This window comes from Eucalyptus grandis, chromosome 5 (genome assembly GCF_016545825.1).
Source record: "Eucalyptus grandis isolate ANBG69807.140 chromosome 5, ASM1654582v1, whole genome shotgun sequence".
NCBI lineage: Eukaryota > Viridiplantae > Streptophyta > Magnoliopsida > Myrtales > Myrtaceae > Eucalyptus > Eucalyptus grandis.
Genome location: NC_052616.1, coordinates 38,413,955 through 38,486,043, shown reverse-complemented (window position 1 = coordinate 38,486,043; position 72,089 = coordinate 38,413,955). Strand labels below are relative to the sequence as shown.

Below are 72,089 nucleotides of genomic sequence, written 5' to 3'. Positions count from 1 at the left end.
CGACATAAGCCATTCTAATTTGGCCTTGATTTTCCGATTCCACCCTTCCTGTTGGGCAGAACATGGAACTTTCCTCCAGTCATAGGCCTCTTCTTGTGCCGAATCCCTTCTCTACTCGAATTAAACCTCGATCCAAACGAGGCGGCCTACTCATTCAAACTCCTCTCCAGTAGCGGGGCTCGATTGTACACCTCACGATAGTTCTTCAAGTCCAACAGCACCACTGATTGCTTCAGCTCTAGTCGAAAGACATTCCTGAACCTTCGAGCTTTTTCTTTTGGATCCTCTATCAACCTCGGAGCATATTGAGAAAGCTCCGCGAATTTGACCTCGTACTGGTCAGCCGTCATCATTCCTTGGCGGAGGTGTTGAAATTCATCCATCTTCTATTCTCGGGCACTACCCGAGAAGTACTTATCATTGAAAGCTTGGAGGAAGATGTTCCACACAGGGACCACGCCTTCCGCGAACACCGTATCTCTGGCGGCCCTCGACTAGATATTTGCGTTACTATGCAGTTGATACACTGCTAGGACCACTTTCTCCTCTTCATTGCACCTCAGAAGTGCAAAAGCCTTATCCAGGTCTTGAATCCATAGCGAAGCAGTCTCGAGGTCTCTAGTACTAATGAACCTCGGCGGGTTCAGCTTCAGGAATTGCTCCACCAACTTATGGATCAGTCTCTCTCTTTCCACAACTACATTCTCAACCGGGACTTCGACGGGTATGGCAACAGGTGCGGTAGCGACTGTGGCAGCAATAGCAACATTGGCAGATGCAGTAGCAGCGGCTGCAATAGCGGTGGTAAAGGCGGCAGCTTGGTTCTGGGCCTGTTGCCCCATCATATCTCTTATCGCATCCATGGCCTAAGTGATCCCAATAGTTCCTGGATCACTAGGGGCTGTTACCCCAGCACCAACAAAAGGTGGCGCTACTCCACTAGTGCTAGCCTGTGCTGGCGCTCTACCTTAGCCTCCTCGAGTACCGACCTTCATCGGCGTCCTACCTCGAGTCACGGGCCCTATGGTATGTTTCTTAGGAGTCCTCTACTCCTAATCGCTCATTATGAAGGTTCTTTAAAGAAACCTACTTCCAATTCCACACCGAATTAGAAGCTTACCGATCCATACAAACAAGCGATTCTATCAATCAGCTATCATAGACATGCACCAGCATGAAATTAAAGGCTCTGATACCATTAAACGGGGATGTCGCATCTTGATCCTCCGAGCACATGCCCATCCCTCCATGGTCGATTAAATAGCGACGTCCTAGGACGCATCACCGACCCATTCATTTTAATACGCATGCAGAAGCAAATAAATAATCCATAGACAACAATATATGATAGAAAATTAGGGCCATAATTTTGAAAACCAATAACACACTTATATATACATATCATAACAAGTCATACACAAACCAAACCGATATATACATAATAAACCAGGTCTACAAAACAAGGGGGTTTGCAAACAACTACTAGTCTTCCTCCTACTCCACATCCTCGCTTTCAATGGAGCCTTCCTCCGAGTACACTAGGGTTCCTGGATCTTCAAGATTCGGGTCTCTTTGGTCTACTACCGAACCTTCTGGAGGATCTGCAGTGCCTTTTCCAAAAGCAACCTTAAACATATATACAAATATCTCGGATTCCGGTATAGGACCCTCTCTCTGTCCATGCCGCTCACGACGGTACCATGATTTGTATTGATGAGGTAGAGCCTCATCAACCCAGACCACAGACTTCATGAACTCATAGACCAGATCCCTAGGATGCCCATGAATTGGAATATAGAGTACCTGTTCTGTGATCTTCTTCAGTTGACCAAAATGTTTAGGAGGAGCTGTCATCTAGGGACCTGAAATGTTATCCCACAACAGGGTGAGACGACGTCTCAGCAAATTCAACCCCCTAAGACCCGACTAGGAAGAAAATACACCCCAAGGGCTGCGTAAGCACAAACACGAGTCGAAGGACTTACCTTGGCCTCAGTTCCTTCCTGCAAGTCAATATAATTCAAATAACCATCCAATCATTTCAACCCATCAGATCAAATCATCGATTAATTGACTCAGTCGATTCCATGTCATCAAGATCATTCCTCGGTCATCTCAATCAATACTATCTATAAAGTCAGATCATAATCAGGACTGCTCACTCTAAGCTAATAATAGATAGTATAGCTCACTAGATGCTGCTAAATATACTGCTCGCTCTAAGCTAATATATCGCCCGCAAGCTGATATAGTATACTAATAATGATCACCAGAAGCTGCTAGGTATATTGCTCACTCTAAGCTGACATATCGAGGCCCGCGGGCGATATAGTATACCGATATCTTTGCTCACTCTAAGCTGACATATCGCCCGCAGGTAGATATGGTATACCATCCTGATCATATAATCATTTCACCATTTTTATTATTCCTGATAAAAATAATTGTGTGTGGGTACACGGTCGGCCTTAGCCAAAATACAATATTTTTCATTTTGAAAATCCCACTAATTTTAACAGTCCACGAATCCATTTTTGGCATTGTAAACCGACGCCTAGTGATTTTCTAATTAATTATTGAAATTATTAAATTTTGAGATAAATACCCAAAATCACAAATCACACTCAATTTACACAAAATAACAGTCAATTAAATAAACGAGATCACATCACCGCAATCGCACAAAATTCCGATCACCGGCTATCCCGATCTAATTTCTGAAAATAATTAATTAATTAATTAATTACAGAAATTAATTAATAAATACCAAAAATGCACACTTAGGCCCGTAAAGCCTAATTAAAAGCCAAGACGGGCCCGGAAAATTTTTGAACCACTCTAGATAAATACTAGAGCTTATCTAGGCTCTAATTACACTACTTTAACCACCTAACATGCAATAACGATTAATTAAATCACTAATCTATTCTAACTATCCACCTAATCCATACTTAGTCTAAACTAATCAACCCTTAAATGTCATTAACTTACTAAGCAAGGATTAGTGAGTTAAACTCACTTGATTAATGATCCGCTCAGATCAAAACGACGAGGATGTGGAGAGGCTCGACAAATTTCAAAGCGAGATCGCCAAGCGGGGTTGGGAAAGCCATAAAAATGGGCCAAACAGAGGCTTAGAGACCCACTGCTGTTCGGTTCTGTTTGGTGGCTGCAGAAGTTGCTCCGGTGGCTAGTTGGGGCCGCAACAAGCAGGGAAGACTAGCGGAGGCTTGGACAGGTGGTTGAGGAGGTGGACAGCGACACACGGCGGTTGGGACAGCTTCGGTAGACGGCTAGCAGGGCGCTAGTGGCAAGCGCAAGCAGCGAAGACGCGCAAACTGACTCAAGACTAGACGGCGAGTGGACGCGGATCGCTAGCTCGGCGAGCGGTCAGACGGCGTGCAATGGCTCCAACAAGCTTCGACGGGCAAGAGGGGCTGCTGGTTCGGTTTTTCTAGGCTCTCAAGCTTCGAACAGCACAAGGGAAGGAGGAGGTCGATGGGCTAGGGGAGAAGAAGAGGGAGGGGACTACCTTTGGTCTTCTTCTATCTTCTTGTCCCCCTTTGACTTGGCCCCGCCACCATAGCTAGCTTCCTTTGCAATTTCTAGTAGCCAATCTTCCTCCAGAAGCCAAATGAAATGGTCCAATTGTTGGGTTCATGGGGGCACACGAATTTTGGTTGGAATTGGTTCAATTACCATTCAATTCCTCCTCGAATCAACTCATTTTGGCTTCTATAAATCCCACCGACATATCATCTATCAAATTGGCATTTTTCCTCACTAATAGAACCTCCTTGCATCCCAATTTCACGATCAAAAATGGTCCTCGGAATTTCCCGGTCAAAAATGGCTCTATGTCGACTTTTTCCGCCAAAATCTTAGTTTGCAGAAAATTTTTTGGAGACCCAGTCGATGTTCCTCAAATAACTCGTGACATTACAGAACTTTCAATTTCTGAAATCGGATTCAAATTCTCGATTAATTTCAATCTGGCACGATTTTAACGTGATCTTAGCTATCGGGTAGCTTTCAGAAATTTTTAGTGCAAATAACCGGTGGTCGATTTTCTTTGAGCCACAATGAACCCATTCGACACATTGGTGACTCTTGGTGGTCGTGAAAATCTCGAGGTTTCAAATACGGACACAAGGTACCAAAATGACAGAAAAATCAGTCTAGTGCCGATCGATGGGAATTTTTCAATTTGGTGGAATCACTTGCGTTTAACCACACATCTCAGTCGAACTGACCTATTTTTTTTTATTTCTAATCGATTTTTACTATGCCGAAAAGATCCCTGCAGATGAGCATGGTCGAGTAATCGATTCATGATCGAATTCCCAAATCTAGTACATTAAAATTCCTTAATGACTTCCCTAGATAATCTAGTTATCTCAGGACTGATCAGCTCTGAGAATAACACTATAGGGGCGTCGATGAAAGGTCCGATTTAATTTAATTGAAAACAAAATTGAAAATTCTGGATGTCACAATTAGTTCCCAAACATCATTGACTTTGAATTGATGTATCTCATCTTGCATAGGCTCGATCGAGTTTTCATCCATTATGGCATCTTCAATTCCTTTGGGTTCTAATTGAGACATAAGAGCTAAGGAATTTAGCATGTTTTTAAGAGATGACCTAGTCTTGATTCCTTCATCCATTTTCCTAATAATATGTTCCGTAAGATGTTCTGACTTGAATATCTAATCCTTAGACGATTGTCCTTGGTTCGAAAGATCTGCTGATAGTTATGGTTGCCGCTATTTACAAGTGATTGGCATAGGTATTTATATGATGTCTTCGTAGTCACCAGCTTGCACTCCTTTTTTATCATCCTTGAACTTCACATATATGGACTCTTCGACTACTTTTGAATCTTTATTGAAAACACGATAGGCTTTGTTAATAGTTGAGTATCTAAGAAAAATACCTTCACTTGGTCTTGCATCGAACTTCCCAATGTTGTCATTCACATTCTTGAGAATGAAATATCTGCATCCAAATATATGGAAGTAATGTAGAATAGGCTTTCTTCCCTTGAAAATTTCATACAAAGTCCTTTTCACCAAGGGTCTCAACAATACCCTGTCAAGTGTGTAACAAGCAATAGCAACAGCTTCAACCCAAAAGTAAGTGGGAATTCCACTTTCGATCATCATGATTCTAGCCATTTCTTGAAGTGATCGATTCCTTTTTTCAACTATGCCATTTTGCTAAGGAGTATAGGCAGTGGAAAAATTATGCTCCATTCCATTTTCATCACAATAATTGGCAAAGTTTTGATTATCAAATTCTCCTCCATCATTAATTATGATGGTAATGATGCTGTATCCTTTCCCATTCTGAATTTGTCATGCAAATTTCTCAAATGAGTGAGAAATTTCATTCTTATGAGATAGAAACATTACCCATGTAAATCGTGAGTAATCATCAACCACCACTAGACTATACTTTCTCCACCTAGACTTATTGTTTGTGTTGGCCCAAACAGATCCATATGCAACAACTGAAAAGATCCGTAGTAGCAATAGGTTCTGTTGATTTGAAAGAACTTCTTATCTACTTTCCCAACGTATAGGCATTACAAGAATCACATTTGATGTAGTTGATCTTTGGTAACCCACGAACAAGATCTTTTGAAGATATTTTGTGAATTTCCTTGGCATTAACATGACCTAATTTCTTGTGTCATAGATCACACTCTTTCTTGATAGATAGTAGGCAATAAGATTCTTCAAAGTTGTTATCGAGTAAGTAAATATTGTCATACTTGTTTCTAGTGAATGATTGAGAATTTTCCTTGCTAGTGTTAATGCACTTACCTTTTTTGAAGCTTATTTTGTGTCCCTTGTCACATATCTGGCTAATGCTCATGAGATTATGCTTCAGTCCTTTGACAAGTGAAACATCTTCATCAAATTTCCCAACTCAATGTTTCCTTTGTCAATGATTTTACCTTTGTCTTTTCCCCCAAAATTAACAAGTCCTCCATCTATGGTGGTGAGTGTTACAAATCTAATGCTATCTCTAGTCATATGTCCGAAATACTGGCTGTCCAAATACCACTTGTTTTTCTAGAAAATCACTTGTAATCAAAGAGAATCTAATCTTTTCTTTGGTACCTATATAAACTTGAGTCCCCTGTGGTCAGTCTTTGATTCAAGGCCAAAAGACCAGCTAGTTTTTCGGACCTCTTCTGTTGTTTTGGATAATCCATTATGAAATGGCTGTATCCATTGCGTCTGAGCACTCGGGAATCTTCGGCTAGTAGCACTTGTGAATTGTCTATCATAGTGATATTTGTAACAATGCATAGGAGATTTGTGCTTCAATCTATCATTTGAGTTTGGAAAGGGATTCTTCTCTTCTTCATTTCCATCACGTCCCAAGCAACTTTTGTTGTCGTGTGGAATTTGAATTGAGAAAATGTCTTTCAAAGTTTCTGAACCAAGAGAAAATTTGATACTGATTTTTGAATCTCATCTCTGAAATTCTCATTCTCAACTTGAAGAAGTTTTACTACATTCACTCGAAGGTCAAGTTCCTTCTTTAGTTTGTCCTTTCTTTGGGTAAGGCTCGCAACAACTTGTTCACCTATTCAGTATCAGTATACACTTTTCCTTGAAGAGCAAGACCATTCACTATTTCAGTGAATCAAGTGAACATTTGTGTTATTGTTTCATTAGATTTCATCTTGAATAACTTGTAGCTTCCAAGCAAGATGTTTAGCTTTGTTTCTTTCACCCTGTCTGTTCTTTCAAATGTCAGCATGATGTAATCTCGAATTTCCTTAACTGTACCACAAAAATAAATTCTATTAAACTCAAATGGTGATAAAGCATAATACAAGAGATGTTTGGCCTTAGCATTAAGAGGAGCTTTTTTTCAAGCTTCTTCCATGTTGTTAACAGCAACGGCTTCTTGACCGTCTTGGTAGGAGCCAGTACTTCTACACCATTTATAATTACATCTCACATATCCAGATTATTGGATTCAATGTATGATTGACTTCTTTGCTTCCAATAACTATGGTTGCTTCCATCAAAGTAAGGTGGCTTGTTGGGAGCTTGAGTATCATTAATAAAAAAAAAAAGCTGTCACAGTTAGCTATAAGAGAGGATCTTTATGCTCATAAGTAATACACTTCAAATAATGAGCAAAGGGTTCTAATGCAAATTGTTAGTGGCTAACAATACATCTTAGAGGGGGTCAATAGATTGTTTTGGAAAATTTGGCGATCTTTCATAGAAATTAGCTAATCGTTGAGCAAAAATTAGGTCAACGTGATGTTTAGAAAAGCTATAAAGCAACAGTGTGCAAATAGGAGTAAACAGATGAAAATAGCAACGCGTAGAGGATTATAGTGGTTTGGCTTTGTCCACAAACCTATATCCACTCTTCAAACTAACAACCATAAGGTAGGCTGGATTCCACTAGTAATTTGCTTGGAAAGTTACAAATGGCTAACACTTATCCTTTACAAAATAGATATAACTATTAGGACTCAATTACAGCTCTTACTCTTATACGCTTAATCCCTAGCACAATTACTAAATAGCACGAATACTAAAACAGTACGACAAAGAGCGTATAGCTAAGAAAAACAGCAAGAAGTAAACTTCTTGATCTTTTGAAGTTGCACACTCTAACACATGGCTTATGATGTCTTCTCTTTTATAGTCATCTTCAATCTATCCATTGAAGGTGGATTGGAGAAGCAAATAGCCGTTGGAATTACCATTGAGCTGTTGTTCGTGGATGGAACTATCAATAATGCTCTTTTCCTCAAACCTTTGCAGACTATCTAGAAATAGCAACTGTTGTTATCTTCTCATTACAGTCTTTGACAGACATGTCAAATGACTTAGCTACTTGGCTACATGTTTCATCTAGATTTTACTACTATACAAGTCCAAGGCCACAACAGCTAGTTTGCTGACCCAATGAATATCATTAGATGTACGTCATTCTCACAACACCATCAACCCGATCTTTATAGCTTCAACACAAATATCATCAACTGCTGATCTTTTAGGTCCACTAGTACTGTTTACAAAAAAAAAAAAAAAACCGTATAAGGACTTTTGGCGAACTTCTTTCCTATGGATTACACCATGGATATTGCGCGATCCTTTGATCCAAACATTTGCATACATCATAATAAATATTATACTAAGGATAGTTTAGACATCATCAAAATCACTTGGAGATGTTTTTCCAATAGAAATGGCCTAGATGAGCCCATATAATCAAGTTTAGACCTAGGTTTTTGCTATATAGACATATTTATCTGATAATTCAAAGTCGGCAAATCAAAATTTCTCAATAGTTAAACACGTGAGAAGAGAAGAGAATCCTCTAGACCAAGCCTTGGCCAAGACACCCCCTTTGTGGCATTGCCTTTCGACGCACCGTTGTTGCTACTTGCTACTCCCAGCCGCAATGCCCCGATGACCTTCGTCACCTATGAGCCGTCTCGCCATCGCTGTGCTGCTATGACCCATGACGGCGCTAGCCGCTCCATACTACCTAAGCAAGCCACATTGCCTATTGACGATTGTTGCTCCCTACTATCAAGCTATCCCGTGGAGCCTCGACATCGCTCGCTACTTCTTTGTGATTGAGCTGCTACCTCGTGACATCCCTACCAACTTGAGCCATGAGCCCCGACATGAACTCACTACTTCTCCGTGGCCGGATCTATAGTCCATCATCGCGGCGTACTCACCATCTCGAGCTGCAGAACTTCCCCGACAAGCCTATTGCCCTACCATCATCTTGAGCCATTGCAACAAGAACCATCTCTGTCTTAGCCAGTGAACCGCCCACCACCGTCGAGTCCCGTCTTGCAATTTCAGTCCAATTACATCAAGTTCAAATTTGGAAAGTCAATATGCAAATTAGGTAGTTTTCTTATTTTTAACTGATTTGAATATTTACTTGCCTATTTTGATTGATTGTCACCTTTTATCAAATATTCAAGCAATAATGCATATCCACAAAATCTTAGAAACCACCCCAAGTTAGGAAACTTTTCTAACTCAACAACGTGCTTGGATGGTAATTCGATCTTTAGCTATGAGATATGATATCCGGTAGTGCAAAAAATCTTTTATCTTATCCATAATTACTTGGATACGATCCTTGATTTACTTGTTTTCAAATTTAAACAAAAACGTTCCATTAATATATTTAATCACTTGGATTTAATCGTTGGTTTATTCCATTTCTAAGTTTAAATATTTAAGATAAATTGTGTGGATTATATTTGTTTGAATGGTTGTCCATTATTTGATTATTTCCATAAAAAAATTCCAAAAAGATTAGATATGATTTAATTTGATTTTTGTTAATAATATTGCTTGTTTTAGGTTTGACTGCATGTTTAAATTAAGTAATTTATTTATTCCGAAATTCAAAATAAAAAAATGCAAAAAAAATTGCCTTAGAATAAATTAGATCTTTTCTTTTTAGCTTAAATTGCATGTTTAAATATAGGGTATTTTTAATTACGAATTTTAGTTAAAACAAAAACAAAAAAATTTCATGTGTGTATCATGTAGAACTAGGTTTATCCACTGCACGTCATTTAGTAATTGCACGTTCAGGATCATTAAATTAAAACATGTGACATGTTAGCATAGTTACATGATAATTATTGCCTACCATTAGAGTTAGGTCATTTAATTAAAACTATGTGATGTATAGTTTGCATGTTAGATTTATTTAATTACATGTCGTAAGTCGTTTTAGTATAGACATATTTTGGACGTCGTTACATTTGGAATAATTATGTATTGCATGTTGTTTAAATTTCATTTAGATAAGTGAAAATCCATTAAAAAAAAGTTTTTTCATGTTAATTAAAAATCAAATCTAGGTTGTTGGTGTGATTTTTGAGCTAATATTGTAGATGTTTTTATTGCTCTAAGGTAAGTTCTACAGTTTATTCATTACTTTATTGGATGTTACTCTGTTGGTTTGCACATCCCTATAATCATTTACATAATAGGAAGTAACAAAATTAATTCAAGCTGCCTAATAAATATTTTTTTTATAAAAAAGAATGATATCGAGAGCATATTCGAGAAATCTATGTAATCAAATCTCCGAACCCAACATCTTTGATATGTAGGAATAAAGTAAATTTTGTGTTACTTTATTTAGGTTTCTAATCAAATCATAGCAATTTAATTAGTATTGATTCCTTATTGAAAATCATTTGCATATTAAGAATTTGAATAACAAGTTGTGAATTGATATGGACTGAGTTAAGTTTATGGTTAATAATCTATTAATCAAAATCCTAGGTGGTACACTTTAAGGATGTGTCACCCTATGAAGCACAGACACGTTGCCCATGCTTCCGTGTCATGTCCAACATGTGTCGGAGCATGTCGGACACTTTGACACGGTCGAACATGGTTGGACACGCAGTCAACACGTGTTGGATTTTTCGATACGTGGTCAACTTTTTCTCGACACGTTTCAACACGCGTGTTCGAGAGAGAGATTGTTGAAGAAGACGATGGAGGGTGGAGGTGAGGCCAAGGGACCAGAGGTGAGGCCATGACGGCGAGGGAGGACCAGAGGAAGAGCATAAACTGAGGCAACGCTGCGATCGAGGTCCGGTGGAGAGGCGACAGCTGCGAAGGAGGAAGGGTCGGAGGCAAGCGACTGCAATGAGGCAACCGAGAGAGCTGAGAGGATCGTGCGACGAGAAGGAAGAGGAGGTTGTCGTTAGGGTTTTAGCAAGAAGAGAGGGGGTAGTGGGGGACAACGGAAAGAAATCGACGGCAGGGGGTGGATGGGGTGGCGTGGGGTGGGGGAGAGAGAAATTAGGTAAATGGCAGGTCCTCTTGGGGGTGGGGAAGAAACCGAGGGGGCGGGGAGCTGGTGGTGGTATGGGGAGAAGGGGAGGGGGAGAGAGAGAGGAAGAAACTAAGGGGGCGGGGGTGATTGATGGGGGCAAGGAGCAGGTGGTGGTGTGGGGGAGGGGGAGGGGGAGAAAGAGAGCGGGGAAGAACAGGGGATGGAGGTGATTGATGGGGGCAAGGGAGCAGGTGGTGGCGTGGGGGAAGGAGAGGGGGAGAGAGAGAGGAGAGAAGGGGAAGAAACCGAGGGGCGGGGGAGCAGGGATCGGGTGATTGATGGGCGGGTAGGGAGCAGGTGGTGGCATGGGGAAGGGGAGGGGAAGAGAGAGAGAGGAGAGGAGGGGAAGAAACCGGGGGATTTTGGGGGTGGCGTGGGGAACAGGGGGAGAGAGAAATGAGGAAAGAGAAATGAGAGGGGGTAAAGTTATTTTTGTTAAATAAATAAATAAACGAGTTAAAAAGTGATTTCAAAAAATAAAAATATTGAATGTTAAGTAATGATAAATTTTAATTATTATAGAAGATCATAGATTTATTTAAATAAAGTTGGTTCTATTCTTTTGTTAGTCATTAATTTCATTCATAATTTTTATTAAAATTAAAAACATATTCCTAGATATGGGTACGCATTAATTATGAATATGCCTTTCAAATTTTCTATGAATAGATTTATTAATATTATTAGCGGAAATTTATTATAAGTTCTTTATTATTTATTTATTTATTTATGAATTTGAATCAAATTAATTCAAAATAAAAATATTATTTAATATATAACGTGTCTCAATGTGTCGAATTCTCTATTTTTGAAAAATGACGAGTCAATGTGTCGTGTGATTTCGTGTTGTAAGTCAGTATTACTTAGGTGTCACCACGTGTCAAAAATGATGCAATTAAATATATTCATTAGGACCATTCGTTTTGATGATGGAAAAATTTATGTGACTTTTTATTAGTTTTCTTTTATTGTCATTTGTCATTTCATGAGGTCCACATCAACAAAGTATTGAAAAGACAACAACAAGGGATGAAGAAAAGACAACGACAAGGGATGAAGATGATAACGATCATTATAGAAATAGAGAGAGAGGGAGAGATACACGAGGGGCAAGGATGAACGTGCGGCTACCGTCATTGTTGTCAGGATCACCAAACCCTCATCTAGGAAAATGGGACAGCAAGCACGCAAGTGCACATGGACACCATCTAGGCTCATCAAAATGGATGATTGGTCAATTTGTTAACCCATGTTCGAGTTGAATAAATCATTAATTGGTTAGTTATATTAAATAAATTAATTATAAATAATTTTAAATATAACATAAATATTAAATAGATCATAAATAAATTTATAATTATTTAAACTCAATCCACCTCTATAACTCTCTTTTCATTCTTTCTCTCTTTTATTTAATTTCACATTTGCTCACTTCGCATTCGCCCATCAATTTGAGTATGAATTTTTGTAAATTGAGTTAATGAAAGTGTTTTAATGATACAGGTTGAGCTAGATATGATTAGGTTATGTATGGGTCATTAAATTTGTATTGTATGAAAATAAGTCAGAATGAGTTAAATAGATTTATTTGAGTTGGACTATTGTCGGTCTAACCCACCTGTTTGATGAGTCTAACACCACCCCACCATCTAAATTTGCCTTATCCCTAAGGGGGTGATTTTTCTCTCTTTCCCTTGGAAGGGCTCCACTGTTGTGCGGAAGAACACCCTAACTAGATGAGAAAAGTAAACAAGAATAATTAAGAACACGGAGATTTACGTGCTTCGGCGAAAGATCCGCCTACATCCACGGGAGAGAGAGAGACGATTTCTTATTTGAGTGTATGTCAAGAGTACAAGGTACAATGCTGAAATAAATAGATCTTTAAATCCCCACTTTCCTAAACCTAGTAGGAAAGGAATTCCAGCATAAAGATATTATCAAATTTGAAACCAAAATCTAGGAAATATATTAGGAAACAAATAGCCTGCAATCTTCAAGTCTTCCTAGATTTCCTGATTGAATTTTGTGGAATTCAAGACAACATCAGCAAATCTCCACCTTTGGCTTGAATAAACCACAAGCTTCCACTTGAACCAAGAAAACGAATATATCTCTCCCTCCACCGTACCTTCGCAAAGGTACGCCCGCACCTGGATCGGTGCAGCCTCCATCAACTTCAATGATGAGTGAGAGAAATCAAGTCCCTGCATGACTTGAACTTCTCTGTAGTAACCGTCTTCGTGAGCATATCTGCAGGATTATCTTTAGTATGGATTTTCTTCAAAGCAATGCTACCATTCTCCACAAATTCTCGAATTTTGTGGTACCGAACTTCAATGTGTTTCGTTCTAGAATGGGACACTTGATTATTCGCGAGACATATTGCGCTCTGGCTATTGCAATATAATGTAGCACTTTCTTGCTTTATACCCAACTCTGTGACCAAACCAGTCAACCATATTCCCTCCTTTGCAGCCTCAGTTACTACCGTATACTCAACTTCGGTTGTAGACAATGCTACAGTAGGTTGAAGCATTGCCTTCCACGAAACAGCTCCACCGCCAAGAGTAAAGACATATCCCGTGATGGACCTTTGCTTGTCCAAATCACCAACAAAGTCTGAATCAACATAACCTGCTAAATCGATCGATCCTCCCTTGGAACTAAACATTAAACCCATTCCAGCAGTTCTAGCCAAATAACGAAAGATCCACTTAACAGCTTCCCAATGCTCCTTACCCGAATTGCTCATGTATCGACTGACGAGACTCACCGCATGAGCCAAATCCGGTATGCTACAAACCATAGCATACATGAGGCTCCCTACTGCGTTGGCATAGGGTACTCGAGACATCTTTACAACTTCCTCATGTGAAACAGGGCATTGTTTCTCAAATAATTTGAAGTGATTTGCTAAGGGTGTACTAACCGGTTTAGCTTTACCCATGTTGAACCGCTCCAAGACCTTCTCAACATACTTCTTTTGATTCACCCAAAGCTTACTTGCATGTCTATCTCGAAAGATTTCCTTGCCAAGGATCCTCTTTGCAGCACCAAGATCCTTCATATCAAACTCACTACTTAACTGAGACTTTAGGGAAATAATGTCTCAAATTTTTCTTGTAGCAATCAACATGTCATCAACATAGAGCATTAACAGAATAAGCGACTTATCATCCAAAACTTTGTAGTAGACACAAGAATCATGCACACTCCTCATGTAGCCAATACGAAGCATAAAAGAATCAAACCTTTTATTCCATTGCCTCGGAGATTGCTTCAAACCATAAAGTGATCTCTTGAGCGAACAAACATGATCCTCTTTCCCTTCCACCTTGAAGCCTTCAGGCTGCTCCAAATAAATTTTCTCCTCCAAGTCACCATGAAGGAATGCCGTCTTCATATCTAGCTGCTCAAGCTCCAAGTCATACATGGCTACCATAGCTAGTAAAACACGAATTGATGTGTGTTTTACAACAGGGGAAAATATCTCGTCGTAATCAATCCCCTCCTTCTGTGCATAGCCCTTAGCAACAAGTTGGGCCTTGTATCTCTCTTGCTCTTTCTCCGTTGCTACTTCCTTTCTTTGAAGAACCCATTTGCAACCAATGACATTCCGATCATTGGGCTTCTTCACAAGTTCCCATGTCTCATTCTTTGTAACGACTCCATCTCCTCCATCATTGCGGTCATCCACTTTTCTTTGTGATCACTTTTCAAAGCTTCATGGTAGGAGCTTGGATCGCTAGAGCCTACGGTAAGAGCATAAGCAACCATATCCTCAAAATCATACCTCTCCGGTGCTTTGGGAGTGCGCCTTCCTCGACCCATCGCAATGGTACGAGGAACTTCTACCGTTTCTTTGACTTCCGGAGCTTCATCAGATGACTCGCCATTCTCTGCAGATTCTCTAGTTTCAAGCTCCACCTTAACGATAGATTTATTACTCTCCTCTTCAGCAGCCGTGCGTGGCACGCAACTTGACTTCAACATTGCAGATTCATCGAATATAACATCCCTATTGATCAGAACTTTCTTCTCACTTGGATCCCATAATTTGTAGCCTTTCACTCCTTTCTCGTAACCAAGAAATATGCATTGTTTTGATTTTGGATCCAACTTCGAGCGCTTCGAGCTCTGCACATGTACAAAAGCAAGACAACCGAATATTCTTAAATTAGAATAATTGACAATTTTACCAGTCCATAACTCTTCGGGAATTTTGCATTTAATTGCAATTGATGGAGACTGATTCACAAGATAACATGCCATGCAGACAGCTTCTGCCCAAAACTCCTTGCTTAGTCCCGCATGTAGCCTCATGCTTTGAGCTCTCTCTAATAAGGTCCGGTTCATCCTTTCCACTATGCCATTCTGTTGGGGCATATCCGGAACTGTGAAGTGACGTTTAATCCCTTCATTCTTGCAAAGCTCCATGAATGGTGTCGATTTGTACTCTCCTCCATTGTCCGATCTCAAGCACTTAACCTTATTCCCCGTTGAAATCTCAACTTCAGCTTTCCATTCTTTGAACTTTTCAAAGACTTCACTTTTGTGTCGCATGAAGTAGACTCAAACTTTGCGAGAGAAATCCTCAATGAATGTCACGAAGTATTCCTTCCCTCCTTTTGACTTTACCGGTGAAGGACCCCATACATCCGTGTGTACATACTCGAGCACGCCCTTGCTTGTATGAGTTGTAGCATTGAACCGAACTCTGCATTGTTTTCCAAACACACAAAATTTGCAAAAATCTAATTTGCATGTTTTTATACCTTTGAGTGCATTCCTCTTGTGAAGCTCCATCAATCCTCTTTCTCCCATATGCCCGAGACACATATGCCATAGATAGGTGTTATCTATCTCCATGCTAGCATCCATGGACACGGATGCTCCACCTTGCACTGTGGTTCATATAAGTCAATATAGGTTCCCGTGCCTCTGTCCCTTAAGAACAACCAGAGCTCCCTTAATCACCTTCAAGACTCCACCTTGAGCCGTGTACTTGCATCCATTGGATTCAAGTGCTCCCAATGAGATCAAATTCTTCCTTAGACCCGGAACATGACGCACGTCTGCCAAGGTTCTAATCATGCCATCAAACATCTTGATTTTCACGGTTCCAACACCCACAGTCTTGCACGAAGTATCATTCCCCATGAGAACTGAACCACCATCATATGCCTTGTACTCATCGAAGACTTCTCGATGAGGACACATGTGAAAAGTGCATTCGGAGTCCATGATCCACGAATCTTCAAAGGTGTCCTTCCCCGACGATATGGACAAGACGCCCCCATCATTGGTCTCAATGCTGTCGGCTATACTTGCCTCATCCGAGCTCTTCTTCTTTTTCTCGTTCTTATTTGGACAGAATCTCTTGGTATGCCCTTCCTGATTGCACCCGTAGCATCTTCCTTTGAACCTTCCCTTGGATTTTGATCGACTCCTACTGCTCGATCCTCAATCCGTTGATCTTCCTCTTCCTTGATTGCTTTTCTCCTTTGCAAAGAGTCCCTCTCCCGAAGATTTTGAACTATTTGCCCTTTTCCGGGTGTCGTTTGAAATTAAGGCAGCAGTCCCCTCTCTGATCTCTAAGGTTTCTTTGCCATAAAGGAGCGTAGTCACCAAGTGGTCAAACGAATCCGGCAACGATGCCGGTAGTAGAAGCGCTATGTCTTCATCCTCAAACTTTACCTCCAAGCTTGTAAGTTCACTAATCATCTTATTGAACACGTTGAGGTGTTCCAACAGATCTCCTCCTTCACTCATCTGAAGTGAATACAATCTCTTCTTCAAGAACAACTTGTTCGTAAGAGATTTCGTCATGTAAATGCTTTGGAGTTTGAGCCATACCTCTGGAGCAGATTCGATTTCCGCTACATATCGAAGGGCCTCATCCGATAGGTTTAATCGGATTGCACTGCACGCCCTCTCCTCCATGTCGGCCCAATCATCATCAGTGATGGTGTTCGGCTTGTTTGATCTTCCCAAAAGAACCTTTGATAAACCTTGTTGAATCAACAGATCCTTCATCCTTCTCCGCCATAGTGTAAAACTATTCTTCCCGGTGAATCGTTCAATATCAAATCGAACGGTTGAACCTTTTCCAGCCATCTAGTTAGAAGTCGCAATACAGGAACGGAAAACCTGGATTGCTCTGATACCAATTGTTGTGCGGAAGAACACCCTAACTAGATGAGAAAAGTAAACAAGAATAATTAAGAACATGGAGATTTACGTGGTTCGGCGAAAGATCCGCCTACGTCCATGGGAGAGAGAGAGACGATTTCTTATTTGAGCGTATGTCAAGAGTACAAGGTATAATGCTGAAATAAATAGATCTTTAAATCCCCACTTTCCTAAACCTAGTAGGAAAGGAATTCCACCATAAAGATATTATCAAATTTGAAACCCAAATCTAGGAAATATATTAGGAAACAAATAGCCTGCAATCTTCAAGTCTTCCTAGATTTCCCGATTGAATTTTGTGGAATTCAAGACAACATCAGCATCCACAACCCTCACCTAAGACAATCTTTTTCCGTAGTCTTTCCCTTCTTGCGGTGGATACCATTGCGATTGGGCGTGGCAGCGCCTCGTCGCAGTGGCAAGCAATGGCGTTGAGGGCCTTTTTGGCTTCTTCTTTTTATTAGTTTTTAAAAATTTTTAGGCCTATATTGGGCACCTATTTAGCACGACATCAACATGAAGTGTCCTGATGGTAGATAATAAAAAAGAGACAAAAAAAAGGGGGTCTTTTCGTCCTTAAAATAAATTGAACTTATTGAGATACTCATTTAAACGAGTATAAAATAACGCACAAGCCGCTCATGAATGTTAGCATGAGTGAATATATATAGGATGTATGAGTACAGAAAGCAAGGCGTTGGTGGCTATAATTCTACGTGTACCATTTAGGATAGCCATCGAATGATACATTAGTAAACTATCTCATATTGATAGATTATAAGGTTTATATACTCCTTATATACATGTGGTCTCTCTTCATCTATTAATTTAAATTTTTGTATCGAACTTTTCATTATGGTATTAGAACCGATAAGGTGCTACTCGGTTTATTTTGTTTGTGCATATATCTCATTCATCAAACTTTACGTGTCATTCTTATTTCGATTTGCACTAAATCCAACCTCTGAGTTTAAGGTCTGGGTATGGTTCAAAAGGGAGTGGAGGTCAAATTGGATGCTAAGTTTTTATATAATTGAAACATAGAATTTTGTTGATCAAGAATATATTTTTCCTACGTGATGCGACGCAGCAGAGATTGAGGAGAAACTTTTAAGAGCTGACATATTCGCAAAAACAAGTGTAACTCCATCTAAGACAGATTTCCAAGTGTCTCTATCTATTTCCCTGTCATTTCGGGTTTGCACGAGTGCTGGTTACGTGAAAATGGAAGCCCAAACGCGCATGTAAATTTCAAATCATTTGGTTTGGGCTTCGTCTTGCCTATCAATCCGAGGTAATTATCGAGCGGATGCGGGTCAATTAGAGCCGGGCCTAACTTCGTCGCCGAGGCTAACAGTTGTCCATGTGTTTTCCAAGTATTGAGGATGCTAACTCTTTAGACAGGAGTTTCGCTATAAGACCTCTCACGTTCGGAGCTTCTAGCGAGGATAAATCCACACGCTCTTTACTAGATCAGCCCAATCACATATCTAGATTATTAAAAGTAAGTCCTATTTTTTTAAAAGAAAAAACATATGCTTATTCTAATAGAAGATTTTCCATCGATTAAATTACCCTATACATTTGGTCTAATAGAAAATTTTTATAACGCTTAGAAATGTGCGAGGTCCTTCTCGGGCACATTATTCATGCTAAACAACGCGAGCATCATCTCACAACAATGATTCACTCGCAGATTAGATGGATTTAATCTTGTTTTGTTGACATTCGCATGACATTGAAATAGGATTTGCCTTGAAGCTTGCGAAAGTCTTAAGTATTCAGCGCAATTTTTAATCATGTTTTACCGACATTCACGTTTGTCATGCTTATTCTCTTAAACAAAACTGGCTTTCAGATGTAATTAGGCTTTGTGATGTTTTCATCAAACCTTGAGTTGAAACCTTTATAAGACAAGTTGATTATGGCCCTATTGTGACCTACCCTCATGTGAGCCACATAGAATTTGGCTAATGGATTACTAAATCTAAACTTAGTCGAGCTCTCCCAAACTCATATCATTTCACAATTTATGGTCCAAGTTCTTAATAAGCAAAATTATTTTTATTCAAGAGTTGCCATACCCAAGTAATGGGAGAATTACTTTACTCTTAGGAACCATAGAGTTTAAGGTTGGAGATTTGATTACACTAATTAATCAATTAATACTCTTTCAGTATGTATCCTTATTCAACTACCAAATAAAGTGTTCATCTAACATTTTATATTAATCACGACTCCTTAGATTCAATTTGTAACCAAGCTAAGGAAAATGCAATCCATGCACCAAAAGGGCACGATCGAAATAATGGAAATGTGCAAAATACGGCCAACATTTATTTCCATTAACATTCAATTTGTACTGGCCTGATTTGGTTTGGCTTTGGGAAAATATCCTTAGAAGAATGCAAGTACTTTTGACATAAAGAGGTTTTTAAAATACAAATAGCATTTAATGAGTTATAATTTTAAAATGCATTGGGGAACAACTTTTGCTTAAATACCGTCTGATAAAATTTATATTTATAAAGGACTTTTACTAAATTTAAAAAAAAAAAGGTTTTTTTTTTTTTTGGAGTTGATCGCCATATCTAGCCGCTAGACTACCTCGCATGGGTTGCCTTGTCATGACCCAAGCGAGTGATGTGGTGACCCCACGCGGTGATTGCTAGCGTGCACAACCCCTTGACCAGTAGCCATCGGCCTTTGACTAGCTTTTCCGTGCAAATCATGGAAAAGATGAATAGTAAACAAAAAAAGGTCAAGACTTGCATTTTGAAAATGCAATTTCTTAAAAGACCTCCGAACCTATTTTGGGTTAAAGATCTTTAGTGCTCTTGAGAGATGCAATTATAATTCCCTAAAGTTGAGCAAAAAATGAATCAAATGTTATTTGCATTTGGCCAAAAGACTTTAGAATCCCAAAGCCATTTAAAATTCTGGATCAAATGAGATTATTTTTAAGTTTTGAGAGCTTATTCAATTTTGAGCATAATTTCTTTTTTAAAAGGATTTTCACACATTTTAAGAGAAAAGTGTTCAAAAACTAATTTTCAAGCTTCTTCCTAACTTCTAGAAAAGATAATTTTTTTCTAGAAATATTTTTAGAAATATATTTTAATATTAAAAAAATAATAATAGATTATATTATATAATCAGGCGAACCAAGGTCGGCAACACCCACAACCCAAAACAACAAGAAAAGAAAAAAAAAAAAAGCCCAGCCCGGGATCTAAATTAACCCTAAGCTCTTGCTATCCCCATCTTTCTTTGCTAATCTCTCCGTTTACCCACAAACGCAGGCTTCCCTCTTCTCCATGGACCGAGAATATCCGCTGGTTCAAGCACTACAGAAAACGCTCAAGTTTAATTAAAATAACTCAGGCAACACTGTAAGCCGTGTCCAGCCATCACGCCGCTGCCATCTGTGGCTACAGCCACCACCACCACCCTTTATCTTCGCCGGCCAAGAACCTGTCACTCACAGAAACACGACGCGCACCGAAAAAGTGACAAAACAAGGACATACAAAGCAAAGGATAGCGGTGGCAATGTACCATAACGCATCTAACGAAAAACAAGCACCCAAAATGGACAGAAGACTAAGAACAACTGCACAAATCTCTATCAGGCATTTCATTGAACACACGGAAGGCGGCAGCAGAGAGGAGGTTATAGACTTGTCCGAGACGCGAACTCAGACCAAAATCAGCAAGCAATGAATAAGTGAGATTCAGCTTCAGTACAGGGACGACTCGTTTGCACTCATTACAAGTATGAATGAAGAAAACAGCAAGTCTTAGCCGCAAACGAATGACACAAACGAGCATCTAACCTAGGCATTTCATCGAGCAAGGTGGCGTGCACCATCTGAGGAACGAACAAAAGCTTCACCGGGACTCTTCAGACGAGGACCGAGACAGATCGCAAAGGACCGGAAAAAAGAAAAAAAAAAAATACCCAACAGCAGCAAAGCACAACATAGATGGGGTCGGGTCTAGCTCGAACCGGACGACGGCAGCCCGGTCCGGCCAGCCCAAAACAGGGCACAGAAAGGAAAGCAAAACAGGGGCGGTCGGAAATGCTCCCTACCCGGCTCGGCGGCGTCGGACGGTGGGCGAGCTCGATAGATCGGGCTACGTCCGTTCGCCTCGTGAGTATCCGAGCCGGAATACTCCGGAAATGGACCCGACCCGAGAAATTAAAAAAAAAGAAGAAGAAGAAGAAGAAGAAGAAGAAGAAAACCGAGAACCCAGACTATTCCGTCAGGGAAAAGGGGCAACGTCGGTGGGTTGTCAGCCGGTTTTCAAGTGTGTCGGTCGACAGAGAACACTCACTCGTTCTCGGTTCCTCTCTCGGCTCTGTCTCACTCTTGGTCTCCCTCAACTCTCGATCTCGCTCTCTCGCCTTCTCTCTGTTCGAACCCCTTTATAGCCTCTTCTCCCACGAATCGACCTGCCCAAAAGTCCAATCAGTGGAGGCCCTTCGCCTTCCGGTCTCTTGCGCGTCGGCCGGTCCTTGGCCTGCACCGGCGGCCCTTCTCTCCTCCCTGCTCTGCCGCCGGTCTGTCCCCTGCCTTAGACAGACCTGCTGCCTTGAGCTTCTCGACCTGACCGACAGCTTGAGTTGTCAAGTCAGGTCAAGCTCATTTCCTTCTGGTCCTTGGAGCGCCAGCCGGTCCTCGCCCTCAACCGGCGGTCTCTCGGGCCGGGCCGGGGAGGAAAGGAAGTGGGCCGGCCCGCACAGGGGTGGTGGGGGAAGAAAAAAAGTAGGGGACCGGGTCAGGTCCCGGCCCGGAAAGGAAATGGACCGTTTGATCCGGCCACATTTCATTTATTATTTTTTTTTTCAAAAGAAAAAACTAGTACTATTAATGCAAATGATCCTAATACCTATATGTGTGTAATTCAATGAAAATTCTTTTTGTTAGGGCCAAGCCAATCTCTAATTTAAACTTAAATAGCCAGTCAATATTTATGTGTTAATAGACTTGATATTCAATGATCTAGTAAGACCCATTTGTCATCATTTGTCCATCATTTTCAAAATAAATATCTGTTTTCGTCTAATAGTTAGAAATTTCACTATAATACATATGATTGTTGTTAAAGGGTTACTATAATATTTGTTAGGGTTTAATGATTGTAGGATGTTGCCTAACCTGATTACTCATTCATAGTAATTGCTTCCAAACAACATTTTTTAGCATTGATGTAGGTCCTACGCACTAATTTTTTTAGTTGGGTTGGACAACAGATTTTCCTAATCTTATCTTGAGTGTATATTTACCTGAAAATGACAGAGGCCAAGTCAAAATTTTGCACGTTTCCTCTGATATTGGGTTGTTTATTGACTTCTAGCTGTACCCAACTGCCGGTTGTCATTGAACATAAGGGATGCCCATCAACATGCACATGGCCAAATAACAATGACAACGACATATAACTAAACAATCATTTTGGATGAAGAGAATTATGTAATTTCTTTAGTTGGCATCGAGAATCTCGTGGGGGATGAAAGCAAATACATATATAAAGATAGTCTGCCTTTAAGTAAGCCATTATAGTGAAGCCCACTAAAAAGAGTTGTAAGTTCATTAGCTCTTTATCCATTACATATTACCACATCTTTTGAGGTTCTTGTCGTCCGAGCCTCTCGTTGCGACGATGGAGGTGAATCTCATGAAGCTTGGCAGTTCTCTTCCAGTCCCATGCGTTCAGGAGTTGGCAAAAGATGCCATAACCGAAGTCCCGCCTCGCTATGTCCGTACCGACCAAGATCATCCGTTCATGGGTGATGATCATGGATCTTTGTTGCTTCAAGTACCAGTAATTGACATGACCAAGCTCTCGTCAAGCCATGACGATTTGGTGGAGTCCGAGCTGGAAAAGTTGCACGTTGCATGTAGGGATTGGGGATTCTTCCAGGTACAATTTTCATGAAGGCGTACTTTTACTTTTTCTTTCTATGAGTATTACTCAAGACAAATGGTCTGAATTTCTTTTTCAAGAATCGACTTTTGAAGTTAATCGATCCTTTTTTTTTTCTGCACGCAGTTGATAAATCATGGGGTGAGTTGTACATTGATGGAGGAGGTGAAGTTGGGAATCCAAGAGTTCTTCAAGCTTCCGATGGAGGAGAAGAGGAAGTTTTGGCAAGAAGAAGGAGACCTGGAGGGTTTTGGGCAGATGTTTGTTGGGTCGGCGGAGCAGAAGCTTGATTGGGCTGACCTCTTCTTCATGGCGTCCCTCCCACGACATTTGAGAAAACCTCATCTTTTTCCTATGCTTCCTTCTCCGTTCAGGTTCTCTCGCTCTCTCTCTCATGCATTGAGACACTTTACATCAAATGGATATTTCGTTTAAAAAAAAATTTGGGGTTGTCTAAATTTGGTGGAATAGACTTATTACCCCTCCGAGCCTAAGACATTAAGATGAAGTAGGTTTAAATTGGCAGATTTGATTTCCCCAAATTTCCCCCTCTTTTCTTCTATTTTCTCCCTTTCTACGTCTGCCCTTCTCATTCCCAACGTGCACCAACATAGCTTCCTACCTGACCATATCTCACACCGGACGTCTCCACCGCTGTTGCCCCACCCTCATTGATAAGTAGAGGTGTTAAATGGGTTGCACAACCCATTTATTGACCCATGTTTGCTTAAATGGTTCGTTAATGAGTCATGCCTTATTTCCTAAAACACCCATGATGGGTTTTAAAAATAAAAGAACTAAATTATATGGGTCTTAAATGGGTCTACTCTTTACCCATTTAAGACCCATTTACCAACCCATTAAAAATACCCACTATCCAGTCTACCCTACTAGAGGTGGTAATATTAGAATTATTTTTTTATTTTTTTTTTTTTTTTTTTTTCTTTTTTTTCTTTTCTTTCTTCTTCCTCCAGTGGCCGGCACAGTGATGGCCGGCGACCGGCCAGGCGAGACTCGTACTCTTCGGCGTCGGGCGAGGCTCGAGGCTCGCCAGATCCGGCGGGGGGAGGTCACCCGACGCCGGTGAGCCTCGAGCTCGCCGGATTTGGCGAGGCGCGGATGAGAATCGAGCCTCGCCGATCCGGCGAGGGGCGAGCTCGAGCTCGGCCGGTGGTGGCAAGCCTCAAGTTTGCTCGGATCTTGTGAGGCGGAGGCCTAGCCGATGTCCCAGGCGAGGCTTGAGCCTCACCGATCTGGCGAAACTCGAGCTCGCCCGTGTCAAGCGAGGCTCGAACCTCGTCGATCTAGCGAGCCTCGAGCTCGCTGGCGTCGGGCGAGCTCGAGCTTGCTGGATCTCGGCGAGCCTCGAGCTCACTTGCGTCGGCGAGCCGGTGAGCTCGAGGCTCGCCCGTGGTTGGCCGTCGGTTGTTGTCATGGCCGGCGGCCAGTCAAGAAGAGAAAAGAAAAAGGAAAAAGAAAAATTATATTTAAAAAAATAAAAAATAATTAAAAATTTAATTTTAAAAAAATAAAAAATAATTAAAATTCAATTTTAAAAATATTATTTTAAAAATTATAAAAATTGTCCATTAAATTCGTGTTATACAAAACTATTTTAGCAATACCATTTTTAAAAAAATAATATATATATATATTTAAGAAATAAGCTTAGAAGTATTTTAGTAATATAATTAAAAAAAACATAGGAATAAGTTTTTCTAAACTTGGTTAAATATGAAAATATTTTATTAATATGGGTTGGGTCAGGTATGAGTTGGATATGGGTCGGGTTGGGTATGGGTCGAAAAATTTACATTAGACATAAATGGGTTATAAATGGGTTAATTGGTCCATTTTGGTCGGACCATTAATGACCCGACCCAAACCCAACCCGACCCACCCATTTAACAGCTCTACTAATAAGCCACTTGACCCTCGCCATTCATTATGTCAAAAACTAAACCAATGGGTGAAGCAAGATATTAAAGAATAAGGTGGACGACTTTGATATTAATATTGAAGGTTCAACCTAAATATTTAAGCTGATAGGTATATGGAGATTACATATATATAATAAATATATAAACTTCATAGTCAAGCGATGTGAGATATTTCAACATATCATATTAGCATCACTCACTCTCTCTCTCTCTCTCTCTCTCTCTCTATTTCACAAACTAGCTGAATTAATTTTATATAATAATGTCGGTATCTCTAGTGTGTCACGAAACAATAATTCATGTGGGGTTGTCTTCGTGCTCACAGGACCACCACTCTACTTGTCCTAGTATAGTCACTTTTGTAGGCATAATTGGTCGATGAGTTGAGCTTGGGAGCGAGGACAAAATTGTCACTTTCAGCTTTTTATGGACAGGCGAGATGATCGTTCACAGGATTTGTTGGGTACACATACGTAAACATTCTACATTTGGATTCTCCCTCCCTAGCTCCCTTCCACTCGTTTGGACTTCCTATCTTTCTGAGTGTAAGCTGGTGCCGGGGTCCCCTTGCTGTACAGCTGTATAGCTTTTTGTGCAAAAATCTATATACTTCTTACCTTTTACCAAAAAAAACATTCTACATTTAGATTCAAGCAAATTATAGCTGGCCAAATCAAACGAAGATCACGCTCAAATTATTTTATAATGTCTACTGACAACTCAAATGATTTGCACATCCCTTGTCCATAAAGAGCAATTTTAATCAAAGTGGGGGAGATTTCGAGGTGATCCTATGCCTGGATTTCTGGCATCTATTGAGTAACAGTTTCTTAAGGGTTTGCTACCTATTTAATCATAGATAAGTAGATTTTAACTTTTATTGAAGATGTTTTTTAGAGTTTGTGTATTACTAGACTTTGTGTAGAAATAACGATGAAATCTACGTAGCTACAACACACTTCGACGGAGAAATACTTCGTTGAAAGGCCAGTAGGGATTAGTATTAGTGTGAATGTACGAGAGTTGGTTACCTTAAATTCAAGAATAAGAAGTGCGTTATTGGAATTCTAATGAGTTTGAGTTAATTAAGAACATCAATGGTCTGTCATTTATACAGAACTCTTGTTTATGACATATACAAGATTTGGAAACCATACATGACTTATTTTGCATACATCGTAAAATTAATGAAACTATGTCGACAAATTATGTCTATAGTATGCGATCAAATCGCTTATTAGGCTTAATGCTAAGTTTGCATAATAAGATTAGCAAGCGCCAAAAATATAATAAAACTACATTATGAGTCGGTTGCATGGAAGACTTGCTTCAAGATTAGCCCACATCATCAAGAATATCTTAACTTTACAGTGAATATCGTATGCACAGCCTGTTTACCATCTTCTACACATCCCGTCCTCTCCCTCGCCTTTGTAACCTATTCTTATATGTATCACCTTATCATTATGCAGAGAAGTCTTAGATGAATACACCTTGGAGCTGCGAGACCTTGCAATGAAGATACTCCTTCTCATGGCAAAAGCTCTGCAGATGGAATCCAAGGACATGATAGAACTGTTTGATGAGGGCAGGCAGGCCCTTAGAATGAACTATTACCCTCCGTGTCCGCGACCTGAGCTTGTCACGGGCCTCACTCCTCACTCCGACTCCAATGGCCTCACCATTCTTCTCGAAGTCAATGAAATGGAAGGTCTCCAAGTAAGGAAAGAGGGCAAGTGGATCTCTGTCAAGCCCCTCCCTAATGCATTCGTTGTCAACGTTGGGGACATTTTAGAGGTAAGTATTACGATTGGCCCTATTTCTACTGCTTTGACACGGAGTTCCACCTAATTTTGTTTGCTATATGAGCTAGTATTGTCTATATCCATCTGCTGTTGATGACGAAACTATAATATCATACACTATCCATCTAACATTTCACTTATAAATGTTAAAGAGGGACGAGTTATCAATCTAAACGAAAATTTATGCGCTGTGACCGCAACAATAATCTTGAATAAAATGGTAGACATTTCAATTACGAAATGTGGGAAATTTGTATAGTTACATGTATATTTTCCAAATCCCCATGTGGACATCATTGTTTATTGATATGCAATGAGCTAGTTAGTTTGATCTATAGATTAAACAATTTCACGAATAAAATCCATAAGAGGGATGACAAATTAGTTTGTGTATTTGATGATCGACACAGATTGTGACGAATGGCACTTATCGTAGCATCGAGCATCGAGCAATGGTTAACTCGATGAAGGAGAGGCTCTCGATTGCTGCATTTCACAGCCCAAAATTGGAAGGGGAATTTGGTCCTGCACCGAGCCTGATCACACCAGAAAAGCCAGCATTGTTCAGAAGAATAGGTATGGCCGATTATTTGAGGGGTCTCTTCTGTCGTGAGCTCCAAGGGAAGTCATATCTTGACGTTATGAGGATTGAATAATATCTTTATGTTTACACTTTCCATGTACTTCAAATAAGTGGATCATGTATTGATGGAATATCTGTATAATCCATATTCATTTCGCTCCCTCCTTGCTTTTGTTGATCAATTTCATCCCCCTTTTTTTTTTTCTGGATGACATTATGATGACATAAATAGAGCCCTTTAACTCATGCATTTCTTTTTTGCTGGGAAAACAAGTGAACTTTACTCATAATAAAACAAACCAGCGTAAATCTGTTACAGAGAATGTATCAGTGCAACGTTCTCGAATTTCTACAAATCTATATTCTTATTACCAATGCAAAATGTGCATTGTTACATCATAACGAAGGCTGAACTTAATCATTCGTAACAAACCCATTAGACAAGTGGAGTGAAAAGGAGGATGAGATTCGACTTTGTGAGTGTGGAATATAGGAATTCTTCCCAGCGTCATGATAAAGCTTTAAAGCTCCTGCTAACCCGGATGAGAGCATGACCTATAACGCACAACCTTAGAAGAACCGACAAGTCTTTTTCGATACGATCAAAATCTAAATTAATATTTTGAGAATAAGGTTCGTATTGGTTTTGCCACATGGTTCAAGGAAATAGCTAGTAGGGAATCGGTTTCCTTCATTGGGAACCCCACAAAGTGGATAGGCATGAATTTCCCTTCCCATTGTGGTCTTCATGCGACCACTGGAACGAAGATTGGTCTGCATGTTCGTTGGTCCGTGTCTCTTAAAATTGCATAAAAACCGAGATCAACTCAAGACTATCATTTCAAGGCTTGAATTGGGATCGTCCTTCGCTTAGAACGCAGACCAAGTGAGGAAGGCTAGTGTCTGCGCGTTGCATCATGGGGACAGGACTTCCATCAGAACCGACTGCTTTGGATCACAAATCATATGGAGGAAATCACTGTTTTCAAGGCAGCACCATGAATACACCTTACCCAAAAATTTCATCTGTTTATTCAAATCCCTCTTGACGCGCAAATTTAAGCTATTCTATATAATTAATTGATCGACCCCGACCCCAAAATAAAAATATGATCTGCATAGAAGTCATGCCGTCATCACATGCCAATCACATGGATTTCTATTTTCATCATGATGGTGAGCGTGCGCCAGCTTCTTCTTCATAATGGCTGACCATCTCTCTTTCATCTTATCCCATGGCCAAATTTCCAAGCCCACGTAATGGATGCCGTGATAGGAGACAATAGCAGGATTTGAAGAGAGAACATGATCGACGGATTCGGTTAGTTTAAAAATATAAGGCGCGACCAGTGGGATTTGGGAGTTTGGTCACTATCCAGCAAGCACAGCAGATTCTATTTGAAAAATGAAAACCGTGAGCTAGGAGATAATGTTACCAAACAAACCAACCAGAATAAGATAACGCTCTGCCATGATCCTGTTGAGATGGTCAGAACTTGAATTTGACTCAATGAATAATCCGAATAAGAAGGAATTAAAAGGAGTTCCGTAGGAGATTGGAAATTGAGGGCAATTCGGTGATTTGGTGAGAGGCGTGGAGGTTTAAACAAATCAGATTTGATTTAACAAAGTGAGCATTATTCGGTGAAAGGAGTTGTTTCAAATGTGATCGAGAGAGACAGAGAAAAAAGTAAGCTTGGTGGTTCTCTTCTAGTCCCCAGCGTCCAGGAGTTGGCAAAAGAGGCCATAACCGAACTCCCGCCTCGCTATATCCGTACCGACCTAGACCATGGGACTTCGTTGCTTCAAGTACCAGTAATTGATCTGAGCAAGCTCGTCGAGCGATGGCAATTTAGGTGTGTTTGATAACGATTCTGTTCCCGGGAACATATTTTGACAAGAAATGATTATTTTTGATTTTGTTCTCGGGAACTGATTTTGAGTAAAAGAACGCGTTTGGTAATTGTCCAAAATTTCTGATTCTGGAATAGAATTGTGTTTGGTACCATGCCCATTGATTCTGTTCCAAATCAATTTCTTTTAATTTTTAAATAATTTTTTTTACTTTTTTACTTTTTTTTTTTTTTCCTTTATTTTATTTTCTTTTTTTCCTTTTTCTCCTATTCTTCTTCCAAATGACGACTAGCCGACGAGGGCCGGCAACCTCACCGGAGCGTTGTCGGCCCTCGACAAGGCCGACCCTCGTCGGCCGAGCCTCGCCGGTAGCCGGGCGAGGCTCGCCCGCCCGCCGAGGCTCGGCCTTGCTAGATCTCGGAGAGGCCGAGCCTCGCCAGGGGTTGGGCGAGGCCCGCCCGGCCACCGGCGGGCCAGGCGACCCTCGCCAGTGCTAGGCGAGGCTCGCTTGGCCACCGGCGGGGCTGGACATCGAGAGGCTTGCCCAACCTTGGCGAGGCCCACCTAGCCACCGACAGGGCTGGGCGAGCCTCGCCGAGGCTAGGCGAGCCTCGCCCGGCCCGGCGAGGCTTGCTTGGCCACCGGCGAGGCTTGGCCTCTGGCAAGGCTGAGCCTCGCCGGTGGCTAGGCTTGCCTCCGGCGAGCTCGCTGGACCTCGCCCTGGCTTGGCGAGCCTCCAGCGAGCTCGTCGGACCAGCGGCGGGCAGCGGCGAACGGCGGTGGGCGGTGGTGGACGGCGGTCGCAGGACAGTGGAAGGGAAGAGGAAAACTTTCTAGGTTTTGATTCTCTTTTTGATTCTTGGACAGAGAATCATATTTTTTTTTATTCTCAATTCTTGTCCAAAACTGATTCTGGGAACAAATTTGTTCTCGAAACAAAAAAATTTACCAAACGCGATTCTCGTTCCCAAACCGATTCTGGGAACACAAAATCAGAATTAGACACTGTTTGGATGGTTACCAAACAGTGCCTTAACGGAGTCCGAGCTTGAAAAGCTGCACTCTGCATGCAAAGATTGGGGATTCTTCCAGGTCTTCCGTGACGTCCAGATTTGTTTTTCAAGAATTCGGCTTTCGAATTTAATCGATCCCCTTTTGGTCGATGCAGTTGATAAACCATGGAGTGAGCTTTTCGTTGTTGGGGGAGGTGAAGTTGGGAATACAAGAGTTCTTCAAGCTTCCAATGGAGGAGAAGAGGAAGTTTTGGCAACAAGAAGGAGACTTACAGGGCTTCAGGCAGGCATTTGTAGTGTCCGAGGAGCAGAAGCTCGATTGGGGCGACTTGTTTTACGTGGTGTCCCTCCCCAGACATTTGAGAAAACCTCACCTTTTTCCCATGCTTCCTTCTCCCTTCAGGTTTTTCTCTCTCTCGTGCATTGAGTACACTATCCATCGAGATTGTCTGAATGCATATCGTAAATTTACCCTTCCGGGGCTGACGCATTAAGATGAAGGAGGTTTGAATTGCCCGGATTTGATTTTCTTCTTTGTCTATCTGCCCCTCCCATTCCCACCTCCACACACGTTGCTTTCCACTGTCCATATTGCCTAGAGTTCGCCTCCACCGTCGTCGCCCCACGAGCGCTGATAAGCCACCGGACCTCACCATTGGTCATGTCGCCATCGCAGCCACCATCGCTATCGACACATGGCCCCGCTCTCTCTCCCTCGTCCATCATGTCCTTCCCTATCCTCCCTCCCATGTTGCATTGGATGACCCTTAGTCAACCCAGATTGAAGGTCGACAGAGGCTGAGAGGCCACATGCGCAAATCCCGCCCCTGGTCGTCACTGAAACTTAAACATTAGAGATACAAAGAACCCATTTTCTAGCAAAATTAGTTCGAGAAACAGGGTAACTAATTTTATATACCAAGTTCTGTAATCCCAAGCGTCACACGAAACAATAACATTAATGGCATTAATTTTTTTATATTTATTTATTAACTAAAAGTTCAAATATACATCTCGCAATATCTAAAGTGTGTCCCCCCATCATTTCTAAGAGAGGCAAAAACTTTGGCCTTCCCCTCCTCCTCCAATTGGACTTTTGGTTCCTTTACTAGCTAAATATTTAATTTACTCTAATTGGTTGTCAACAATCGAATAAAAGATATTAAGTTAGAAAAATTCTTGGCTACACCCGGTGCTTGTGTGGCCAATGATTCATGTGAGTTGGGCTTATATGAGCGGGATGCATGAAAGATTGGCTTGATGATTAGCCCGCATCATCAATAATACCTTAACTTTAGCAGCATGATGAATATTGTATTCACAACGTGTGTAACTATTTTCTACAAATCCCAAATCTCTTGACGTCAAGATGAATAATTAATTACATACTGAAAACAAACATACTCATATCACTGCCTCACATTTTGAGTGAAAATCCATGCTCTCTCTCTCTCTCACACACACACCTTTGTAACCTATTCTTATATGTGTAATTATTATGCAGAGATGTGCTGGATAAATACTCCACAGAGCTCCAAGATCTTGCAATGAAGATACTCCTTCTCATGGCAAAAGCTTTAAAGATGGACACCAAGGAGATGATAGAACTGTTTGATGAGGGCCTGCAAGGCATAAGGATGAACTATTACCCTCCGTGTCCATGACCTGAGCTGGCCATTGGCCTCACTCCACATTCCGACGCTATAGGCCTTACCATTCTTCTCCAAGTCAATGAAGTGGAAGGTCTCCAAGTAAGAAAAGAGGGCAAGTGGGTTCCCATTGTTGACACCTAAATTTTAATTAGTTTTTTTTTTTTAAATTAGTACTTAGTCTCTTTTAATCTTTGTTTTTCTTTTTTTTTTGGATAATAAATAATAAATAACACAAAAACAAAAAAATAAATAAAAACAAACAAAAAAGCAAAAACAGCAGCTATTAGGGCTGGGCCTTTTGCACCCAGCCCCCTCTTGCTTCCCTCGCACGGGCCCCTACGGCCCAGCCCATGCGACTCAACCCGGCCCCCCTTCCCCAACCAGATAAGCAGCACGCGCCGGAGATGAGGACGCGCGCGACGCCGGAATGGAGAGGGAGATGGCAGTGTAGGAGGGAGTGGACACGTCTTCAATGCAAGGCGGCCTAGCTAGAGCCACCTCGGCGGATGGGACGCCGGTTCGGCCTGCGGAGGTTGTTCGGCGTGCGAAGACCGGCGGTCGAAGCTTCGTCGATCAGTTGCCCCCTCGCCTATAAATAGGCCTCTCCCGATGACGGCTAGACACACATAAACGGCAAAGGATCGAGGGTTGCAAATCTTCGAACCTCCCACTTGAGAGACTTCAGAAGGGGGGTCGAGGATGAGCAGGCCGAGATCCAAGGACGGCCAAGATCGGAGGAGCTCGTTGGTGAAGCCGATCGAACAAAGAAACCCAGAGAGAGAAGCCGAAGGAGGGAAGGCCAGATCTGAGGAGGAAGGAGGCGCCGTCGACGTTCCCGACGCCTTGCGTCGAGCCGTGCCATCCCGGTCACCCTTTGATGCCGTCGCTGCATCGGATCTCCGCTGCATTGCCGTCGCCCGCCAGCATTGGTTCACTGAACCTACACCCATAGGTAAGTTCAGCATGAAGAAATATAAAGAACCCCTAGTAGATGTCAATGCAACCTACAATCATCCTCCAACAATTTAGACAAGTGTAGGATAGCAATAGACCACTAGCTATGGCACCCCTCGACGGCCCTCGATCCGATTAGGGTCGCCACAGTTCACTTACCATTCACTTTTCCTAATAACATGTCACTCTGATAACATTTCAATTTCAGCGGGTCCATACAACCTGGGGGTTTACATCTTTTAGATCGGTCCCTTGCGCAATTTATATTCGGAAGCACATCCAAAAACTCCCTTCCCTATATTCAGAAAACGTTGCACACCAACTAAAACATTTATAGGTAAAAGCCGCACACTTTTATTTACTTAAACCAGATGGACATCATTCATCGGTACATCAAAATGCCGCAGTCTTCTATACTTGGCTATACTTCAAAAGATGACTGATTTCTCCTCCAACAATCGTATGCTTAAGGTCCATCAACCAGTGTCGGCGTCCAAAAGTTTCCTCTTTTGCTATCCTCCTCCTCGCGCTCATATCTAACCGCTCAATCCATCTACTAATCTGAAATGTTGGTCATCGAAGGGGTGAGTACAACCACTCAGCAGATAAAGGAACAATAAACCACTCAATGCATCATGCCACACAATCATCACAATCACAACATCACATGACATTTAAGCATCCATGCACAATTTACCTTGATATCATGCACATATCATCATACCTCATGTACATACATCATCATATAGTCATCACCATCATGTCATACACTTACCATCATCATTACCATGCATCCATGCACATATCATCATCATATTACATGTACCATCATCATTACCATGCATCCATGCACTCATCATCATCATATCACATGTATCATCATCATTACCATGCATCCATGCACATATCATCATCATATCACATGTATCATCATCATTACCATGCATCCATGCACTCATCATCATCATATCACATGTACCATCATCATTACCATGCATCCATGCACATATCATCATCATATCACATGTATCATCATCATGCATATTTCAATTTCAATTTCTCAATTTCATCCTTTCATATTGGACCGCCACATTTCTCTTTCCCGAGACCAATGTTTGCATCCCACATTCATCACTTGCGCCCAATCCTGGCGTCGCGAGAACCCTCCGGCACAATACCTGCCGAGCATCCGGCACCCCCATGCTCCGGGCATCTCGTATCCCAACTAGCATCACGAGGACCCTCCGGCACAATACCTGCCGGGCAACCGGCCGTACCCTTCTAGCCAGGCATCTCGCACCCCAACTAACATCGCAAGGCATCCCTCGGCACAATACCTGCCGAGCTTCCGGAATTATGTACCGACATACTACCAGACATCCCCCTTGGAATTACGTACCGTATATCACCGGGCATCTCGAAACTCCCGAGGAAATCTTCAAGGCTTGCCATGAAAATGGTTTCCCCTACCCTCCGGAATTACGTACCGACATACCTCCAGGCCTCCCCTGGAATTACGTATCGTATACCACCGGGCATCCCGACACTCCCGGGGCATCGTCGGCTCACACCTCCCATGGTCTTGTTACCATCTCCATTCTCATTTATACATGTATCTCATTCACAATTATGGCTCAATTTCAACATGGCATATGATGTGATGGCAAACAAGATCATTTTCATCATTTGGTTCATATATGCATTTCCAATCATCAACATACATGCAGCAAGATCCAATTACTTATGTCAATACAATCCATGGGGTCCATGCAACATAGAATAATCCATACATCACGACCTTTTTGAGATTTACCAAATTCCAGCTTGCACAATTTCGGAAAACATGTAAATTAAATATCCATATGATCTTCGAAAATCATGGAATCAGAACATGTGATAGTCAAGACAATAAGGTAACAATTTCATGAAGAACACATGCCCAAAAGAGCTTTACAGAAGAAGATATAGTTCACACAATACAGCACGCAAAATTCGAATAAAATCAGATTGCACAGTTCTTAAAATATTTCGATTAAAATACCCGAATGGCCTCCAAAAATTATGAAATTTTACCAGGTTGTAGTCAAGACACTAAAGTAGATTTTTCATGAAGACATCTAGGCCAGATTCGTTCTAGATAATTTTCTACAGACGATAATTTTCTACAGACGTCCGTATCTCCTGTTTCTAGCACCGAAACGTCCAGTTTAGCTATCTCCGAAATATCGAGTTTTCACCTACTTATCCTTCTTTGTTTCCTCTGAAATTTGGATATGTTTTGCCTCAGGAGGTCCCCTACAACTTTCATCAAGGGATATAAGTGAAATTTCCAAATAATAGTCACCATATGGGTCCATGAAATCTCGGGTGTCCAGTACCGTATTTCCAGATTTACCATCTTCAAGAGAAAGTCGATTCACTAGGCTAAAATTGCTCATTTTACCTCAAATTTGAGTATGTTAGTATTTAGTATGTTCTCTACAAGTTTCATGAAGAAGTCGAAGAGAGATTCTTGGTAAAAATCGACATGCAACCCACAAAACTACCACAAGGTCAGCAAAACAGTTCCAGATCTAGTGTCTTCGTAGGAAGATGGTTTGACCCATTAAATATCCACCATTTTATCCCAAATTTTAGTATGTTGTAGTTGAAGATGTTTTATACAACTTTCATGAAGGGATCAAAGTCAAAATCCAACTCAAAACATGCATGCAAGCCTCCACAAGTTTCTGGGTCAGGCGGTATACACGCAAACAGCAAGCATCTTTCAAGAACAAGCCACACTAGCTTCGGTTCCTTACCTCCAAACACCCAAGAATTCAACAACACATGCAAGACACACATGCAAGAGTAGAAATTGATCCTAACTTGCCTCTAAGATCAAGCAGACAGCGGCACACGGACGGCACACCGGCGACGGACGAACGGACGGCGATGGGCGACGGACGGGCGGACCTCCTCCCCCGCGCGGCTTCTCCCTTTCTCTCTCGGTTCCTCACTCTCTCTCTCGGCAACTCTCTCCCTCTCTCTCACTCTCTCAAAACCAGCCACTCCCTCTCTCTCTTTCTTTTTGGTGGCTTATATACTTGCATGCATCCTCATTTTGCATGGGGCACAAGTGTTCTCATGAGGAGAACAAGTGGCAAAAAGGAGAGAACAAGTGGCAAGGTTGAAGACAAGTGTTGGAGGACATGCAAGGTTAATGGGCTTCAGTTTTTGGGCCGGGCTTGGGCCTTTATGGGCTGGTCGAATAGGGGGCTGGTGTGGGCTGGTTGGATGGGCTTTGGGCCTAAAAATCAGCCCACCCCCTCCTATTCCTATTCCATTTAATCCCCAATTAAATAAACACCTAATTTCAACTTATAAGCCCACAAAACTCTATAATTTAAATCAATAAAATTCTACTTATAAAGTGCACTACCAAGAATAAGATTTTCTATATCAATTTGCACTTTAATAATTCCTTGGGTCACTTGAAGACACACCCCCATCCAAAATCATCCTTTACAATGCTTGGCCTTAAATTAATTGAAATTCATTAACTCAATGGCTAATACAAAATCAAACGGCACTTCCATTACCTAATCATGGTTCATGGCACTCCAGTGGTTGTCATGAATTTTGGGATGCCACACTAGCCGTCAGCCGTCCCATCGCTACAACAACAGGAGACAGTTCACTTCACTTCCCGGATCTCCATCACAGGTTTTGGCAATCTTCCGGAATAAGAACCTCCTCTCTATTGAGCCAAAGCAACCAAACGCCAAAAACTTGTCACGCCCCGATCCTCGGGCACGCACACATGCTTCTACTTGGTTGATTTTAGAATGCGATATCTCAGGACTATATATCGCCGACCCTTTCTTTTATTTAGCACATGCGGAAGCAGTTATATATCCCCAAACAATAAATCGATGGGATAGAAAAGCAAGGCCATTATTTTCATATTGAAATTCACAACCATATTTTTATACAGAGCATAACTCAAAGTATTTCACAAACTATTCACGACTTTCTAATTTCACTCTATTCACATCAAAACAGGATTCCCAAAAGAGGATGGGACCTCAGTCCTCATCCGATCGTACTCAGGATCCCTTTCTGGATCATCTTCTTCTTCAAAAATCTTTCCCTTCCTCAAGTTTCACTTCAGTGTTCTCCTTCTCCGATTCCTCCTCCTCAGGTTCATCTACGGGCCTGAAATGTTGTCCTACAACCGGGATGAGACTACGTCTTAGCAAGTTCTACCCCACTAAGGCCCGATTAGTAAACCATTATACTATAGGCTGCCTAAACACACACAAGTCAGAGGACTTACCTTGGCCTCAGATTCCACTTGTAAGTTAGTACAATTCATAATAGGCACCCACTTACTTAAACAAATTGAACCAGTCGATTACATGTCATCCAAATCATTCCCCACGGTGGAATATCTAGAAGTCAGGTCACGTGCATTCTCCAGGACGACATACCAAGTCTCCGAGCCACGTGCCTCAAACCTTGGGCCCACGTACATTCTTTAAGGCGACATCTTCGCCAAGGTGGTACATCAAGTTACCGAGCCATGTGCCCTTTTAGATGCCATTCTCGAATACTGGACCCACGTGCATTCTCTAAAGCACTAGTTCACCAAAGTAACGCATCAGATCACCGAGCCACGTGTCCTTTTTACGATGCCTGGGCCCACGTGCCTTCTTTTAGGTGCTAACTCACCAAAGTGATGCATCAATTCACCGAGCTCACGTGCCCTTTTTACGATGCCATACAATGTCACCGAGCCACGTGCATTCTCTAGGAGGACATACCGAGTCTCCAAGCCACGTGCATTCTTTAAGGCGACCTCTTCGCCAAGATGACATATTCAACCACTGAACTCACATGCATTCTCCAGGTGATATTCCAATTCACTGAGCCCACGTATTTTCTTTCAGGTGATAACCAACTTACTTTCGATACCGTCAACCAATACCCAACGATTTCCCAATCAAATAATTAACAATCAATTCAATATGAATAACTCCTAAAACTTCATTATTAAATCAATTCCATACAAATTGAAGCTCAATTAAATAAACGGACTTCACCACGACAATCAGCACGAAATTCCGGTCACTGGCCATCCCAGTTGAATTTCCGAAAAATAAATAATTAAATAATTAATTTCGAAAATTAATAATTAATTACTAAAAATCCAATTTAGGCCTAAAAAGCCTAATTGAAGCCCACTAAGGGTCGGGAAAAATCCCGAGATACATTCAATAAATAGTAGACTACGTCTACTTGCTAATTACACAATCAAAATATCTAATATGCATCACAATTGTCTAATAATCACTAATCTATTCTAATCTAACCACCTAATTGCATTTAATTAAATCTAACCAACCCCTAAGTATAATTAGCAAACTAAGCAGGGATTAGTGAGATTACTCACTGGAATTTAGCACAAAGCATATCAATCCGACGGGGACGACACGAGGAACGATAAACCCCAAAGCAAGTCCCGGGTTCGGGGCCCGGAAATGCTCCAAAAGCGGGCCGAAGGGGGTTGGAAACCCACTGACCAGCGGCTGTTCTTGGCTGGCCGGGGCTAGTCCAGTGGCTGAGGCGGCGAAGTAAGGCCGGAGGAGGGCGAGGGAAGCTCCGGCGGTTCCGAACGGTGGCTGGAGGTGGTCGGGCGACCGCCTATGGTGGTCGAACAGGGGCTTGGTAGAGGCGACTAGAGCTGGACGGCGCTGGATTGGCGTGAGGGGAGGGACGGACGGCAGCTCGGTGGGGCGGCGCACGCGTGAACGGCGGAAAGGCAGGCGGCTGCTACTCCGGCTTCAGGCGACAAGAGCCGCTGCTTCTGTTTTTGCTTCCGCTGGGGCTTCGCATGAAACAAAGATGAAGAGAAGGAGGGCAGCGATGGCTGAGGGGGGTGAGGAAGAGGTGGAGGGCGAACGGTGAGCGGCAAGGCAGCGCACAGGCGGGGAACGGTGGCAACGGCCTGGCGTGCGGCGAGCTAATCCGGTTTTCTTCTCTCGGCGCTGCTGTCTCTGCTTCTGTTTCGCTGGAGTGTCGCACGAACGAGAGGAGAGAGAGAGTGTCGAGTGAGAGAGAAGAAGTAGAGATAAGAGAGAGAAGTGATAAGGGTGATTGATTAGTCAAAATGTAAAAAGGGAAGAGGGAAGCAAAGTTGGAATTGATAAGGGGCAGTCGGTGGAGGGAGATCCGCACGAGGGGGAAAAGAAAAGAGAGAGGAGCGAAAGAGAGAAAAAGAAAAAGGGAAAAAGGAGGGGGAGTTGCACGAAGGGGGAAGAGAAGAGATAGAAGAGAGAGAAAAGGGAGAGAAAGAAAATAGAAAGTAATAAAATAGTAAAAAAAATCCTACTATTCAAATTACTTCTATTATTTTCCCTTTCTCTTTTTATTTTCTTCTGGTCTTCAATTCTTCCTCCAATAATTTCTTTCCCGAAATTTCGGACTCGTCAATAATTTGATGGACGATGAGACGATGTCCTAAAAATGAATTATGACATGCTTGAATATTTGATTCCCGAAATCGAGTTCAATTTCGTGGTTAGAATCAATCAGACACGATTTTAGTCCAATCCAACCAATTGAGTAGCTTTTAGGGATTTTACCGCGGATACATCCCTTAACGGCTTCACCCAATAGGTTAGTTAACTTGTGAATGATCAGCTCAGAGAAAAAGGACCATAGGCACGTCGATGAAATGCCCATTTCACTTTATCGAAACGGGGTCGAATTTCAGGATGTCACAAAACTTCTCCAGCTATGACCCGTCCAAAAAATGTGACTATCACATGGGAGAAGTGGGGCACTCGACTGATGAGTGCTTCGCCCTCGAGAGTCGAATCTAGAACCTATTAGACACTAAAGCTTTCTCATTCCAGAGCAATCCGCTCCTTGACCACACTGACAAAGTAAACGCGGTATTCAGTTCTGAAGACAGTCATATCAGAAATGTAAAAGCACATACTGCTGACATTTATCAAGGGCTGGAAGAGGTCGAGTATTATTCAGGCAATGAAGTACCACCCTTAGCAACAAAGAAAGAAGGGCCGGGTGATATGACCAACATGTTTGGAGACCTTTTCATGGGTGCCATCAACGAGGGACCGTCAGGGGAGATGGGTACAGGCCCGCTCAAGTGGAACCCTTTTTAATTTCCTTGCGTACTCCCCTACGTGGGAACTTGTACATCTTTCTTAAATCTGGCTTGTTTTTATATTCAACATCAGTTCCGCTTGAGAAACTAACTTTTGAAAACACTTTTCCAAAATGTAAATCCACCTATTAAATAAAGTTGAAAATATTTTGAGAGCATGAGGCGGTATCCCAAACTGGCCCGGTGATGCTATCCAACCATAAAAAACGTCATCCAAGGAGAATACTGAGGGCTGGGCTTCCTCATGCTTTCTTCCCCCCAAAGATATATACTTTTGAAAACAAAAAATATTTCATTACCAAAAGCTTTTGTCAAAACAAAATGTTAAATTTAATTCTGTTTATTTTTCTGACTCATTCACTTCCTGCCTCATAATATCATCCCCATCCCCCTTGGCTTAGTGTGACAGGGGGCATTTGAAGCTGGCGCATCATGTGAACTCACCAAATTCAAAGACACTCTTTTAAGAAGGTTTCAAGAAGGCAGTGGGGCAAACAAAAAAGATCATCCCACTTCAAAGAAGAGAAGTTTTATTATTTGAATATAATTTTGGAAATGACGTCCTCTCTCTTCTATCTATAGGAAACGAAAGATATAACGTAATAGGTACAGGCATATGGTTGAAATCAAGCCATCCTTAGGAGCTCTGTGCACTCCACCTCGCTCCTGCCCAACTCCTTCTCAAGCTGGAGCAATATCTTTTCCCCATAATGTGACACCCCGAACCCTTCTAGGGTCGCCACAGGCACCTGGCGTTACACCTAATTACATCTTCTATGCCGAAGCGTCGTAATTCATAGACATTTTTTTTTAAAAACAAAACGGTCCCAGCGCGACTCATTAGCGGAAGCAAAATAAAATATCACCATCTCTCCCCCTACCAACCATGATACAAATACACACCACTAATTACCATAATTTTATAGACAAGCCATGACACTTTATTTACATATATTTTCAAGATGGGACTTCTTTTGGGTCGGTACATCAAAAAGTAAAAGCTAGGACTCAGCTATGTCCAGCCTAAAATCCCAAAAAGAACCCTCGACCCTCTACATTTCACGTGCAACAATTCTCCATCATCAGTGTCGGCTAACTATCCCCAAAAAGATCCAGCTCCTACTCGTCACGCATGGGTCTCACACCCAACCCGGTGCATCAGGTGGTGGCGGCGGCAACATCCCTCGCATCGCTCCATCTCGACGAACATGGACGGATATGAACTCCTGAATGACAGGGCCCCCAGCCAGGCGCACGTCGTACATCACTAGACAGCGCATTGGAATAAAAGTCAGTCCAGGAACAGAGGGACAGTCTATCTCAGCGCACTCGACCTCTACATCGGATGGTAGACCGTAAAATACACCCCGCGTGACGGTAGGGAGCGGCATGCTGCTAATCTGAAATGTTGGTCCCTAAAAGGGGTGAGTACAACCACTCAGCAGGTAAAGAATCCAATAACAACTCAATGCATCATGCAAATCATACATGCATTGCAGGCGTTACTTACCTTGAAGCCATGCGCATACTCTCATGCATCATCATATCATATACATGTCCTCATCATCAGGACATCATCACATCACACATGTCATCATCATCATGGCATCGTTATAATCATATTCATGTCATCATCATCATGACATCATCACATTACACATGTCATCATGCCATATCATATATCATCATCATCATCATCATTATCATCATGCATATCGTCATGTCATGTCATATATCATCATCATCATTATCATCATCATCATCATCATCATCATGCATATCATCATGCATATCCTCACGCATATCATCATGCCATGGGTGATCATCATATCACATCACATATTGTCATCATCATCATGCATATCATCATGCCATGGTTTAATTTCCACTTTTAACTTTTAATTTGATCACCACATCACCCATTCCTCGAATTCATCAATTTCATCATCCCCTCAGGCAAAGACCTCCGAGGCTTCCGGCATTCAGCCATCCTAGGCCACCGGGCATCCGGCCCCCCACATTCCAGGCATCTCGCATCCCAATTGGCATCACGAGGCATTCCCCTCGGGCAGAAACCTCCGACAGGGCTTCCGGCATTTACACTCCCTGGCCGGGCATCCCGCACCCCAATCCTGGCATCGCGAGGCATTCCCTTCGGGTAGAAACCTCCGACAGGACTTCCAGCACCCCCCCGTTCTGGGCATCCTGAATCTCCCAGGGCCATTCGGCAATGCATCTCTATACATTCCGGGCATTATCCTCCACCACAACCACCTCCTCACTTATCATTATCCACGTTTACCATTTTTGGTCTTAATTTAACATGGCATATGACATGACATCAAACAAGTCATACTTGGCATGGAACTCACACATGCATCCCAATTCAATGTCATACATACACCAAAACCTCATCACACATGCAACATGGTAAAATTATTTATTAATAGATTTAATGGAATTTATGGCCAATAAAATAATCTATTTTATTTTATATATTTTTATTATTTATTTATTTTATTTATTTATATTTTTTTATATTAAATTTAATATCTATAAATTCCCAAAATTATAAAAATTAAAGCAATTATCAAACAAGCCAATAGGATGATAATTACATGCAAAATACATGGCCAAATAGAATTTTACACAATCTCACAATTTTCACAAAACATCATATGATTTTCGGATGAAACCAGAATGCACGGTTTCCGAAGAAATTCGATTAAAATATCCATAAGGCCTCCAAAAATTACGAAATTTTACCGAGTGATAGCCAAGACATTTTTGTACAACTTTCATGAAGACTTCCAAGCCAGATTATTTTTAGATTATTTTATACAGTCTCACGAAGCTTCTGGATCCATTACCGCATCATCCAGTACATGCTTCTCCGAAATATTGAGTATTAACCTACCTATTCTCTTTCGTTTCCTATGAAATTTGGATATGTTATACATAAATATGTCCTATACAAGTTTCATGAAGATATCTAAGTCAAATAACCAGAGTATGGTCGTCATTGAGGTCCATGAAGTCTCGGGTGTCCTGTAAAACATCTCCAGAATTACCGTCTTCAAGATCTAGTCGCTTTACTAGGTTATACTTGTTCATTTCTCTTCAAATTTGAGTATTTTATAGTTTAAGATGTCCTCTACAACTTTCATGAAGAAATCGAAGAGATATTCTCAACACAAACCAACATGCAACCACAGATCCAACAAGAGGTCAGTAAAATGTTTTCAGATCTGGGGTCTCCGTAGGATGAGACTTTAATCCCTCAAATATCCATAATTTTCCACGAAATTTTAGTATGTTGTAGTAAAAGATGTTAGCTACAACTTTCAAGAATAAATCAAAGCCAAAATCGGACTCTAAATAGACATGCAAGCTCAAACAACATTCTGACTCACACTGTTCGAGCAAGAACAGCCATGCCATTCAAACATAAATCATCTATACTTCGATTTTTCTCACCTAAACACCCAAAAATTCAACATGCAAGCAACATACAAACATGCAAGAGCAGCTAGAGGACTCCCACTTGCCTCTAGACTGGTCGGTCAACGGCGTACGGCAGCGAGCACGGCAGCACACGGCGGACGGACGGCGGTTCTCTCTCTCTCAGCCACTCCTCCTCTCTCTCGAAACCTCTCTCTCTCTCTCACTCTCTCTCTTGGCCGAATGGGGTAACCGGCCACCCTTCTCTCTCTCTTCCCTTTTTATACCCCCTAATTCTCATCATTGATAATCATTGCTTGCCTTATCTATGGCCAATGCATGGCCTTCTTTTCTAAGCCAATACATGAAGGTCTATTGCCACTTGTCTTATGGGCTTTTGAATTTGGGCTTGGGCTGGCCACTATTGGGCCTCCCTCTTGGGCTGGTCGACAGCCCCTCCGTGGGCCTAATTGGGCTAGCCATTCGGCCCTCTAAGCTTAGGCCAATGGGCCTAAGGCCCAATCCAAAAAAATTGAATTTTCCCTTCTTTTTTTTTTGAATTTCTTCTATAAATATTTTAAATTTTAATATTCAACATAGCCAAAGTCTTGTGACATTTTGTTTATTGAAATTTAATTTATAAAGTGCATGGCCAAGCATAGATTATTATCATTAATCTATCAAATTTAAATTCTCACAAGCACATGCACAAATCATCTAATCTTAAAAAGACTAATGGCTAAAGCATAAGCCATAGGAAATTTTATTACCTAATTAGAGACTTTAACACACCTTATGGCTTGACTTTGAATTTTGGGATGCCACACACAACGTGCCTGAGCAACTAGATGCTGTGGTTTCATCAACAGGACTTCTAGCTTCGACAAGCCCATAAGCACAAGGAAGGGATCTTTTCTCTTTCTTTGAATTGGCTACTGTCAACAGGGAGGAAATCTAGACAGTTGAGGTAGCCTCTAGACCCTTATTTCAGACGATGACTTAGGGCCTAGAAACCTCACTTTGTGCTCCAGACACATGCTCTCCCTAGAAGTGATTGCCATCAGAGAATTGGAAGTTTTGATTGTCCATCTCAGATTCCATAGAAGCCTAAAGTACATGACTTTGCCCAATGCTGCTAATGGTCATATAGTCAAAGACAGAAGAAAATTCCACAGAAGGAATGCGTTGAAGATGAATCAACGACCATCAATCATGCATACATGGCCACGAATGAGGAAGGCCAATCGAAAGAAATGTCGAACCGTGTCAAGACGAAGAGGCTGTCATCAACATACAGAGATCCTTAGGAATCGGCAAATACAAACTCTGGGGAAGGGTAATTTGGTATCGTTTTTAATACTCCCACTATTTGAACCCGCTTTTGACGTATTTTCCCTATTGATAGGAAGCATCCAGATTCAAGAACCAAGTTTAATGGTTAATATAGGCGAATCAAATGACCCGTATCGAATCCACCTAACCAGGGTGTAAAAGGACATGTCATCTAGGAGCCGATTTGATTAAATGAAAAAAGAAATCCCCTACGAACACCACCGGCGCCTTAGCCTAGTGGTATGGAGGATGAAGTGGTCCAGACGTGATCGAAGTTCGAGCTTCGGGAGCGGCAACTAGTTGCCATATGTAAAAATTAATAAAAATTTTTTGCTTCTCCTGCAATTGCAAAAGCGGGACAATATTTGACCTAATGAAGCGAGAGACGTAGGACTTTGTGTCCCACTCGCACTTAAGGTCCATCTAATCATCTGCAAACTAGTGAAGGGTAATGTTGTATCGCTCCCAGTTGTTTAACTCCTGAGAGAGTTCGTGACTAACACGTTCTTTCTTATCTTTTGTAGGATCGCCTGACTGTCAAAAACAAAGATAACAAATCAATGAGAGGCATGAAAAACTCTCCCAAGCAAAATGGCGTCTCAAGTATCGCCAAAGCAAATGACAGAGATCCTTCAGGCCTCAATTTACCTTTAATTTTGGCCCTGTTGATTGTTCCATTTTCATCTTCTCTCCTGCAGGGGCAAAAGCGGAAGCACTCATCAGATCGATGATTAGATTCCCAATCCTGGCTAATCCTTCTTGTGTCATTTGCCTACTAAATAGGGACAACCCATCGATACTCATTTGTGAATAACCCTTTTGATGTTCAAAATTTAACATATTTGGAAACACCATTCTGTAACCCCTAAAGCTGTCAATAGGGTCTTTTTTGAGCAAAAATCATTCATTTGTTTTGAGAGTACAAGCTCCCTCATATTTAAAATGCTGCACACATTTTCCAAATGGATTTTGCATGATGATTTTGTCTGTCTAAATCACTGATTCTACAAGGATTATTAGAATAGACAGATAAGTGAAGAATACAAGATTAATTGAGCATGCTGGATGAGGCGCGTTAGAATGATGAAAGGCAAGCCATATCCTACACATAGTCTCCCCCCATCTATACACTTGTGAGATGAGTGCAGAAGATTTCATGACTGCAGGGTAAAGAGTTCTCTCGCGAATGGTACGATAACCAAAATAGTGAGAGGCATTTCATTGCTCACCCTTTTGAGCTCCTTACACTGGTAAAGTTTCTATCCTACCCCCCATCAAGAACCACCCCACACTGGGGTAGATCGGAGGCGAGGCAGCATCGTAAGGTGAGAAGAGGGATAGAATTTTTTTTGCTCGCACTTGCATCAATCTTCGAGTGTCTTTGTTGCATATGAACACTCACAATAATTTAAGTGCCATAGAATGACGAAGAGCAATTCTTTCTTTACGCACTTGTATTCATTGTACAACCCAATTGAGTCTGTAATTTCACCCTCACATGGAGGCAAAACAGAAGTTACTGCCATTTAAGCAGCATAACCCATATTGCTAGTTGAAGATGAAGACTCAAGAGTATAACAACAGTGTCTTGTCTGAACCTGCCTAGGCCAGTTCCTCTAACGACAAGAATGAAAAACAAGGGCATGAAAAAAGCAGTGTACCTAGTAAAAGCAAGGTCAATGCCCATAAATGAAAAATAAGAATGAAAAACAGGGGCATGAAAAAGCAGTGTGCCTGGTAAAAGCAAGGCCAATGCCCCCAGACGAAAAAGTGAATTTTAGCCATTGGTGCTTCCAAACAAAAGTTGCTGTTGTGGTTCGATTGATAGAGCCTCCATTTGACAGTGAGAAAAAAGACCAGTGACAAATGCCAAGGCAATCACCAGCTCTCACCATTTTACACATGAGTCAAGCCTACATTGCGTCCCATTGTAAAAGTCTCTTCAGACTAGGGGCACTCAATTAACGTAGGATTTCATATGTTTATAAGCATCGCTCGAAGAAGTACGAGCGAGATTATTCTATTTCTTTTCGCAGGATTCTTGACTTGCAAACCCGGGGATGATCGTGCAGCACTTCGTTCATGAGCCTTGACCTCGACGGTCTCATTTGATGAGCCGTTAACCAAGTCTTCATCACAATTTCAACAAAGACCTCTCACATTGGTAAAGTTGTATCACTTGCAAGAATACTCGGACCCCTATTGACATGATGACAGTGAGATAGTGTGGTCTTTATAAATCCTGCATCGATGGTCAGGATAGCCTTTTCCATGAGAGTGAGCGGAAAGTCCTTTCAGACTGAAAGTCCCTCATGTGGCATGCTCAAGACATCTACATTCTAAATGAAGGTTGTCTTTCAAAATCTTCCCTGGTGGAATTCGGATGATGCAAAACTAACAAAGTTGTCATGCATGAATCCCATTTGAACTCATGAATTTACAACATATACAATCATGTGTGCTTATTGTGCAAATAGCAAACATACTCTCAGAGATCAGAGATATTGCCAGGTAAGAATATCCCTATCCCCATTTGTCTTAAAGTACCTATCACTGTCCAAGAACTCTCTTCTCGACACTCGACTTATTCGAGTTGTCCCTTGAGTTTGGGTGTTTGCAACTGTCTAAGTATCTCCTTGTCTTTGAGTACCCACCTCTTGCCGGGTATCCCCCTGTTTTTGAGTGCCTGCTGTTACTCAAGTGCTCCCTCTGTTGACACTCGATTTGTTCAAGTTGTCTTTAAAGTTTGGATGCTTACGACTGTCCAAGTGTCCTCTTGTCTTCAAGTACTAGCCATCGTTTGGATACTCCCTTTTCATGACACTCAACCTACCCGAGTTGTCCCCAAGTAATATTAGTAGCTGTTCAAGCATTCCACTGCGTTGTGCACCTGCAGTTACCCAGGTATGCTCTCTTATCATCATGACACTTGGACTTGCTTGAGTGGTCCCAAATCGTATAATTAAATACTTGTGTTCATCCAAGTATTCCAGTACTTTATACGCCTGTGGCGACCCAGGTGTTCCAGCCCTTTTGAGTGCTTACGGCCATCCAGGAGGTGAGAGACTTTCATGAATAGCCGAGGCGCGTCCTTGATATTCCCCATACCAGGAGGTGAGAGACCTTCATCAATATCCAATGTACATCCTTGATATTCCCAATTACCAAGAGGTGAGAGACCTTCATGAATATCCCAGGTACGTCCTCGATATTCCCATTACCAGGAGGTGAGAGACCTTCATGAATATCCCAAGTACGTCCTCGATATTCCCCTTACCTAGGAGGTGACAGGCCTTCATAAATATGCGAGGCACGTCCTCGATATTTCCAATTACCAAGAGGTGAGAGACCTTTATGAATATGCAAGGCACGTTCTCGATATTTCCAATTACCAGGAGGTGAGAGACCTTCATGAATTTCCAAGGTACGTCTTCGATATTCCCAATTACCAGGAGGTGAGAGACCTTCATGAATATCCCAAGTACGTCCTCAATATTCCCCTTTACTAGGAGGTGAGAGACCTTCACGAATATGCGAGGCACGTCTTTGATATTCCCAATTACCAGGAGGTGAGAGACCTTCATGAATATCCAAGGTACATCCTCGATATTCCCATTGCCAGGAGGTGAAAGACCTTTATGAATATCTAAGGTACGTCCTCAATATTCCCATTACTAGGAAGTGAGAGACCTTCATAAATATGCGAGGCACGTCCTTGATATTCCCAATTACCAAGAGGTGAGAGACCTTCATGAATATGTGAGGCACGTTCTCAATATTCCCAATTACCAGGAGGTAAGAGACCTTCATGAATATCCAAGGTACGTCCTCGATATTCCCATTGCCAGAAGGTGAGAGACCTTCATGAATATCCAAAGTACGTCCTCGATATTCCCATTATCAGGAGGTGAGAGACCTTCATGAATATGCGAGGCGTGTCCTCGATATTCCCAATTACCAGGAGGTGAGAGACCTTCATGAATATGCGAGGCACGTCCTCGATATTCCCAATTACCAGGAGGTGAGAGACCTTCACGAATATGAGGGGCACGTCCTCGATATTCCCAATTACCAGGAGGTGAGAGACCTTCATGAATATGCGAGGCCCATCCTTAGTACTCCACGTACCATGAGGTGAGAGACCTTCATAAATATCTCAGGTACATCCTTGATATTCCATCTACCAAGAGACCTTCGAAAATGAATGGGTATTCTCCAAGAATTTGTACTTGTGATCATCCAAGTACCCCTCCGATACTTGTGAACATCCAAGTATCCTTCAGAGTTTAGTACTCGTGATCATCCAAGTACCCCTTCGATACTTGCAAGCAATCGGGTATTTCCCAAAGATCTAGTACTTGTGATCATCTAGGTACGCTTCAACGCTTGCGAATGTCTAGGCACCCTCCAGAATTCGCACTTGTGATCATCCAAGTACCCCTTCGACGCCTGCAAAGGCCCAAATATCCTCCAGGTTAGTACTTGTGAATATCCAGGTACTTTTTCAATGCATGTGAATGTCCAGGTATCTTCTAAAACAGATGCTCTGAGAAAGGTCGGCGCATCTCTCGAGAAAGGTTGGGAACCAATCGGTGTCCTCGATGAAGATCAAGCACCAACAACAAGATGCCTTGAGAGAGGTCGGCGCATCTCCCGAGAAAGGTTGGGTACCAACTGGTGTCCTTGACAGAGGTCAGACACCCCACAAACCAATGCCCTAAGAAAGGTCGGCGCATCTCCCGAGAAAGGCCAGGAACCAACTGGTGTCCTTGATGAAGATCAGGCATCAACCAAACAGATGCTCTGAGAAAGGTTGGCGCACCTCCCAAGAAAGGTCGGGTACCAACTGGTGTCCTTGACAGAGATCAGGCACCCCTAAAACCGATGCCCTGAGAAAGGTCGGCGCATCTCCCAAGAAAGGTCAGGTACAAACTAGTGTCCTTGACAGAGATCAGGCAGCCCCACAAATCGATGCCCCGAGAAAGGTCAGCACATCCCTCAAGAAAGGTCGGGTAAACAACTTATTGCTCTAACAAGTGACCAAAGAATCGTTTGGGTCCTGGAAAAGCAATTTCTCATTAAGGTGACCGAAGAAAGGTTCGGGTCTTGGAGGAGCAACCTCCTCACGTCACCAGGTAAGATGATGCCTTGATACTTGCCAAGCTCGAGATTCGCACCCTATCTCACTCATGCCCGGTAAGTAACTACAGGTATCTTATTATTTGTCTTAGTATGTGTAATGTTATATTGCTCTTTTTCTACATAGGACAATAGGTCCCAAATAAAATATAATCTGCTGCACGTGTATGGATAAAATTTAGGCATCAGTTTGTCTTTGAATACAACCTCTGTGAGCTCACCTTTAAAGGGGGACAGCTGTTGACACCTAAATTTTGATTAGTTTTTTTTTTTAAAAATTAGTACTTAGTCTCTTTTAATCTTTGTTTTTTTTTTCAGATAATAAATAATAAATAAAAACAAACAAAAAAGCAAAAACAATAGCCATTAGGGCTGGGCCTTTTGTGCCCAGCCCCCTTTTCCTTCCCTCGCATGGGCCCCCACGGCCCAGCCCATTCCGAGGACGCGTGTGACGTCGGAATGGAGAGGGAGATGGCAGTGTATGAGGGAGTGGATGCGTCTTCAATGAAAGGTGGCCTAGCTAGAGCCACCTCAGCAGATGGGACGCCGGTTCAGCCGGCGGAGGCCGTTCGACGTGTGAAGACCGACGGTTGAAGCTTCGTCGACTGATCGCCCCCTCGCCTATAAATAGGCCTCTCCCGATGACGACAAGACACACACAAACAACAAAGGATCGAGGGTTGCAAATCTTCAAACCTCCCACTTGAGAGACTTCAGAAGGGGGGTCGAGGACGAACAGGCTGAGATCCAAGGATGGCCAAGATTGGAGGAAGACTGGAGGAGCTCGTCGGTGAAGCCAGGGCCGAACAGCGAACCCAAAGAGAGAGAAGTCGAAGAAGGGAAGGCCGGATCCCAGGAGAAAGGAGGCGCTGTCGACGCTACCCGACGTCCTGCGCCGAGCCGTGCCATCCCGGTCACCCCCCGACGCCGTCGTTGCACCGGATCTCCGCTGTGTTGCCATCGCCCGCCAGCATCTGCTTCAGTGTAACCCCGACGCTCGCCGCTTGAAAATCCCCTCGACAGAGACGTCCCAACACCTGCTGGCCACATCATCGCCGCGCTGTGCAGACCAAAGTCATGAAGCCGACTCATGCATCTCGCCGTGGACAGGTAACGACACTCACCTCCGCCACCACCGTCCGTCGCATCGCCGCCGCCATCGTCCCCTCCGCGAAACCCTAACCCCAGTCCTAACTGGACAAGGAGACCTGCCACATCGCTGTCGTCATCAAAATACTGCATCGCCGCTACGTCGCCGCCATGCCGCTTGGAGGACCGCTACAGCCAAGTCTCGGGCCAACCGCCGTCGCTCGTCACCGCTTTCCCGTCAAACGCGGAGGCCGTGAGCTAAGTCGCGCTGCGAGCCAGTCGACGAAACCCTCAAATCGGGTAGGGTTTGGCCGAGTCGGGTCGTCGAGTCGAGTGTCTGGGCCGAACGAGCGTGGGCCTGGGAGGCTGCGAGCTTGGCCCGCATTTCAGGTCCATTCGAGCCTTCCCAAGCCCATCCAAGCCGATTGTGTACTACCTGGGTTGGGCTAAACCCGAAAGTCCGACCCGAGTCGCCTTTTAATATAATATAATATTATAATAATATAAAATAATATTTTAATAAAAAAATAAATTATTTTCCAAAAAATAAAAAAAGAAAAAATATCATATTTTCCCAAAAAAGCCAAAAATTCAGAAAAAAGCCAAAAAATGATTTATATTTTTCAGAAAAAGATCAAAAATCCAAAAATTCTTTTTATGTAAAAAAAAAATGAGAAAAAGACCCAAAAATGTTTTTCCTCCACAAATGCATAGAAAATCCCTTAAAAATCCAAAAAGTCTTAGGGTTTAAACAAGATTAGGTACCGAAAGGGCATTAGTGATTAACCAAAGGTAATCAAGTCATCGATCCTAATTTCTCTGGTTGCACAGGAGTGAGTATTTCTCATGATATTTCGCTTGGGTTTCTAATCGAGCCACCCCAAACCGATGAGTGGCGACTCCTTTTAAAATTAACTTATATGTTAAAAAACTTGGACTATTAAGTCGTAAATTGGTGGACTTGGGAGAGTCCAGGCTAAAAGACCTAGCCGAACCATTAGCCTCCGCAAGGCACCTCGCCCGATCGTGCTGGAAAAAAGAGGCCGCGACACCCATCAAGCCCCTTCCTAATGCTTTCGTTGTCAATGTCGGAGACATTTTAGAGGTAAATATTTTCGATCGGCCAAATCTCTATAGTTTTGCTGCAGAGTTCCACCTAATTTTGTCTTATATACTAGCCAATGTTGTCTAGGTTCGATGAGCTATTGATGACAAGACTGTTATCTCAAAAAATCTAGTATTTTTAAATATACCTTTCGATGAATAGTCTACCTAAACTGAACTTCATGCAATTTGTTAGGATGAGTATAGAGAATAGAATTGCATGAACAAGAATCCATCAGAGGCATGATTGAATAGTTTTGTGTATTTGATGATTGACGCAGATTGTCACGAATGGTAATTATCGTATCATTGAGCACCGAGTAACAGTTAACTCAATGAAGGAGAGGCTCTCGGTTGCCACATTCTACTACCCGAAATTGGAAGGCAAAATGGGTCCTACACCGAGCTTAATCACTTCGGACAAGCCAGCATTGTTCAGAACATTAGGTGTTGCCGATTACTTCAGGGGATTTTACTCTCGTGAGCTGCGAGGAAAGTCATATCTTGATATTATGAGAACGATTCAAGGTGAGAAAAACAAAGGGGATTGAATTTGGATTTGCTATCCCAAAAGTCACTCGGAAACACCATTTTACGTTGTGTATGTTAAAATAATATAAAATTGATTGTTGAAGGTTTGAGCATGTTGGATTTGTTGTTTGTATTCTTCAAAATGCTTGATCTTTGGTGGGTGTCAAAAGAAGATTGAAGATGAAAGGATATTAGCACCATTTATGATGGGTTATGTTTGGGTAGCCCCTCCACCATTCAACAAGGAGTAAATGCTTTCATATTGAAAATGGGAGGTCTTTTTTGTTTTTCTTTATTCAAAGAACGTGAGATTTTTCATTGTCAAAAGGCGCAAAGATTTCATGTCTTTGTCTCTGCTTTTCTTCAGCATTTTGGACTTTCTTATTTTGCTCATTCAATGTTAGTTAAGCTACATGTATGTGCAACCACTTTAAAAGGTTGTGGATTTCTGATTTGTAGTTACATAAAGCAAAGAGCATTTGCATTTCCATTATTTCTCTCTCCGATCTTCATTTGTACCTCGTTCCAAACTTTCCAAAGTTGCCATTATTATAATTTTTTTAGTTCTTACATTTGATATCAGAGCTAGAAATGGTATCTACTAGTTCCATTCAATTGCAACTTCCAAAGTTGAACAGAAAGAATTTCAACAGTTGGTCTATCCAAATGAAGGTTCTTTTCAAATTGCATGATTCATGGAGTTTGGTGGAAAACATCTACACTGAAGTGGCCGATGCTGAAGCATTTGAGGCTTTAAGAAAGGAGGAGAAAGATACTTTGGTGGAGTGTCAAAAGAAAGATCAAAAAGCTTGTATGTGATCTTTGAAGTTGTGGAGGAAATGATATTTGAAAAAATATCGAGTGTAGAGACTGTGAAAGAAGCGTGGGATATTTTGCAAAAATCCTACAAAGGCGATGACCATGTCCAATGAGTGCAGCTTCAAATACTTCGAGGTGATTTTGAGTCTTTATGCATGAATGACTCTAAATCAATCTTGGTATATTTTGATCGTGTGCAAACCAGCGTTAACCAATTGATGGTTAATGGTGAAGAACTCCAAGATGTATGAATTGTAGAAAAAATCTCGAGATCTTTGACGGAAAGATTTGGCTACGTCATCATAGAGATCGAAGAAGGGCAAGATGTGTCAACCCTAACATTAGGAGGTTGATGGGTTCATTGTGCTTGTATGAGCAAAGAATGAATCAAAAGTCCATTGGTTCAAATCTCAAGCAAGCATTGCAAAGTGGGGTTGCTCCATCAAGTCAAGGGGACTATCAAAACGGTTGAGGCCATGGAAGAGGCCGAGGTAGAGGTGGAAATTCAAATTTAACTGAAAACTATCAAACACGTGACAAATCAAAAGTCAAGTGTTTTAAGTGCAATAAATTCATACATTATAAATCCAAATGCCAGGTAAAGGCGACATATGATGCTAAAGAGTATATGGTGCTAAATGTAAAAAGGATGACTCAAATATTAACATATGGTACTTGGATACTGGTTACAACAATTACATGTTTGGTCGAAAGAAACTATTCTTGTAGATGGACAAAATGAGTCATGGTGAAGTCAACTTTGAGAATAAATAAATAATTCCTGTGACAGGCAAAGGAAACATTAATATCAAGTCAAAATATGATACTAATATTACTATTACGAATGTTTACTTTTTGTTAGGACTTTTTCAGAATTTGCTAAATGTTGAGCAACTATCTGAAAAAGGCCACAAAGTTGATATTGCAAATGGAGTTTGCACTCAAATGATCGAAAAAAAGAAAAAAAAGAAAAGAAGTTATGGTACTTAAGTGAGTGTCTTTTGAAAGTCATAGCACTTGCGACATCCTTTCTCCAATCTAGCACCATTTTAGTACATTTTCTCTTTGTTTTCAAAAAATATTTAGTGGGCAATCTTGGTCAAACTTAAGCCTAATCTACTAACATGCAATAGTTGATTGTGCAGGTGCGCATACAAGAATTTTGTAATGAATAATCAAAGCAATATATAAATTACTAGAGAAATGACAAACCTTTGTTGATGCCTAAATTTTGGCGATCTAGTCATTCATTTATTGCATAGAAAATTAGAAATTAATTCTTAACCCTTAAACAAAAATATTAGAAGTAAATTGCATAGCATATAGCTTTAGGAGCATTTATTATTTAGTTTCTATTTTCATTAATTGCATTTGCATTGGATCTGCGACAAATGAACTTAGATGAATGGTTTTGAACTTAATGGATTAGACTGCGCCCATGATGGTATTAAACTTTGGTAGAGCCCGTCACTCTCTTCATGGCCGAAATTATTCATAATAAAGCTTTATATTTTGGGTCACATGGCAAAGAAAGCACTTGGCAGGATATTCTAAGATATTCATGTGTAAGAGATGGGCAGATTATTTTGTTATTCTTAAGATCTCTCATATATTGATAGTTGGCATATCTACTTTTCTATACAAGAGAAGAAAAAAGAGGATTGCGGGGATCTCGGCCAGCATGGAAAGGGAAGGAGAGCTGGTCGTGTGTTTAAATGGAAGGAGAGATTGCTTGCCTTATGAACCAAAAGTTTTCGCTTATAAATGGATGGGCAATGCACGCATTCAGAGAAAGCGATGCCATTTATGTAGGAGGCCACACAATTGAGAATACACGGCCACAAAAAGAGTGGGAAAAGGTCTTATTGGTAAATCCTTGGCTGAGACGCTTCTCTTGTTGTGCCACCTTCCACCGCGCCATGGCGACAGCTTGTGCCGCCCTCTGTAACGGAGCCTTGCGACGTTGTCTTAGCTACCCGATGCCACAAACAACTCTTGCCTCATCATGCTGAGCCCCCGCTCGCAACTCGAGTCCCCTACATGGTTGCTCATCCTCGTCGCCTCATGAACCACCGAGCCACTGCACTTGTTTCTTAACAACCAACGAGGTCCTCCCCTAGCCGTGCTCCAATTTTCACAAGCGACGACATTGCTCATCAACTTGCCTTTGCTGCCAGCACCCAATTGACACCCAAATTTTTATCGACATTTTAAAATATTCATTTATTTTACAAAAATATATAAATTTATAAAAAGATACAAAAAAAAAATGAAAAAAATGAAATCAAAGTGAATAAAAATCGAATGTGCCATCATTAAGGGTGATCGGGTCCAGGGTGGGTAGGGTTTAGACTTGGACCCCGAATCGATCATGTTATAACCGGTTCCTTTTTGGACCCTATACCCGACCCTATTTGCATTGGACCTTATACCAACCATGTTTTTTCGGTCCGATTCCGAAATCAATCCTATTTCCATTGGAACCTATTTTGCAATCTCCCGATATTCTATATGACTTTGAATATTATATTAATACGCGAGAAAATAGTGTAATCCTCCTAATTTGTATCGAAACATTAAGCACTTGTAATAAATAAATACATGAACTTTTTGACTAATTATAATAAATAAAAGAGAAATTAGTCTTATTTTCACAATTACTATATGAAGCTACTTATTTATGCAAGCATAAATCCTCATACAAAAGAGAAATTAAGCAAGCGAATCCATGTGGTACACAAGAATTTGGCCGTGATGAACACCATCCGTCCGTCGAACAGTGCGAGAGAGAGCTGAAGAGGGAAGGAAGCAAGTATGGAAGAGGAACGACAAAAAAGGAGTGTTGTGCGCGTTTGAGAGAGCCAAGAGGAAAAACGCCATGTGATTGCGGGAGTAAGAATAGACATAAAGGAAAAAAAAAAGGTTTTGGACCTATACTTACAAAATCGGTTCCCAAACCGGTTCTAGAACCGGTCTGGGAACCGGTTTTTGGGTGGGTAATCAATTGGGCCCGGTTCCCGAACCGGTTTAAACCGGTTCCAAATTTTGGAAACCGGTTCTCGGACAGGTTTCAACGGGAACTGATTCCCGACCCTGTTTTCTGGGTGGGCTGGTCCGGTTCTTGGGTATACCCGATCCGGTTGCACACCCCTAGCGATCATGCTTGATGCACTTGGCATAATCTTCAGCCCTCCCCCCTAAAATACTTGTCCTTTAGCCATCCTTTCTTTTCTTTTTCCAGCCCATTTCTTTTATATTTTCAAGAGATAATGACATAAACCATCTATGAACTTTGACTTAATATATGATTTATTCTCTGAGCTTTTGGTGTATGTTCAATACGGTTCTTGAACAGTATGAAAATAGTCAATGTAGAATATATACAAAAAATTTAGGGATCATATTGAATAAATTAAAAATTCAGAAACTGTTAGTATCATTTTCCCTATTTTCAGAGCCCACGAGAGGTTAACAACACCTAGCCCATATCATTTCTTCCTTCTTCGGCACAGCTCACGTCTGTGATGCAAGAAGGGGGACGCTCTTAGACTGTGACCGAATAAAAGCTGTGAGCATGCGCCAGTGAGCGAGAGAGGAGCCACGAATAGTAGACGGGAGCAATTCCGAACCTTCTAGAACAGTGAGCTGGCCAGGCTAACAGAAAAACATTCCCCGTTGAGGATCGCTCGAGGATATACATAAGCAGGAGGCTTCGAGCATTGGAAAGAAAAAACGGAGGAAGGCTCGATGGTTTGGTTTTGGCAAAAACCAGATTACAGAGAGAGAGAGAGAGAGAGAGGTGATACTAGAGACGAGGCATTGGAAAGAAAAAATGGAGGAAGGCTCGACGGTTTTGACGATCCTTCTGCAACCGGAGAGCCATTCTGGCCAGGCGTCCCTCGTCATTACCGAGCGAGATCCCGACTCGACTAAGAAGCCTGGTACGAACGCCCCTTCCGTTAGAACATGCTCAAGCCGTTGGAACTTAGTGATCAAAATCTTGACAAACCGAAGCAAGTTTAAGACAATTCATGATGTTTCGAGGTTAATGCGTCGCGCATGGACTGATGAATACTTTAGATTTAGACTTCAAGCTCGTGTGCATCAGTGCATGCCGACCGTTTGATATATTGCTTGAATGAAGCATAGGAACCTTCAAGAATATTGAATCTAATGACGAAAGGTGTAAGTGAATCATAGCAAAATAAGATTAATCCAGCATGAAAAATGTTAATCCAGACCTGCGTGTATCGGGGTTTAAAAAATTGCATGGAATCTTCCCCTGGACCCCGTTGTTAAACCGCTCATTAACTGTTTGAGGAAAGGCCTAAATGAGTTGCCGAAATCTTCATAGGCAGATTGACTTTAATTAACCTGGCTTATTGCATTGATTGCTCTTGCGTTTTTGCATGACATCTAATATTGTGCTTTTCCTGTGTTTTTTCTTGCGATTACGTGCCCATCGTTTTTGTGTTGCCGGAGAAGGAATACACTACCGGAGCCTCTCATCGGCGAGCCCCTGTCCATGGTTCAAGGCTTCTCGAGTCAGCTTTTCTCTTTGTTTTAAAGTGCTTGTGCTAGTTTGTTTGCTGAGTTTGTTAATATTAGAAGTTTTGAGTTTCTGGGTGATGTTCATTTTGGTGTTCAGTGGTCGTCGGAATAGCAAACCGGAAATGGTAGGCACTGGTTGGTGGTGTTGGCTCGGGGATGACACTGGCGGCCGGAGGGCGGTGGTGTCGAGTGTTTTTTGTCGGCGGAGATGAGTTGCAGGAGTTCGGCCTCATTGAAGGAGGAGCTAGAAGCTGAAGACAATTCTGGGCAAAAGAAGACCAAGAAATAAAAAAAAAAAAAAAAAGGGGGGAAAAAAGAGAATAAGTGCAGAAAAGTAATAAAATTAGAGAATATAAAGAAAGGAGAGATGGGTTTTGGTTGTGGGCTAGGTTCTTTTAAAGTTTGGGCCAACATAAAAGGAAGTGTTCTTGGGCTGGTTTAATTAATTTTGAATGGGCTTTAGGGTTAGTTTTTTTAGTCGAACTCGATCCGATGGGGTTCGGGTCGGTTAGTGGGGTTGGGTTTCTTGATCCGACCGAACTTCTTTTATATTAATATTAGAGAATATTAATAATAATGAACAAATTTAAAAAAGCTAAAAAAATGTTTAAAGAAATTTTCGAAAAAAATAAAAAAATATTTCAGAAAATGATAACAATATAAATAATCTTAGGAAAAAAAATAAAAAAATTGAAAAAAATAGAAAAATATTAAAAAAATTTAGAAAATTTGGAAAATTATAAAAAATTTAGAAAACCCAGAAAATTTAAAAAAAATAGAAAAATCCAGAAAATAATCAATTTAAAAAAATTCAGAAAAAGATTTAAAACCCTCAAAATGTGAATCTCAAAATTTGGGCAAGCCTTTAGGGCTTTATAATAGGCCTCTTCTTTTTTATTGTATTTTGCTCCTTTCAAAGACAATATTAAGATGCTTGTACGCTTTCTTTTACCATTGTAATTTATTACGTATTTTAATATTTTGATGTTACTTTCTTGCTTCATAATGGTTAGGGCAAACTTTAAATTTCTTCGAGATATCGAAAGGATATTTGTTTTAGGGCTAATATAATTAAGTCATCGAGTCTAGAATTTCTGGTTGCATAAATAATTACATATCCTCCTGTATTTTACTGGGTTTTTGGTCGATCAAAAAGACTAGTGACGATTTTTTATTCAAAATTTGTATAAACTTAATTGATTAAAGTCGATGCCCATTGTCTCGCAAGGCATTAGTTTGGGAGAATCCAAGTTTGTAATTAATGGACCAAGCATGGCCCACTGACTAGATGTCGCTCTTGAAGCGGTCTCTTTTGAGGACGCTTGCTCGGGCCTTTTTATGAATAAATGACCCTAAATCTAATTCTCATCCCCTAGTCGGGAAGAATTAGGTCGTGACACACCCTTGTCGTGACGCCTCTCGTTCATGCTGGTGTCTCCTTCACAATTTCCGGAGTCCGCTTATTTCTACAAAGAGATTCAACCAAGATTTGTGAATTTGGACTAGTGATCTTTCTGGACAAATTCTGGATCAGCCCGAGGTCCACGTAATTCCATTGAGTTTTTGCCCGATGTCAGGGGATGCCCCCACTCCGATTCGCGGTTTACCATTATGTCCATGAGCATCGCCACCGTGTGATCTCCTGCCGTGGTGTGAGCCATCGTCGGTCTACCCTCCGACAAGTCCAAATTCAGGAATGATATCCGCAAAATAGGTAAAGACATTATCTAAATGTGATTTAGTTGTTTCATTACTTAATTCGTTGATATTGTGATTGAACTCAAATATTTGAAGATGTCATATTGATGAAACCTGAGTAGCCTCTAAATTAGGAGTCATTTCCTAATTGCTTAACGTGCTATAATCATTAATCTGATCTCATATCCGAGATACGATTCGTAATTGCATGGAAAATCATCAATTCGATCTCATGATGCGATTCGCGATTGCATGAAAAATTGGCTAGTCTAATCTTATGTTCGAGATATGTCTCGTCAATTTATTTCCAAAATTAGGTGGATATTGATACTATCTTGTGTGATTTGATGCCATGTTTAATGTGGATTTAATTTCTTTCCATTTTTTGTTTGATTTTAATTGATTTTATTTCTTAAAAAATTAGATATGATTAAATTAGTTTTTTTAAAGATAGATCGCATGTTTATTTTGGTTATATTATAATTCCAAATTAAATAGAATACAAAAAATGTCTTTTTTAGAATAAACTGGATTTTCTTATTCTAGGATGTTTTGCATGTTTAAATGTTAGGCATTTTTAATTTCGAATTTTAATTAAAAGGAAAACACAAAAATCATGTGCATGTCACGTAAGAGTAGTTCATTCATTGCACTTCATCTAGTAAATTACATGTTTAGGGTCATTTAAATTAAAATGCATGACATATTAGAATAATTGCATTAATCTTTTCTTGTCATTAGATTAGGTGAATTAAATAATATTGCGTGACATATAGTTTGCATGTTAGGTTGTATGTCGCGTGTCACATGTTATTTCGGTTGACCATTTTTGCACATCATTGCATTGCATTGTATATAGTGTCTAAGTTTCATTTAAATAAGTGAAAACCCGAAAAAAAAAATTTGAGCAATTGCATGTTAATTTAAAATCATATATAGAATTGTTGATGTGAAATATGAGCCAACATTGTAGATGCTTTCATTACTATAAGGTGAATCATGTAATTTATTTACTACTTTATTGATTCTTAAATTTGTGGTTTGTGCACCCGCATGATCACCTCACACGTTAGGAAGTAATAAAATTGATCAAAGTTACGTCATATATATATATATATATATATATTTCATGAAAAGAATGGTATCACATTAGAGAAATATAGTGTAATTAAGTCGTTGTACTCAAAATCTCTACTTCATAGGAGAAACAAAATAATTCTCCCATTATTTTACCTAGGCACTTAATCAACCTATCGTAAACTAATTAGTAGTGACTTCATATTGAAAACGATTTGCATATTAAAAATATGAACCCTAAGTTGTGAATTTGTATGAGTTTGGGAGAACCCGAGTTAACTCTAGTCTTAATAATCCGTTAGTGAACCCCTAAGTGGTTCCACCCGCTTTGTGGAGGCAGCGACAATCTCAATGCATTAAGCAAAGCATAACTTCACCATATTAATGCCCCGAGTGTTCTGCAAGTGTTGACTAAAATATGCATGTCCTAAATAAGGATTTTTAAATACACTAGTGATAATTTCTTTTTGGATATTTCTTGTTTAAAAGAAATTACACTATGCAGTGCATGAGATGCAATATAATTCTGGGTTAAGTCTATGTGATTTTTCAACTAAAAAAAGGAGTCTATGTGAGCTAATCTAACTAATGACATTTGACGAGGATTATCATGCAATCTATACGTAACCTAATTCTAATATCACATGCAATCTAATTTATATCAGCCTAAACATGCAATAACTAAATGATATTGATATGATGACATGGAAATTATGAATTGGTGATATGATGACGTAGCAACTATGAGATAACAATAATGCAATTATTTCTATATGAAATATGCATGTTACTTTTATGATTCTCCTTTAAACTAGATTAGGAAATTGCCTTAAACATGTGATGACCTAATTTAAACTTAATTTATATTAAATCCTATTCTAAATTAGAAAATTTCATAAATTACATGGCTTATAGACATGCAGCTCTAAACTAAGAAACAGATATAAATGCAATCTCCAATCATGCAATGCACTTTTTACATTTTTCATGATTACAAAATTTACTAATTCAATGACATGTCATTTAACAAGCCCCTATAATCCACACATTCACCTCAACCCAAAATAGGAAAGAAAAAGATAATCGGAAATTCCACCTTAAGTCTTTAAGATTGAATTTTCGTTTATTAAGCATATAATGCAATATATCAAACTACTAAACTTTCTATTGTGGGGACACCTAAAATATTGCACCAAATTGAGTTAGAATCGAAATAATCTAAATTAGGTAACTAGGTATTCAAAGTGAACAAGTAAACTTGGAACTTACCTGAACTGGATTACTGACTCAAATGATGACCGATAGCGAGTGGGTCGCAAGGAAGTTTCACGGCGGTGGAATGGTGAGGAAGAGCAAGAGGTGGGAATAGCAAGGAGTGTGAACATCACAAGGAGATCTCTGAATCTTTGATGCTTGATTTCCTTGGTGAAGTTGAAAAACTAGTTGTCTTGAAGGTCTCCTCAAAATTTGGTTGGATTCCAACTTTGGACGAACACATACTCACCGTTTTCGCGAGACCAAGCATTGAGCTCTCTAGTGTTGATCCCAAGTTTGACTGGTTTGGTTTTCTCCATCAAATATATACTTCCAAATATTCTATGATCAATCCCACCGGACAAGCTAAAGAACAATATCTTACCAAACTCTCCAAAAATTTGAGATGATCCAACGATTAAGGAATGCGTGCTTGTTGATTTCATAAAACTGCCTGTGGAAATTTTTCTGGGGGGTCGCTAGAGAGAGAGCTCATGTGGGTGTGTTTTTTTTGTGCTCTCTTGTGTTCTTGTTCTTTTCTATTATGTATTGCCAAACCCTCTTTGTGAACCCTCGAAGCACATATTTATAACTAATTGTGATAATATCAAGTTTAATTGATTCAAAATCCCGAACTTTCTTATCTCAAACTCAGTAAGTAAAAATTCCTAATCCTTTACTAGAATGACAACTCATCATCAAATCTAGCATGAATAGTGAATAGTACTCGTATTAAAATATTGATGGCAGATTGATAGAAATACTACTGCTTCACCTCGACTACACATATGTATCCCTTCGTTGTAACTTCAATGCATCCTTACCTTCAGTTTATCCATGAACACACCAAGTCATGTAGTAATAAACATACTGGCATGGATAAAAGGTTTATTAACATACATCTTGCCTCAACTAGGGCATCTTGGTTCAATTGAGGGATTCGGCTTCAAGTTAGGCATCCTAGCTCAACTAGGGCATCTCTGCTCAACCGAGGCATCTCGGGGGCTAGCTCACTTGAGGCATCCGAGCTCAACCCAAGCATCCTAACTCAACCAGGGCATCCCGTTCTCACGAATGAGGTATTGCCACCAACGCTACATGATGACGATTTTCTTCTTTCATTTAATGATCACATATCATGTGTTGTACAAGTTTGTTTATTATCTTCCATCTTAACCCACACATGAGCAAACCATATAAAATTGACTCGCGACATAAAAATGACTACTCATGTACTGGTTCTTATCTATTTTCACCTACTAAAGTAGTAGATACCTGTTTGCTTGATTCTCTTCTATGGATGTCCTCACTCATTATTAAATCTCAAACCCATCAAATATCAACTTTGTTGACCTAGAGGAATTATTAACTGCAGTAACAGTAGTATTCCAACTATCAAACAATGCGGATAAAAAAATGAAAGCACATACCTCAATTTCAAAATCAATCTCAACCAAACTCAATTGACTAACAATCACATTGAATTCATTGATATGATCCACAACTGACGCACATTTGCGCATTTTCAAGTTACACAGACATTGTGTCAAATAAATCTTGTTGATCGCAGAGGGCTTTTCTTGTAGTCAAATAGGGCTTTCATCAAACCCGCAATGGTTTTCTCCTTCACAATGTTAAACATAATGTTACCAGCCAATGTTAGTTGAATAACACCTATAACTCAATTATCCAGCAATTCTCAATTAGCCTGTTCCATTGTCTCTAGCTTCTCCCTAGACAAGGCAAATGTAGTTTCATTTGATAGAGATAATCTTCAATCTGCATCTTCCATAAATCAAAATCCTTCCCATCAAATCTGTTCATTCTTACTTTCTTTCTTCAATCACCATATATTCGCTTCAACTCAGCCAAGTCTAGCTCAGATGCCAATTGTTGTGGAAAGTGGGCGATTGAATAATAAAATAGACAAAACAAGAATATATATTAGATATCATATTTATATGGTTCGGTCGTAACAACCTACATTCACGTGGAGAGCAACAATGAATTTTACTATAAATCAAATGATATAATGGAGATTATACGCTCGAATAATTCAAACACTCTTAAGTGTTTCCCAACCCCAATTACATCCAATAATGCACACAATATTTAGCCTCACAATTCCTCTCAAAGTATTCTCTCAATCTCACAAAGAATTATACACAAATTATTAACGTAAGAAATTAATCAACTTTAACTCTAAAAACTTCTTGGTGTAATTGCATGAATGAACCAACAGAGAAAAAAAAAAAACCCCTATCCATGTGCATCAACAACAATCTCTTCCAAGCACTCATGTAAAGGTGATGCTTCATGCAATTTCTAACAACATCGTGGCTTCTTGATATATATGCAAAACAAGTCACCAAGTATTGGAGGAAAAAAAAATCAAATCTTAGTGAGCTTCGGTCAACCAAGTCCAAAAATTGGACTTTCCTATTTTGTCTTTTCTTTGCTGTGACTTCAACAAAATAAAGAAAGTGCATCTTATCTGTTATTACTTCCTACCAATGTTGACCGAGTCAAAGAAAGAAAGCTCAAAGTCTAGATTGACTCTTCAAATTTAATCCTTATCTCGAACGTGCAATAGGTTTCTGAATATTTCCTTGTAAAATAAATTTCCCTTGCGCTAACTTCAGTAAGAAGGTGATTTCCTTCTCTTGTTTTCTAACCAAAAGTCAGACTCCAAGAAGTGATCCAAGTCAATAATGATCCAACTCTAATATGGACTTTGCTAATTTACACCACATCCGAGAATGTTCAATGATTTCAGTCATATTTCCACATGCATTTATTTGAACGTCCACAAATATATTTCTCTCGGGTCGAGATTCGTTTGTGAGCTCAATTTGAAGACATATTTTAACAATTATGGTGGTCATTAGGGGTGACCGGTTCCCGATCCAGTTCCCAATAATCGGAATTGAGGACAAAACCAATTGGTTCTAGGTCTGAGAACCAAACCAGTCCAATGGAACCGATCACTTATTTTTTCCCATTACTTGGAACTGGACCAAGGTAGTGTTTAGTTCACATTTTACTATTTTTTTAAGAAATAAAAAAATAAAAAAAGTGTATTTAGTCGGTCCGGTTTGGCTTCCCCTTAGAATTAGGAACCGAACTGTCTAAACATTGGTTCCACTTTTAGAAACCAGGAACTGGACCAACACTATTGGGAGTCGAACCAAACTAGTCGGTCCGGTTTGTTCCAAGTGGTTCCCAATTTAGGCAATTCGTTTTGCACATCCTGTGACATCCTGAAATTCGACCCCGTTTCGATAAAGTGAAATGGGCATTTCGTCAACGTGCCTATGGCCCTTTTTCTCTGAGCTGATCACTCACGAGTTAACTAACCTATTGGGTGAAGCCGTTAAGGGAGGTATTTGCAGTAAAATCCCTAAAAGCTATCTAATTAGTTGGATTGGGCTAAAATCACGTCTGATCGATTTTTAACCACGAAATTGAACTCGATTTCGGGAATCGAATTTTAAGCGCGTCATAATTCTTTTTTTTAGGACCTTGTCTCATCATTCGTCAATTTATTGACGAGTCCGAAATTTCAATAAAGAAATTATCGGAAGAAAATTTGAAGACCGAAAGAAAATAAAAAGGGAAAGAGAAAAGAAAATAATATAAGAGAAGTAATATGATTTACTTTTTCTTTTTCTCTTTCTCTCCCTTCTCTTTTCTTTTTCTCTCTCTCTCCTCTCTCCCCTCCCCTTTCCCTCCCCCTTCGTGCGAGCCCCCACCGGCTGCTCTCTCTCTCTCTTTCTTTTTCCTCTTTGACCGGTCAATACTTATCTCTCTCTTCTCTCTCTCTCTTCTTCCCACCCCACGTGACTGACTTCTTCTCCCTCTTTTCTCTCTTGTTCATGCGAACCAGAAGCCAAAGAAGACAGAAGTAGTAGCCACCGTCGTTTGAAGACAGGAGCAACTCCGCCGCTCACTGCCCGCCTTCGCTTCTCCCTCGCCCCCTCAGCTGTCGTCACCACCCCCTTCTCCTCTTCTCTGTTTCGTGCGAAGACCAACAGAGACAGAAGCGGAAGCAGCCGCGGACGTTGCCTGAAGACTAGCCGCCATTGCTGCCGCACCAGAGCCGGACCGCTCGCGTGCCCACCGCTCGCCGTCGTCCCGCCGTCCGCACGCATCCCCGCATCCATCGCCTGCTGCCGTCCCTGCCATGCAACCCAGTTTCTGTTCGGCCTCTCTTCAGCCACCGTGAGTAGCTGAGCAAGCCGCCGGAGCCGCCGTGCAGCCTTGCCGGACCGCCGCCTACCTTCCCGACCCCTTACCGCCCCCAACCCTCTCTCTTTCTCTCTGTTTTGCAGCCGAACCAGCAAACCCGCGAGTGGGTTTCCAGCCGGTTCGTGGGCCATTTTGGGCCGTTTCCGAGCCCCGAACCCAAGCCGTGCTTTGGGAAGAATCGCTCCTCGTGTCGTCCCCGTCGGATTAATACATTTTGCGCGCGATTCCGGTGAGTAATTTCACTAATCCCTGATTAGTTGGCTAATTATGCTTAAGGTTGGTTTAGTTTTAATTAATTAGGTTTAGGTGGTTAGATTAGTATGGATTAGTGTTTATTAGTCAATTGTGATGCGAATTAGCCAAATTGAATGTGCAATTGGCAAGTAGACGTGGTCTACTATTTATTGAAAGTATCTCGGGATTTTTCCCGACCCTTACTGGGCTCCAATTAGGCTTTTCGGGCCTAAGGGGAAATTTTGGTATTTAAATATTAATTTTCGGAATTAAATTAATTAATTATTTATTTTCCGAAAATTCAATTGGGATGGCCCGAGACCGGAATATTATGCTGATGACCGTGGTGAAGTCCGTTTATTTAATCGGGCTTTATTTTGAGCTAAATCAAATTTTTAATAGTAATTATTTAATTTTCGAAATTAATTATTTATTTAATTTTCGAAATTAATTAATTAATTAATTAATTTCCGAAAATTCAATTGAGATGGCTAATGACCAGAATATTATGCTGATGATCGTGGTGAAGTCCGTTTATATAATTGGGCTTTATTTTGTGCTAAATTGAATTTTTAATATTTATTAATTATTTATTTTTTGGAAATTAAGATTGAGATGGCCGACGACCGAAATCTCGTGCTGATTGTCGTGGCGCAGTCCGTTTATTTATTTGAGTTCTACGTTGCATGGAATTAAATAAATTGTGATGTTTTAGGGATTTACCCTAATTGATTTGGAATTGATTGAGATTGAATGATTGATTGGTAGATGGCCGAGTATGTTTATTTAGCATTTATAATGCTTTGATGAGTTGTAAAGTGGATGGAATCATGAGAGTGAACTGGAAATACTCTAGGCTATAACCAATCCGACACGGTGTATGGGCCTACGTGGTTCGGTGATTGGGATATCACTAGCGAAAACGGCGCCTTAAAGAACACACGTATCGGTCTAGTACATACATTATTGTGGACCTTCGTGGTTCGGTGATTGGGATATTACTGGCGAAAACGGCGCCTTAAAGAACGCACGTATCGGTCTAGTACTCATATTGTTATAGGCATGTATGGTTCGGTGATTAAGGATATTACTGGCGAAAACGGCGCCTTAAAGAACGCATGCACTTGTCTATTAAACACACTGTTATAGGCATGTGTGGTTCGGTGATTAATGACATCACTGGCGAAAACGGTGCCTTAAAGAACGCACACAATTGTCTATTGAGTACATGGTTATAGGCATGCGTGGTTCGGTGATTAAGGGCATCACTGGCAAAAACGGCTCCTTAAAGAACGCACGCAATTGTCTATTGAACAAATCATTGTAGGCATGTGTGGTTCGGTGATTTGGAATATCACTGGCGAAAACAGCGCCTTAAAGAACGCACACAATTGTCTAGTGGATACGTCACCTTGGCGAACTTGACGCCCGAGAGCATTGATGTGGCTCTGTGACCAAGTACTCGATGGAAGGATGTATGGCGTGGAATCAATGACCTAGAATGGTCCATTTGACATGTAATCTAGGTCGATTTATCATTGCTTTGATTTGATGTTGTGATATGATTGATTGAAGGGAAATGACCGTGAGTGGTCTTGTTGGCGTGTGATCGACTGGGTCGATTGATCGAGATATCGATCTGTGATGTGATTGCTTGGGTGCCTATTGAACTGTGCTAATATGTAGGTGGAATCGGAGGCCAAGGTAAGTCCTCTGCCTTGTGCGTGTTTAGGCAGCCTATAGTATAATAGTTTACTAATCGAGCCTTAGTGGGATAGAACTCACTGAGATGTAGTCTCATCCCGGTTTGGGGAAAAACATTTCAGGACCCCGTTAAGGAGCTGAGGAGGAATCTGAGAAGGAATACTCGGAGGTGAAACCTGAGGAGAAGGATTTTGAAAGAAGAAGATAATACCGAGAGGGGCCTTGAGTACGGCCCAAATGGACTGAAATTCTATCTTCTTTTGAGATCTCCATTTTGGTGTGAATAGAGATAGAGTAAAAAGTTGTGAAGTACTCTGGTTTGTATTTTGTATAAAAGTTTGGTTATAAGTTTCAATATGAAAAATATGGCCCTGCTTTTCTATCCCATCATTTTATTGTCTGGGGATTTTAACTACTTCCGCATGTGCTTAATAAATGAAAGGGTCGGTGATACATAGTCCTGGGATATCGCATTATAAAATCGACCAAGTGAGAAGGATGTGTGCGTGCCCGAGGATCGGGGCGTGACACATCCCTAATGGTGATGGTGATGGAGGTGGAATCATCCAACGAGATACTAAGGTTGCTGATGTTGTCTTGAATTACACAAAATTCAATTGGAAAATCTAAGAAGGCTTGAAGATTGTAGGCTATTTATTTCCAAATATATTTCCTAGATTTGGGTTTCAAATTTGATAATATATTTATGGTGGAATTCCTTTCCTACTAGGATTAGGAAAGTGGGGATCTAAAGATCTACTTATTTCAGCATTGTACCTTGTACTCATGTGATACGTTCAAAAAGAAATTGTCTCTCTCTTCCATGGACGTAGGTGAATTTTTCCGCCAAACCACATAAATCTCCATGTTCTTAATTATTCTTGTTTACTTTTCTCATTTAGTTATGGTGTTCTTCCGCACAACAATTGGTATCAGAGCAATCTAGGTTCTCCGTTCCTGTATTGTGACTTCTAACTAGATTGTTGGAAAAGGTTCAACCGTTCGATTTGATATTGCACAATTCACCGGGAAGAATAATTTTACACTATGGTGGAGAAGGATGAAGTATTTGTTGATTCAACAAGGTTTATCAAAGGTTCTTCTGGGAAGATCGAACAAGCCGGACACCATCACTGATGATGATTAGGTCGACATGGAGGAGAGAGCGTGCAGCACAATCCGATTGAACCTATCGGATGAGGCCCTTCAATATGTAGCGGAAATTGAATCTGCTCCGGAGGTATGGCTCAAACTCGAAAGCATTTACATGAAGAAATCTCTTACAAACAAGTTGTTCTTGAAGAAGAGATTGTATTCACTTCAAATGAGTGAAGGAGGAGATCTATTAGAACACCTCAACGTGTTCAATCAGATGATTAGTGAACTTACAAGCTTGGAGGTAAGGTTTGAGGATGAAGACATAGCGCTTCTACTATTGGCATCGTTGCCGGATTCATTTGACCACTTGGGGACTACGCACCTTTATGGCAAGGAAACCCTGGACATTGGAGAGGTGACTGCTGCCCTAATTTCAAACGACACCTGGAAAAAGGGCAAGTAGTTCAAAATCTTCGGGACAGGGACTCTTTGCAAAGGAAAAAAGCAATCAAGGAAGAGGAAGATCAACGGATTGAGGATCGAGTAGTCGGGGTCGATCAAAATCCAAGGGAAAGTTCAAGGGAAGATGCTACGGGTGCAATCAGGAAGGGCATACCAAGAGATTCTGTCCAAATAAGAACAAGAAAAAGAAGAAGAGCTCGGATGAGGCAAGTATAGCCGATAGCATTGAGACCAATGATGGGGACGTCTTGTCCATATCGTCGGGGAAGGACATCTTTGAAGATTCATGGATCATGGACTTTGGATGCACTTTTCACATGTGTACTCATCGAGAAGCCTTCGATGAGTACAAGGCAAATGATGGTGGTTCAGTTCTCATTGGGATTGATACTTCGTGCAAGACTATAGGTGTTTGAACCGTGAAAATCAAGATATTTGATGGCATGATTAGAACCTTGGCAGACGTGCGTCATGTTCCGGGTCTAAGGAAGACTTTGATCTCATTGGGTGCACTTGAATCCAATGGGTGCAAGTACATGGCTCAAGGTGGAGTCTTGAAGGTGATTAAGGGAGCTCTGGTTGTTCTTAAGGGATAGAGGCACGGGAACCTATATCGACTTATAGGAACCACAGTGTAAGGTGGAGCATCTGTGTCCACGGATGCTAGCACGGAGATAGATAACACCTATCTATGGCATATGCGTCTTGGGCATATGGGAGAAAGAGGATTGATGGAGCTTCATAAGAGGAATGCACTCCAAGGTATAAAAACATGCAAATTAGATTTATGCAAATTTTTTGTGTTTGGAAAACAATGTAGAGTACGGTTCAATGCTGCAACTCATACAAGCAAGGGCGTGCTTGAGTATGTACACACGGATGTATGGGGTCCTTCAACGGTAAAGTCAAAAGGAGGGAAGGAATACTTCGTGAAATTCATTGACGATTTCTCTCGCAAAGTTTGGGTCTACTTCATGCAACACAAACGTGAAGTCTTTGAAAAGTTCAAAGAATGGAAAGCTGAAGTTGAGACTTCAATGGGGAAAAAGGTTAAATGCTTGAGATTAGACAATGGAGGAGAGTGCAAATCGACACCATTCATGGAGCTTTGCAAGAATGAATGGATTAAACGTCACTTCACAATTCCGGATATGCCCCAATAGAATGGCGTAGCGGAAAGGATGAATTGAACCTTATTAGAGAGAGCTCGAAGCATGAGGCTACATGCGGGACTGAGCAAGGAGTTTTGGGCAGAAGTTGTCTGCATGGCATATTATCTTGTGAATCGGTCTCCATCAACTGCAATTAAATGCAAAATTCCCGAAGAGGTATGGACTGGTAAAATTGTCGATTATTCTAATTTAAAAATATTCGGTTGTCCTGCTTTTGTACACGTGCAGAGCTTGAAGTGCTCGAAGTTGGATCCAAAATCAAAACAATGCATATTTCTCGGTTACGAGAAAGGAGTGAAAGGCTACAAATTATGGGATCCAAGTGAAAAGAAAGTTTTGATGAGTAGGGATGTTATGTTCAATGAATTTGCAATGTTGAAGTCAAGTTGCGTGCCACACGCGGATGCTGAAGAGGAGAGTGATAAATCTATCGTTAAGGTGGAGCTTGAAACTAGAGAATCTGCAGAGAATGGCGAGTCATCCGATGAGGCTCCAGAAGTCAAAGAAACAGTAGAAGTTCCTCGTACCATTGCGACAGGTCGAGGAAGGCGCACTCCCAAAGCACCGAAGAGGTATGGTTTTGAGGATATGGTTGCTTATGCTCTTATCGTAGGCTCTGGCGATCCAAGCTCCTACCATGAAGCTTTGAAAAGTGATCACAAAGAAAAGTGGATGGCTGCAATGATGGAGGAGATGGAGTCGTTACAAAAGAATGAGACATGGGAACTTGTGAAGAAGCCCAAGGATCGGAATGTCATTGGTTGCAAATGGGTTCTTTGAAGAAAGGAAGGAGCAATGGAGAAAGAGCAAGAGAGATACAAGGCCCGACTTGTTGCTAAGGGCTATGCATAGAAGAAGGGGATTGATTATGACGATATATTTTCCCCAGTTGTAAAACACACATCAATTCATGTTTTACTAGCTATGGTAGCCATGTATGACTTGGAGCTTGAGCAGCTAGATGTGAAGATGGTATTCCTTCATGGTGACTTGGAGGAGAAAATTTATATGGAGTAGCTTGAAGGCTTCAAGGTGGAAGGAAAAGAGGATCATGTTTGTTTGCTCAAGAGATCACTTTACGGTTTGAAGCAATCTCTGAGGCAATGGAACAAAAGGTTTGATTCTTTTATGCTTCGTATTGGCTACATGAGGAGTGT

General features: G+C 41.1%; 1 protein-coding gene and 1 pseudogene across 1 annotated transcript; both read left to right on the top strand.

Annotated features, from left to right (window-relative positions):
* The first annotated feature begins 22,646 nt into the window (after window positions 1-22,646).
* On the top strand, window positions 22,647-27,496 carry LOC120293507 (protein SRG1-like). Its single transcript, XM_039313034.1, has 4 exons — window positions 22,647-23,001; window positions 23,131-23,378; window positions 26,417-26,741; window positions 27,160-27,496. Exons 1-4 carry the CDS (start codon window positions 22,741-22,743, stop codon window positions 27,403-27,405), a joined length of 1,080 nt encoding a protein of 359 aa, XP_039168968.1. The 5' UTR covers window positions 22,647-22,740; the 3' UTR covers window positions 27,406-27,496.
* A 1,141-nt stretch (window positions 27,497-28,637) lies between these two features.
* Window positions 28,638-52,673, top strand: LOC120293887 (annotated as a pseudogene).
* The last annotated feature ends 19,416 nt before the right edge of the window (window positions 52,674-72,089 follow it).

Bases quoted from the DNA above. Each gene is read 5' to 3' on its own strand.
- LOC120293507 (XM_039313034.1), top strand. From the start codon at position 22,741: ATGGAGGTGAATCTCATGAAGCTTGGCAGTTCTCTTCCAGTCCCATGC. The intron at 23,002-23,130 runs GTACAATTTTCA...TTCTGCACGCAG, and splicing joins GGGATTGGGGATTCTTCCAG to TTGATAAATCATGGGGTGAG. The intron at 23,379-26,416 runs GTTCTCTCGCTC...ATCATTATGCAG, and splicing joins ATGCTTCCTTCTCCGTTCAG to AGAAGTCTTAGATGAATACA.